The sequence below is a fragment of the Nymphaea colorata genome, chromosome 8 (genome assembly GCF_008831285.2).
Source record: "Nymphaea colorata isolate Beijing-Zhang1983 chromosome 8, ASM883128v2, whole genome shotgun sequence".
Lineage (NCBI taxonomy): Eukaryota > Viridiplantae > Streptophyta > Magnoliopsida > Nymphaeales > Nymphaeaceae > Nymphaea > Nymphaea colorata.
In genome coordinates this window covers 2,591,949-2,664,037 of record NC_045145.1, presented here as the reverse complement: position 1 = coordinate 2,664,037, position 72,089 = coordinate 2,591,949, and the positions used below count along the sequence as shown (strand labels likewise).

The following is a 72,089-nucleotide window of genomic DNA, read 5'->3' as shown; positions in this document are numbered from 1 at the left end:
GAGATAAAATCGTGTGCATATTTGTTGGTGATGAAATTTTCAGCGTATTTTGACAAATAAATTCATTTTATACAAATATATGTATATATATATATATATATATATATATGTTTTCTTGAAGAAAATTAAGAAGAGAAAAAAGGAAAATTACGTTACTTATTTGAACATTTGAACAATATTAAGCACAATCAAAATCAGGTGTCATCTCACCCATAGTCTATTTCAAATATATGTAGATTGGGACATGGAGGGGGCCTTGCTCTCATGATTTTCTAGTTAGAGATAAAATCGTATGCGTATTTGTCGGTGATGAATTTTTCAGCATATATTTAGCAGTTCTTTCTTATAGAACCAGCTAAAGCTATTAATAAAAGTAAAAATAAGCTATTTTACTGATTCATAGCACATAAAAGCTTTGTTTACAGACATGGGAATTATTTTACAGACACAGGTACATCTTTGTTTAGTATTTTGGTACAATCAGTACTTAGTTTGATGTGAAGGTTGATAGTGATGTTTTTTGAATGAATTGTCCATATCATGTATGATGTACATAGTCATTGTCATTAATCAAGGTGCAGACATGACTGGCCCATACTTTTTGCCTCAAAGGGATCCAACGGTAACAGAGAACTTCTAAAATCATCCATCCTACGTGGGAACTACTTTTCAAAACTAACTTATAGTCATTAGAAGTCATTACCAAGTAGCTTTATGCTGTGAATGTTAATCATAAATTTAAATTATACCATCAATCAATGTTTCATAAATGTAGAAAATCTCCAATGTCATATGAAATTTTTAAATCGCAAAACCTAAATCATAAAAAAGACCGGCCGGGCATCATTAGATCATCTCACAATGCAGCAACTTCATCACCATCACTTCACAACAACAAATATCCCTTTTAGGAATGGCTGAAAGCTGTTCCTAAAAGCACATGTAGTGGTTCGTAAAAGTAATTAGCAATGGTCAAATGGTTGTTCCTAAAACATTCCTCAACTGCTCCTAATTACTTTTAGGATCGGTTGCGACTGTTCCTTAAGACTTAGTAGGACTAATTTTCCATATGTATTCCCAAAAGTTCAAAACTAGTTATATGTTAAGGTCCATATAGGAACAGTCACCCAGGCTGTTCCTAATAGTTGATACACCATTTATATATAAACTTATATATCTATATATATATATATATATATATATATATATATATATATATATATATATATATATATATATATATATATATATATATATATATATATATATATATATATATATATATATATTGTATGTGTGTGTGGAGAGAGACAGATTCATAAAACAAGAATATTTAAATTTATTGATCTCATATATAATCTTTATATGATTAAGAAATAGATTACAATTAATAAAGCTATAGAAAAAGAATAAAGAAAAAATAGCTTTATCACTAGCTCCATCTACATCATTTCCTCTTTTTTTCTGCCCACACGGACCTACTTATGAGAGTCTCAACACATGAAATATTTTCATTGTCAGTGTCCTTAAAAAAAAAGGTTTTGATAGAAGAAAAAACTATGCCACCGAAAACATTTAAACAGCAAAAAATTAGACACCAAGAAACTATTTCAATAACAAAAAGGTTTAAAGACCAAGAAGCTGCTTAAGATGAAGAAGGTTTTACACCCAAGTGCAAGATCCAATGCTATGTGTGTGTATGCAAACATATGAATAAATTATGGCAATGTCATTTGTCAACAATTTAAATACAAAATCATAGTCCTTATCACAAAATGACATGCACAACTACAATAAACCAACAAAGACTTTGGTAGTAACCACAACATAAAAAAAGGAACAGTGATAAAATTTATCCATGAAGACAAATTGAAAAACAAAATTCAGATAGCTAACTGAAATTATAAAGGAATATAAAATCGTGCAAAGAAGATTCAGCTTGGAGGTAAAAGATTGAGTGATCTTGTGCATTAACTGTGTGGTTTCAGTCCCCATGAAAGGTTGATAATAGAATTTCTTTACTAAATAATCAAACTTTCTTATGCATCCCCGCGGCAATCAGGTTGTCAATAATTAAATACAAATGATCAAGTGTAACCCATATCCATTCTTGAATGAATCTCGAATCCGATCACCTTAACCATATGCCCAATGAAACCATCAAGCTGATCTAACGAAATGCTAAAAACAAAGCTCTATTCATGACAAGACTTCACCATCCATCTATGCAAATGAACGGGAATTTAAAGAACCACTCATAGTATATAATTTTCTCTTTCTCTCTCTTTCTCTCTCTCTCTCTCTCTCTCTCTCTTACACACGAACACAAATAGTAGAAGTCATTTAAAGTAGAGTGACATCTTTCCCCAATTACATGTTGTTTCGTAACTACGTGGTGTCACCTTCTTTAGAAATTTTCCTTCCACAAAAAAGACTAGATCTCTAACGAAGACTAAATATGCAAAGTAAATGCACTGTAGTTGTCCCATTACCTACGTACAATTGACAATAAATGGTAAAATAAAATGAACATAAGGTCAAGGACAACACTTAAAGAGCAGCATTGCTAATCTATTGTAGACAAATGCAACATGATGCAAAAATTCAACTACAATCAAAGGCTTCAAATCTGGTTTCAAGGGAAATCTAACTTTAGTGAAGGAAAAAAACGAGAAAATACAATAATGGAGAACAATTAAAAGTTATAGGCCAACAGAAAATGCTCCAAGTCTCCATTACCTTGGAATTAGCTAAATAGGAAACCTCAAAGTAGAGTGACATCCATTCCAAATTACACCAAACTTGAGAAGTGAATGGACACATTAAAAAAATAGTAATGTCACATGCAATGAGAAGAGCTTCAGCCAATGCAACACGACATACTTATGTAGAAACCGCATAAAGATAAGTGTTATTTGTTGTCGGAAATGCCTAGATGTTATGTCAGTAGCAGACAACTGCCATTCATGTATCTTCTCAAAACTTGCTCACAGATTACTTTGATGTAGTGTACCTAAAACCATCCAGTCTACCTTGCAGCAAGTGCAAACATTACAATGGGAAAGGAACAGTAAATGTAAAGTGATGTCAAGATGCATCCCAATTAGCCACTCTGTTCAAATTCTGAGCTACATGACATTGTATAATCCTTCACTGAATTATAAACCTGCAACAGGCATTCATTCTACTGGTGGAATGCTGCTCTCGTCAAGCATAAATATGTTGATCAACTTTTGACCTTTAATTCAATGTCGACATGCTTTGTCCGGGCATGAAAGATAAGATTCTTTGCTAGATAGGTAGCTCCTAAGTTGTCACACCATATTGGTGATTCCAACTCTTTTAGACCTAGTTCCTTTAATAGCATTTTCAGCCATATAAGTTCAGAAGTAGCTCCTGCAAGGGCTTTATATTCAACTTCTGTTGAAGATCCTGCTATAGTTCGTTGTTTGGACGAAGACCAAGAGATAATATTGCTGCCCAAAAGTGTCACATAACCACTGGTCGACTGCTCGTCATCTGGGCATCCAGCCCAATCTGCATCTGAGTAGACAGATTTATTAAGATTCAAAGATTTTGAGAAATGAAGTCCAAAAGTGAAAGTGACCTGTAAATATCTTAGAATTCTCTTGACATAGATCCAATGCTCTTGAGATGGTTCACGCATAAACTGACATGTTTTATTAACAACATACGTGATGTCAGGGTGAGCAAGTACTGCATATTGAAGACCTCCTACTATATTTCGATAAAAAGCTCCATTATCAAATTTATCTCTAGCATATTTAGAAATAGTTATGTTGGCAACTGCTGGAGTGTCTACAGCCCTACAATTTCCCATACATGCCTTAGACAAGAGATCCAATATATATTTTCTTTAGCATAAATAAAGAACATCTGCCCTCCATGTAGCTTTAATTCCAAGAAACAGACACAATTTTCTCATAACTTTAATAGAAAATTCTGTGTCAAAATGATAAACGAACATCTGAATTTCTAATGTCATATTACCCATGACAATAATATCATCCACATATGTAAGAATAAAAATTACTTTACCTTCCCTTTGCTAAAGAGGGAAGAATCTGACAATGACTCATGAAATCCCTGACTTGTTAAGTAGAGTTGGAGCCGTTCGAACCATGCCCCAGGAGCCTACTTTAACCCACATATAGCTTTTTGCAATTTGCGAACATGATGAGGAAAATTCTTTGATTCAAAGCTTTGACTTTTGTACGAGCTATGAAGCAGTAACATAGCTTATTTTTACTTTTACTAAGAGCTTTTGTTGGTTGCTATAAGAAAGAATTGCTAAATATATGCTGAAATATTCATCACCGACAAATATGCATACGATTTTATCTCTAACTAGAAAATTATGAGAGCAAGGCCCTTCCATGTGCTAATGTCTTACATCGGACCACATTTCAGAATCAAATCTACATATATTTGCAATATACTATGGGTGGGGATGACACCTGATTTTGATTGTGATTAATATTGTTCAAATGTTCAAATAAGTAAGAAGTAATTTTCCTTTTTTCTCTTCTTAATTTTCTTTAGGAAAGCATATATATATAAATCTGGGTAAAATGTATTTATTTGTCAAAATAAGCATCTTCAAGTATATATATATATATATATATATATATATTTGTCTACATGTTTGAGATTGCCTCACTGTCCTATGGAGATCTGTGTGGTATAATAAGCTGTGAATCTTAGATCCATGAATATGGGAAGAGGTGGAGTCAGTGGTTTGGAGATCTGATCCCCCCCAGTAGGAGGAAGGAGATATAGGTGTAGTCAGCGGTTCAGAGAAGTTGTGGCAGTACGTCCCCCACTACTGCACCATAGGAGTGTTCATGAGCCAAGTTAGTCTAGCTCGAACTATAAGACCCAACTCGAGAGAGTTGTGCTCCAGTGCAGTAGCTCGAACTCAGTCATGGCCTGGAACCATTTTGGGTGATCAAGAGCTTGAAGATGATTTCTAGGCTCATGTTTGTCTAATTCTTTCTTGACGTAATATACTTTTGGGATTTTAGTGTAATCCATTGATCTCGTCACCATAGTGTTAATACATTGCCCTTGATCTCTAGCCTGAGGGATAATGTCAATCACCAGTTGTTGATTAATAGCATCTGGTTGAGCATATTCATGCATGGGAGATGGTTCATGGCTAGATGGAGAAATGTAAGGACTATTTTGATTTTCTTCCTGAAGGTTATCTTGCCGGTCTGTGGTGAGCTGACCGCAGCATGTTTCACAATGTTAAACAATACTAGGCAATATTGTAAATAAATGAGGTGATACCTTTTGAGGCTGATGGACTCTTATTTTAGAATCCATCCATGCTCGATCATTGAAAGAGAAAACTGGTCTCATGGAATGTAACATGTCTAGAAATGTAAGTTCTTTTGTCAATGGGGTCAAAGTAAAAGTATAATTTATGTTGATGCCCGTAGCCAATAAATACACATGGCCTCGACTTTGGTTGCATTTTATTTTTCCTATAGGAAATGAGCTGAGGTAGCAGGTACACCCAAACAATCTAATATGGTTATAACATGAAGGAATTTTAAAAAATAGTTCATAAGGGGTCTTGTCCTTCAACAAGTTTCTTGGCATCCTGTTTATAATGTGCACTGCCGACTAAAAAGCATTGAACCAAAAAATTGGAGGCATTGAAGCTTGAACCAGCATGCTCATCCTAGTGTCCACAAGGTGTTGGTGTTTTCGCTCCATGATACCATTTTGTTGTGGCGTGTGAGGACATGAGAGCCACCTATCCGTTTGCAGCAAGAAAATTAGAAAAGCTCATGCTAGTAACTCATGACCGGCATCCGAGTGAAAAGTTTTATTTTTAGAGTCAAACTGGTTTACAACATGCAACTTAAATTTCTCTAAGTATCCTTGAGCTTCAGATTTGTATTTTAATGCAAACATCCAAGAGTGGCGAGAATAATCATCAACCAGTAGTAGATAATATCGGTGTCCATCTTTTGACTAATATGGAGCTAGTCTCCGCAAGTCAGCAAGGATAATTTCAAAAAGATTGGTGGCATGGTATTTGGCATCAAGGAATAGGAGTCGATGCATTTTGCATATAGAGAAAACTGAGCAAAACATATTCTGAGATAAATCATAATGAATCAAACCATGTTTTTTCATTCTCTCTAAGACATGAAAATTTAAATGTCCTAGACGCTGATTCCAACGATCGATATTTTTATTATTTGCCTGAAGGGGTACACCACGTACATGCTAATCATCAACATTTTGACCACCATTTTTATTTGTTGAAGTATGACCTGCTAGTTTCTGACTGATGCAATTGTTATTTTGATCTGATTTGCATGCTACCATAGCTTTCAGTGTAACTGAAACGGTGTTACTGCTCTTGACTGTCTGATTTACTCCCGGGCAATGGTAAGGACCATGTTTATTCACCCCTTGAACTAGAACCTTTCCTATCTGCATATTCTTGACAATAAATTTGTGTGGTTAAAATTCAAAGAAGCAACAATTGTCAGTGGTAAACTTGGCAACAGATAGAAGATTTTTTTTAATAGAGGGCACATGAAGGACATTTCTCAACTGAAACTTATGCTTATTTGTATGTAAAACAATATTTCCTATTCCATGAATTGGCAGGGAGGATCCGTTGCCAAGCATGCACCACAAATTTAGGGCCCTGAAAGATGGATTGAGAAGATGACTGATCTGTTGTTATATGATGTGAAGCACCAGTGTCAAGACACCAAGATGAGTTTATCTTGTTGTTGGAGGCCCATGCTACAAACAATTTGGGTACATCCCAGCAGTTCGGAGCAGTGTGGTTTTTTCTGCCACAAAATTGAAATGTCACTTGAGGTTTTGACGTAGCCGATTGAGATGCTTGAAACTGAGTTTCACCTTTTTTGCTGATTTTGAGCACTGTTATCATGTGATCTGCCTCCACCCCTTCCTCGGCTAAAGTTCCAATGCCCATGCCCACGTTGGGCTATGAAGGCATTGACATTAGTTTCAGCCAAGGAGGTAGTTTCTACAGCAAGATGGAGCAATTCAATCCGTTTTGCTAGATTCAACAAAAGGTCATAGATTTTAGAGAAACTTGGAAAAGTTTTGAAAGTAGTAACAGTAGTAACAAAGCTTCCATAGGTGGCAGGAAATCCATTTAATGTAAACATGTCTAAATATTGATTTGAAACTTCTTCATTTACCACACTAAGAGAGTCTGCTAGAAACTTTACCTCAGTTAAGTAGTCGACCATAGATTTGCTTGCCTTTCTGATATTTTGAAGGTTGTTTTCAAGATGCAGAATCCACATATTGGAAGAGGATGAATAAGACTGTTCTAAGGCGACCGAAGCATTACGAGCAGATTTTATATGCACTAGACGGCTTAGTACAGCAGTACTCATAGTTGCTTTCACACAGTTGAGAGCAAACTAATCGTCTCACTTCCAAATAATGAATTCCCGATTGATAGATTCCTTGCCATTGGCAGTGACAAATTTGACAGGAGGTTTGGACAATCCATCTACATATTTTAATAAGTCTTGAGAGAACATCACCGACTGAAGTTGTGAACACCATAACAGATAGTTTGTGCATCTAACTTGACTTAAACCAAACCATCAATGGCATTCCATTGTGCACCAGGGACAAAATTTTGTGAGGCCATGAAAGTAGCAACAAGGAGATCTTAGAATGGATCAGAGCTCTGATACCATATTAAACATCAAGTAAACAAAGCAGGAGGAAGAACACTCGAGAATATAGTGGTTCGGTCTTATAGACCTATGTACACTGCCTCTCTATCTCTCGTTATACTTTCTAATGAAAACAGAGGTTCCACTATGTATGGAAAAGATTACAAGGGAGCCCTTGATTTAGGGATAGGTTTTGGTATACGTATCGTTCCAATTTGATGGTCAATAATTTGCTTATCTTGTGGACTTACAACGGTAGCATTGTAGATTTCATGCAGTTGGCTGATGGCATTATCTTTATTCTCAACACCAATTAGCCAACATGCCACACTCTTTGCATATGGTTAGTGTCAGCTATGTACAAAAACCCCATGCCAGCCACCATACCAGTTATGTGCCTCCTTCCACTTGGCGAGACACCTCAGCATATGCTATCTGCTAGTTATGTTCCATGCACATATGTGGGCATGACCTTCCAGCAGGCCCTTGTGTGTATGAAAGGATACAAACTGAAGAAGAAAACATCAGTTATAAGGCAATCCCCAAGCCACATAATCTGAACTTTTCTAGCAACATGAGTATGAGTCCCACTGAGGATGTTTTTGTTGGACAGCTGGCAGCTTTGATTTCAACTATCATTCAACATGTTATTGCAACAAAATTTGGTAATCTTCCCCTTTGTTTTGTATATTGACGCATATGCAGGCACTTTGATATCTCTTCGGATGGCTTATATCTCACCAGATTTGGAGTTGCATGCTAGATAGAGTCTCATAGAAGTCAAAATAATTCAGGAAACAGACATCAAAGCCATTTAATTTTGATTCTCAGTTTCATGATCCTGTTTCTCAAGGTATTGTTGTTAACTCTCTGTTCTCATTATTTTGCTTGATTAAAAGCTGTTGGCTTGATATGTTGAAATTTTTTAGGAATTAACATGATTGTCCAAAACCATAACAGAAGCACTATAACACAAACAACAACCTGTTCTAGAGAGTTATGGTTTCACCTTCCCAGCTCTTTCTCTAGAATTTGACCGCATGACTTGCTAGTCGACCTGCCCTCAGTAAGCTCCTTGCTCATTTTTTGCATGGCTGGGTTATGTCTTATGATATAAGCAAAACTTTAACAAAAGTATTTTTCGCATTAAATCATAATTCCTCGGTAGAAAATGTATTAATATGTAATATCTCCTATTTTTCTAAGAGCTCTTATTTTTTCGCAAGAATAACATGATAGTTTCTCAAGCAAAAAAACTAAGAAAGATAAAAACTATGAGGATAATACTATGATAATAAGAACATAAAATTGAAAAGATAAAAATGACATCTTTAAACAAAAATCTGCTGCCATATTGTGATCTTATCACAACACTTCACTGAAGCAGTTACACTGGTATAAATAAAAATTCCCTAGAACATGAAAATCTAGAAATACTAGTAAAATCTCTTGCATAACATCTTTTGTAAATTGAAACTATTAGACTGATGAGAACTAGCATAGACCAGTCATGAGCTTAGTCTTATCCATTTCAGCTACTTGCAACTTCAACGCAAATACCTTTGAATTTAAGGTCAAAAGTTGATCAACATATTTATGCTTCATGATAGCAGCATTCCACCAGTAGAATGAATGCACGTTGTTGGTTTATAATTCAGTGAATATACAATGTCATGTAGCTCAGAATTAGGACAGAGTGGCTAACTAGGATGCATCTTGACATCACTTTACATTTACTGTTCCTTTATGTTATAATGTTTGTACTTGCTGCTAGGTAGACTAGATAGTTTTAGGTGCACCTACGACAAAGTAATTTGTGACCAAGTTTTGGAGAAGATACACGAATGGCAATTGTCTGCTACTGACATAACATCTAGGCATTTCCCACAACAAATAACACATATCTTTATGTGGTTTTTACGTAAGTATGTCGTGTTGCATTGGCTGAAGCTCTTCTCATTGTATGTGATATTACTATTTTTCTTAATGCTCCCATTCACTTCTCAAGTCAGGTGTAATTTGGTATGGATGTCACTCTACTTTGAGGTTTCCTATTTAGCTAATTCCAAGGTAATAGAGACTTGTGTTATCACCCCAAATTTTTCAAAAATGACTATTATTTAGATTTAAATTTTAAACCCTAAACAAATTTGCGGCTATTCGATCCAAAATGAATTTGTAAACCATTGTCTAAGCCCAAACATAAAATTCAAATTCAAAACCCAACCTTAGATGCGAGATTCAAATCCAAAATCCAATTATCAAATCCGAATTAGATCCAAAATCTAAGTTTAGATCCAAGTCAGAAATTCCAAAGCTCTTCCCCTTGAATTCAAATCTTGAATTTGAATTTTGAGTTTTGTCTCCAAAACTCTTTATAAAAACCTCCATTATCCCCCTCTTGAGCAAAGGGGTTAGCCCTTGGAGAAGCTCTAGTGCATTCTCACTTGAGGACTTAGAGTTTTTAATTCTCTTTCTCTTCTTTCCTTCTCATTTTTCTTCTTCTTCTCTAACTTGGAGCAAGCTTCATCAAGCTACAACTCTTCAAGGGAGCATGAAGATCTTTTGGAGGCCTCCTCTTCCTCATCTTGGAGCTCTATTCAAGGTGAGTCTAAGATCATTTGAAGTAAGAGTGATCATTTTTCCTCAAACCATTCTCATTAGAGGTATGTAATCAACATCCCTCTCTATTCTTTCCTTTGTTTTGTTTCTCTCTTCTTCATCTCCCCATGGCCATAGGAGATAGCTTTCAAATCTCTATTTTAGAGTCAGGTTATGCTCGAGTGCACCGGGTGCATGCGAAGACGAGATAATATTTCATTTTATGATTGAATCATGCTCTCTCTCTTCCCTTGAATATTTCTTTGTTCAAGATATTATCCATGCATAGTTGGTTAATTTTCCATTTATATGTGAATGCACGGTGAGAATGAGAGTGTGGTTTAAGACTCTTTATTCTTATGCTAATTTTTGAGGTTGGGGCTTGTCCAACCCGAGGAAAACCATCACGAATATGTACATGTTAATACACATTTTCATGTCATTTCACGGTAGTTTCCTTTCTAATCATCCAATTAGGAACCCTAATGAGTGTTTCGTTATGTTGTTTGATTTTCTTCCATACCCAACGGTAGAAAAAATATATCTCTTGTAACAAACCAAGTAATAACATTTTATATATATATATAAATCATATTTTACAAAACATTTTTGAAAGCAAATACCCTCTCTAATGCGGCCTTGGAGACTTAGCTTAGACTCTTACATGAGTCCAAGCTCTCCTCCGGCCTACATCAAACTTGAAGTCAGTTATTTTAAGTCATTTCTTGATTTGAAATCTCATGAAGACACGTATGTATATACATGTTATATACATATATGTGTACATGATGATTCCCTTTATCTTTCTCTCTCTATGTTTCCACATTCTATTTTATAAATTTTTATATACACATGAATGCGTATATACATGTGTTCTATTTTCTCTCTCTTGAATCTTGTATTCAAGACAAATATCTTCCCTTACAAATTTTCCTATTTTGTTTCCTCTAAAAATCTCTCTTTATCCAAATCAATGTAATTGTACAAACTTTCATATATATGTACATATGTGATGGTATGTACACGTATATGTACATCATTTTCTATCTATCTCTCTCTCTTTCTTTCTTTTTATGAGAGTATTTCATCTTTTCCATTCTTTTTAACATTTTCCTTGCATGATCTTTTTATTTACCGACTTCACTAAGACCAAAACTCATATAATGACCCAATATTCACTTCATGCTTGATGGTCTACAACCCTAATCCATTTCTAAAAACTTTTCTTTTTTATATACGATAGTTATCAAAACAAAAATCTTAGATGTATATTGTGATAGGAATATTTCTAGATGAATGTTAAGATAGGAATGAATGACTTTCCTTTCAAATAATATAAGATCAATGAATTCATCCATTCACACTCACTTGATATCACTTATGATTACAAGCACATCTCTAAAAGAACATAAGCAAGATGAGATGGAGCTCTAACTAGGTAGTAACCGAATTAGAGCAAAACCTCTAACCTACTTAATGTCTTAAGAAAATACTAAAATGACTTCAAAATGATTTCTCATGCTTTCCAAATGATATTTACAAAGGTTTCTCAATTCTAGTTTTTTTCAAAATATTTCACATTTTCAAAAAATTCTTCAAGAACCTTATCAAAAGTTTGAAACATCAAACTTTCAATACTTTTCTACACTGCATATAGAATGAAAAAATTGTTTAAGCAAAAAACAAAATGTATCAACAATAAACATAGCCCTTGGACTGATTACTCCCGGTAAAGGCACCGGGAATGGTTGAGCCTCGTACCGACGGGTGAGTCTCTTTCTCTCTCATTTTCAAAATAAAAACTCATTTTTCTGGGGCACTCCAAAAACCAAAAATATTGGGGATGCAAACAACTTGGAGCTTTTTATTTTGGCCTATAACTTTTAATTGTTCTCCTTTATTGTATTTTCTCACTTTTTCGTTCACTAAAGTCAGATTTCTCTTGAAACCAGATTGGAAGCCTTTGATTGTAGTTAAATTTTTGCATCATGTTGCATTTGTCTACAATACATTAGCAATGGGCATATGGTTAAGGTTGTCGGGTTCGAGATTCATTCAAGAATGCATAAGGGTTACACTGGATCATTTGTATTTAAATATTGACAACCTGATTACCATGGGGTTACATAAGAAAGTTTGATTAGTTAGTAAAGAAATTCTATTATCAACCTTTCATGGGGACTGAAACCACACAGTTTGCGCACAAGATCACACAATCTTTTACCTCCAAGCTGAACCTTCATTGCACAATTGTGTATTCCTTTATAATTTCAGTTAGCTATCCAAATTCAGTTTTTCAATTTGTCTATGTAGATAAATTTTATCACTGCATTTTCCTTTTTATTATGTTGTGGTTACTAACAAAGTCTTTGTTGATTTATTATAGTTGTGCATGTCATTTTGTGATAAGGACTATGATTTTGTCTTCAAATTGTTGACAAATGACATTGCCATCATTTATTCATATATTTGCATATACACACGTTGCATTGGATCTTACACTTGGGTGTAAGACCTTCTTCATCTTAAGCAGGTTCTTGGTCTTTAAAACTTTTTGTTATCAAAGTAGTTTCTTGGTGTCTAATTTTTGGTGTTTAAATGTTTTTTGTGGCATAGTTTTTTCTTCTATCAGAACCTTTTTTTTAGGGACACTAACAATGAAAATGTTTCATGTGTTGAGACTCTCATAAATAGGGCAGTGTGCGCAGAAAAACCCACAAAAGAGGAAATGATGTAGATGGAGCTAGTGATATAGCTAATTTTTCTTGATTCTTTTTGCATGCCTTTATTAATTGTAATCTATTTCTTAATCATATAAAAATTATATATGAGATCAATAAATTTAAACATTCTTGTTTAATGACTCTGTCTCTCTACACACACACACATGCACACACACACAATATATATATATATATATATATATGGTGTATCAACTATTAGGAACGGCCTGGGTGACTGTTCCTATATGGACCTTAATATATAACTAGTTTTGAACTTTTGGGAATACACATCGAAAACTGGTCCTACTGAGTCTTCATAAGGAACAGTCGAGGAATGTTTTAGGAACAACCATTTGACCGTTGCTAATTACTTTTAGGAACCACTACAAGTGCTTTTAGGAACAGCTTTCAGCCATTCCTAAAAGGGATATTTGTTGTTGTGAAGTATTTGTTATGAGGTTGCTGCATTGTGAGATGATCTGATGCTGCCCGGCTGGTCTATTTTATGTTTTAGATTTTGTGATTTAAAAATTTCCAATGACATTGGAGATATTCTACATTTATGAAACATTGATTTGATGGTATAATTTAAATTTATTACAGTTAAAGCTAGTTGGTAACAACGCCCAATGATTATAAGTTAGTTTTGAATAGTATTTCCCACATAGGATGGATGATTTTAGAAGTTCTCTGTTATCATTGGATGCCTTCGAGGTAAAGTATGGGCCAGTCATGTCTGCACCATTAATTCAAAAAACATCACTATCAACCTTCACGTGAAACTAATTACTGATTGTACCAAAATGCTGAACAAACATGTACCTGTGCTTTTTTTTTTCTTTTGAATGCAAAATAATTCCCCATATATGTACACAAAGCTTTGTCTTTTGTTTGTGGTATGAATCAGTAACATAGCTTATTTTCCTTTTACTGATAGCTTTTGTTGGTTTCTATAAGAAAAAAATTGCTAAATATATGCTGAAATTTTTATAACCGACAAATATGCAAACAATTTTATCTCTAACTACAAAATCATGAGAGCAAGGCCCCTCCATGTGCTAATGTCTTACACAGGACCGCATTTCACCATTAAATCTACATATGTTTGTAATAGACTATGGGTGGGATGACACCTGATTTTGATTGTGCTTAATATTGTTCAAATGTTCAAATAAGTAAGATGTAATTTTCCTTTTTCCTCTTCTTAATTATCTTCAAGAAAACGTATATATATAAATCTGCGTAAAATGTATTTATTTGTCAAAATAAGCAACTTTAAGTATGTATGTATACGTGTGCATATATATATATATATATATATATATATATATATATATATATATATATATATATATATATATATATATATATCTTCATGTTTGAGATTGCTTCACTGTCCTATGGAGATCAGTGTGGTATAATAGACTGTGAATCTTAGATCCATGAATATGGGAAGAGGTGGAGTCAGCAGTTTGGAGATCTGATCTCCCCACCTTGAGGGAGGAGATATAGGAAACTGTGGCAGTAGGTCCCCCCACTAACCCACCATAGTTGTGTTTATGAGCCAAGTTAGTCTGGCTCGAACTATAAGAACCACCTCGAGGGAGTCGCTCCAACGCAGTAGCTCGAACTCAGTCATGGCCTAGAACCATTTTGGGTGATCAAGAGCTTCAGGATGATTTCTAGGCTCATGTTTGTCTAATTCTTTCTTGGCAAAATATACTTTTGGATCTCGTCAACATAGTGTGAGCAAATTGCCCTTGATCTCTAGCCTGAGGGAGAATGTCAATGTCCAGTTGTTGACTAATAGCATCTGGTTGAGCGTATTCATGCACAGGAGATGGTTCATGGCCAGATGGAGAAATGTAAGGACTATTTTGATTTTCTTCTCCATGGTTATCTTGCTGGTCCGTTGTGAGCAGACCGCAGCATGTTTCACAATTTGAAACAATACTAGGCAATACTTGAAATAAAGGAGGTGATACCTTTTGAGGCTGGTGGTCTCTTATTTTAGAATCCATCGATGTCTCTTTTTGAATCCATGCTGATATTTCTTGCTCAGTGAGAGAAGCTCTCGATCCTTGAAAGAGAAAACTGTTCTTATGGAAAGAAACATGTCTAGAAATGTTAGTTCTCTTGTCAATGGGGTCAAAATAAAGGTATAATTTATGTTGATCCACATAGCCAATAAATACACATGGCCTCGACTTTGGTTGCATTTTATTTTTCCTATAGAAAATGAGCAAGGGGTGGCAGGTACACCCAAATATTCTAATATGGTTATAACATGAAGGGATTTTCTAAAGTAGTTCATAAGGGGTTTTGTCCTTCAACGTGTTGCTTGGCATCCTGTTTATAATGTGCACTGCCGACTAAAATGCATTGAACCAAAAAATGGAAGGCATTGATGCTTGAACCAGCATGCTCATCCTAGTGTCCACAAGGTGTTTCTCTCCATGACACCATTTTGCTGTGGTGTGTGAGGACATGAAAGCCACCTCTGTATTCCATTTACTGCAAGAAAATTAGAAAAGCTCATGCTAGTAAACTCACGACCAGCATCTTTGTGAAAGGTTTTAATTTTAGAGTCAAACTGGTTTTCAACATACAACTTAAATTTCTCTAAGTATCCCTGAGCTTCAGATTTGGATTTTAATGCAAACATTGTCAACCAGTAGTAGATAACATTGGCGTCGATCTTTTGACTCATATGGAGCTAGTCTCCGCAGGTCAGCATGGATGATTTCAAAATTACTTTTGGCATCATATTTGGCATCAGGGAATAGGAGTTGATCCATTTTGCATATAGAGCCAATGAGCAAAGCATATTCTGAGATAAATCATAAAGAATCAAACCATGTTTGTTCAATCTCTCTAAGACATGAAAATTTAAATGTCCTAGACGCTGATGCCGACAATCGTCATTTTTACTAATTGCATGAAGGGAAACACCACCTACCTGCTGATCATCAAAATTTTGACCACCATTTTTATTTGTTGAAGTATGACCCGCTAGTTTCTGACTGATGCAATTGTTATTTTGATCTGATTTGCATGCGCTTTAGGGCCCAGAAAGATGGCTTGAGAAGATGACTGATCTGTTGTTATATGATGTGAAACACCAGTTTCAAGACACCAAGATGAGTCTTATCACATTGTTGCAGGCCCATGCTACAACACTTTGGGTATATCCCAGCAATTCCAAGTATTGTGGTTTTTTCAACCACAAAATTGACGTCACTTGGGGTTTTGATGTAGCAGATTGAGTTGCTTGAAAGTGAGTTCCACCTTTGCTGATTTTTAGTACTATTATCGTGTGATCTGCCTCTGCCCCTTCCTCGGTTAAAGTTCCAATGCCCACGCCCATGTTGGGAAATGAAGGCATTGACATTAGTTTCAGCCAAGGAGGTAGTTTCTACAGCAAGATTAAGCAGTTCAATCCATTTTTCTTGGTTCAACAAAAGGTCATAGATTTCAGAGAAACTTGGAAGAGATTTGAAAGCAGTAACAGTAGTAACAAAGCTTTCATAGGTGGCAGACAATCTATTTAGAGTAAACATGACTAAATCTTGATCAGAAACTTCTTCATTTACCGCACTAAAAGTCTGCGAAAAACTTTAACTCAGTTAAGTGGTCGACATCGATTTGTTGCCTTTCTGATATTTTGAAGGTTGTTTTTGAGTTGCAAAATTCACATATTAGAAGAAGAGACATAAGACTATTCTAAGGGGACCGAAGCATCATGAGCAGATTTTGTATGGACAAGACGGCTTAGTACAGTAGTAATGACGGTAGCTTTCACACAGCATAGAACAAGCTGATTGGCTCTCTTCCAAATAATCAATTATGGATTGACAGATTCCTTGCCATTGGTAGTGGCAAATTCAACAGGAGGTTTGGATGATCCATAAGTCTTGAGACAAAATCACCACTCAAGTTGGGAATGCCATAACAGATAGTTCATGCATCTAACTTGACTTGAACCAAACCAGCAATGGAATTCCATTGTACACTAGGAACAGAATCTTGTGAGGACATGAAAGCAGCGATAAGGAGAATTTAGAATGGAGCAGAGCTCTGATACCATATTAAACTTCGAGGAAAGAAAGCAGGAGGAAGAACACTCAAGATTATAGTGGTTCGGTCTTACAGACCTACGTTCATTTCCTCTCTATCTCTCATTCTATTTTCTAAGAACAGTAGTGGTTCCATCATGTATAGGAAAGATTATAAGGAATCCCTTGATTTAGGGATAGGTGTTGGTATACGAATATTTCCAATTTGATGATCAATAATTTCCTTATTTTGTGGATTTGCATCAGTAGCATTGTATATTTCGTGCAGCTGGCTGATGGCATTATCTTTGTCTTCAACACCAATTAGCCAGCATGCCACACTCTTTGCATATGGTTAGTGTGCAGCTATGTACACAGACCACATGCCTGACACCCTACCAGTTATGTGCCTCCTTCCACTTGGCGAGATACCTTTGCATATGCTATGCTAGTTATGTGCCATGCACATATGTGGGTATGACCTTCCAGCAGGCCCTTGTGTGTATGAAAGGATACAAACTGAAGAAGAAAACATCAGTTATAAGGAAATCCCCAGGCCACATAATCTGAACTTTTCTAGGAACATGAGCATGAGTCCCACTGAGGATGTCTTTCTTAGACAGCTAGCGGCTTTGATTTCAACTATGGTTCGGCATGTTATGGCGATAAAATTTGGTAATCTTCCCCTTTGTTGTGTAACTAGAAAGGAATGGTTTCACCTTTTCAGCTCTTCCTCTAGCATTTGACTGCATCACTTGCTATGTCGAACTGCCCTCAGTATGCTCCTTGCTCATTGTTTTTCCTGACTGGGTTATGTCTTATGATATAAGCAAAACATTAACAAAAGTATTTTTCACATTAAATCATAATTCCTTGGTAGAATAGCTTTTAATATGTAATATATCCTATTTTTCTAAGTGCTCTTAATTTTGCCCAAGAATAACATGATAGTTTCTCAGGCAAAAAAACTAAAAAGGATAAAAATTACGAGGATAATACTATGATAAAAAGAACATAAAATTGAAAGTTCAAAAGTGACAACTTTAAACAAAAATCTGTGGCCATATTATGATGTCATCACAACACTTTACTGAAGTAGTCACACTGCTATAAATGGAAGTTCCCTAGAACATGAAAATATAGAACAACTAGCAAAATCTCTCGCATAAGATCTTTGTAAATTGAAACTATTAGACTGATCAGAACTAGCATAGACCAGTCATGAGCTTAGTCTTCTCCATCTCAACAACTTGCAACTTCAATGCAAATACCTTTGAATTAAAGGTCAAAAGCTGATCCACATATTTATGCTTGATGAGAGCAGCATTCCACCAGTAGAATGAATGCACGTTGTAGCTTTATAATTCAGTGAAGGATTATACAATGTCATGTAGCTCAGAATTAGGACAGAGTGGCTAATTGGGATGCATCCTGACATCACTTTATGTTTACTGTTCCATTCCTGTTGTAATGTTTGTACTTACTGCAATTAGACTGGATGATTTTAGGTGCACCTACAGCAAAGAAATTTGTGACCAAGTTTGGAGAAGATATGTGATAGTGACATAACATCTAGGCATTTCCCAAAACAAATAACACTCATCTTTATTTGGTTTCTACATAAGTATGTCGTGTTGTATTGGCTGAAGCTCTTCTCATTGCACGTGACATGACTATTTTTTTTAAGTCAGGTGAAATTTGGTATGGATGTCACTCTACTTTGAGGTTTCCTATGTAGCTAATTCCAAAGTAATGGAGACTTGGAGCATTTTCTTTTGGCCTATAACTTTTAATTGTTCTCCTTTATTGTATTTTCTTATGTTTTCCTTCACTAAAGTTAGATTTCTCTTGAAACAAGATTGGAAGCCTTTGATTGTAGTTGAATTTTTGCATCATGTTGCATTTAACAATAGATTAGCAATGCTGCTCTTTTAAGTGTTGTCCTTGACCTTATGTTCATTTTATTTTACCATTTATTGTCAATTGTAGGTAGGTGATGGGACATATACAGTACATTTACTTTGCATTTTTAGGCTTCCTTAGAGATCTAGACTTTTTTTTCTGAAGGAAAATTTCTAAGAAAGGTGAAGCCACATAGTTACGAAACAACATGTAATTTGGTAAAGATGTCACTCAACGTTAAAATGACTTTTATTATTTGTGTTTATGTGTAAGAGAGAGAGAGAGAAAGAAAGAGCAAATTATATAGTATGAGTGGTTCTTAAATTCCCCTTCATTTGCATAGATGGATGGTGAAGTCTTGTCATGAATAGAGCTTTGTTTTTAGCATTTCGTTAGAACAAGCTTGATGGTTTCATTGGGCATATGGTCAAGGTGATCGAATTTGAGATTCGTTCAAGAATGGATAAGGGTTACACTTGATCATTTGTATTTAATTATTGTCAACCTGATTGCCGTGGGGATGCATAAGAAAGTTTGATTATTTAGTAAAGAAATTCTATTACCAACCTTTCATGGGGACTGAAACCACATAGTTAACACACAAGACCACACAATCTTTTACCTCCTAGCTGGACCTTCGTTGCACGATTGTATATTCCTTTATGATTTCAGTTAGCTATGTTGGTTCTGGTTTTCAATTTGTCTTTGTAGATAAATTTTATCAGAGCAATTTCCTTTTTACTATGTTGTGGTTACGACCAAAGTCTTTGTTGGCTTATTGTTGTTGTGCATGTCATCTTGTGATAAGGACTATAATTTTGTCTTTAAATTGTCGACAAATGTCATTGCCATCATTTATTCATATATTTGCATATCTACACGTTGCATTGGATCTTGCACTTGGGTGTAAAACCTTCTTCATCTTAAGCAGCTTCTTGGTCTTTAAAGCTTTTTGTTATCGAAATAGTTTCTTGATCTCTATTTTTTTGCTGTTTAATGTTTTTGGTAGCATAGTTCTTTCTTCTATCATAACCTTTTTTTAGGGACACTGCAATGAAAATGTTTCATGTGTTGAGACTCTCGTAAGTGGGGCAGTGTGGGTAGAAAAACCCATGAAAGAGGAAATGATGTAGATGGAGCTAGCAATAATGCTAATTTTTCTTGATTTTTTTTGTATACCTTTATTAATTGTAATCTATTTCTTAATCATATAAAGAATATATATGAGATCAATAAATTTAAATATTTTTGTTTAATGACTCTGTCTCTCTCCACACACGCACACACACACACACACACACACATATAGATATATATATATATATATATATATATATATATATATATATATATATATATAACTAGATTTGAACTTTTGGACATACATATGGAAAACTGGTCCTAATGAATCTTCGTAAGGAAAGGTCGTCACAACCGATCCTAAAAGTAATTAGGAACAGTCGAGGAAAGTTTTAGGAACAACCACTTGACCGTTGCTAATTACTTTTAGGAACCACAACATGTGCTTTTAGGAACAGCTTTCAGCCGTTCCTAGAAGGGATATTTGTTGGTGTGAAGTGATGGTGATGAGGTTGCTGCATTGTGGGATGATCTGATGCTGCCCAGCCAGTCCATTTTACGATTTAATTTTGTGTTTTAAAAATTTCAAATGACTTTGGAGATCCTCCAAATTTATGAAACGTTTCATTTGATGGTATACTTTAAATTTATGATTAATGTTGACAGCATATAGCTAGTTGGTAATGACGCCTAATGATTTTATAAGCTAGTTTTGAAAGGTAGTTCCCACATTGGATGGATGATTTTAGAAGTTCTCTGTTACCATTGGATCCTTTCCTGGCAAAGTATGGGCCAGTCGTGTCTGCACCTTTATCAATGACAATTAGGGGTGCACAATGAGTCGAGCCAACTCGGGCTCGACTCGAACTCGCTCGAAAAAACGCGACTCGACCTTGACTCATTTATAAACGAGCTGAGCTCGAGTTTAACTTATAATCAAAACATTAAACGAGTTTGAGTTTGAGTTGTAAGAACTCGACTCATTTATGCTCGGCTCGGTTTGACTACTGAAAATCATGTCATTTAATTATATAAACCGGTTCACCACCAAACAGATTCACCGATTTAGGTCAAATGTTTTTGTTTACTGTTCATTTTTAACCTTTTTGTTCTTTTGTTTCTCTCTCCCCTCTCTACTGCCCACACCGAGATCACTACCATCCGTCTGGCGGAGTCCGCCCACTGCTACTTTCAGGTCTCTGCCAGACTGCTGCCTACTAGTATTTATGCTTGTTGCCTCTATCTCACACGAACTCTCAGCCATCGCCTCTTTGTCTCATTTTTTGCAAGTTTTGAATGGACCAAGGGTAGTACTTTCTATCGGTTTTAGAAGAACCCAATCCTGCAACACAACAACACTCTGACCCAACGGAACCAACACATTTGCTGTCGCTGGTATGCCTCAGCCATTTTCAGCCAACGCACTTTGCTGCTGCCGGTATGCCTCAGCCTTTATCTTTCATTCTCACTGTTGCGTGATGGAGAAGGGGAGAGAGAGAGAGAGAGAGAGAGAGACGGTAAAACTTTTTCTTCCATATCGTGCTCTATTCTCTACTTAAAGAGAGATTAGGGCACAGTTGTGGCAGTTACAAAAGTAGGGCAAATGAAGTAGTAAAAAGACAAAAGAGAACTCTAACTTTTAAATAATCAAATGACTACCACACTTAAAGCAAACTTTCTAATTTCAACACCCCCCCTCAAGCTAGAGCATAGATATCAACCATGCTCAGCTTGTCACAACATCTAGAGAAATCACCAATCGGAAGAGCTTTCGTAAACATATCTGTTGTTTGGTCTTCAGAAGCTACATGAACCGTAGACACCACACCTTCTTTTATAAGATCCCGAATATAATGACAATCCACCTCAATGTGCTTAGTTCTTTTATGAAATACTGGATTGTTTGCAATATAAGTGGCAGCCTTGTTATCACAGTACATTTTCATAGGAAGAGGAACATGAATACTCATATTCGTTAGCATAGATTTAACCCACGTCATCTCAATCGTCGTTTGAGCCATTGCTCCAGATTCTGCACTTGATCTAGAGACTACATTTTGTTTCTTGCTTCTCCATGATATGAGATTACCCCCAACAAAGACACAGAAGCCAGTTGTGGACCTTCTATCATCAACAGACCCTGCATAGTCAGCATCACTGTAAGCAGCAACATCTAGAGATTCACCTTTCTTAAAGAAGAGGCCTCTGCCTGGGGATCATTTTAGGTATTTCAACACCATCAACGCCGCATCCCAGTGGAATTTTTTAGGCTTTTCCATAAACTGGCTTAATTTTTCAACAACAAAGCTAATGTTTGGTCTTGTTACAGTAACATAAAGTAGTTTTCCAATGAGAGACCTGTAAGATCGGGAATCTACTAGTTCTGATTGATCATCATGAAGATGAATACGTGGATTCATAGGGAGATTAGCCGGCTTGGTCCCTAGCATCCCTGTGTCCTGCAGTAGATCAAGGACATATTTCCTTTGAGACAATACTACACCTTCTTTGTTGTCCACAACTTCAATCCCAAGAAAATATCTCAAGTGACCAAGATCCTTCGTGACAAAATGCTTTTGAAGAAAAGCCTTTGTAGCATATGTTTCTTGACCACAATCACCAGTCAAGATAATGTCATCAACATATACTATCATGACAACTATACCTGTGGAGGTCTTCTTGATGAATAGAGAATGATCCAAAGGAGCTTTGTAGCAGATATTTCTTGACCACAACCACCTGTCAAGATAATGTCATAAACATATACTATCATGACAACTATACCTGTGGAGGTCTTCTTGATGAATAGAGAATGATCCAAAGGAGATCGTTCAAATCTACATTGTGAAACCACCTCTGATAATTTGTGGAACCATGCTCTGGGACTTTGTTTAAGTCCATAGATAGTCTTCTTCAACCGACACACTTTACTACACTCCCCCTGTTTCTCGAACCCTGGAGGTTGCTGCATATATACAGTCTCCTCAAGATCACCATACAGAAAGACATTCTTCACATCAAGCTGATACATAGGCCACTCAGAGTGTACCGCAACAGAAATAATAAGGCGAATAGTGCCCAATCTGGCCACTGGAGAGAACGTCTCAAAGAAGTCAACCCCGTATGTCTGAGTGTAACCTTTAGCCGCTAATCATGCCTTGTATCGCTCTAATGACCCATCTGAATGATATTTGACTATAAATACCCATTTGGAGCCAACAATGTCACAATCTTTAGGTGGATCGACCAACTCCCAGGTACCACGCTGTACGAGAGCATCCATCTCATCTTGCATAGTTGTTCGCCATTTACAGTCTAGTAAGGCCTGTTTATGACAAGTTGAGACAGTATAAACTGCCCTAGCCTTAAGAAACTGTTGTAAGTTATCATCAAGATGGGCAGTGGAAACAAAGTGAGAGATAGGATGCATGGTACACTGTCTCTTGCCTTTGCGCAGGGCTATAGGGAAGTCGTCTGAAGGAACAACATCAGGTATACTTACTTTAGTGGAGCTCACATCTGGAGAAGAGTCTGATGGTCGACCATGAGAGGGGTCCTGTCGCCGAGTGTAGACCAATGGAGGATCCTGAAACCTATTCATAGTCAGAGTAGGAGATGGAAAAGATTGCAACGGGACAGGAGGGATAGGTAAAGGGATAGGACAAGGCATTTCAGATGATGCAGAAGTAGGACTAAAGTAAGACCGAGACTCGAGAAAAGTAACATCCGCACTGATATACTCTTTGTGAGTTACCGGATCAAAGCACTTGTACCCTTTTTGGTTTCAAGGATAGCCAATGAACATACACTTAATGGCTTGAGCAACAAGTTTATCACGTTTAGGCCCAAGAATGCGAACAAAACAGGTACAACCAAAAACTTTTGGTGCAATGGAAAATAAGCTTTGATTGGGATAAACAGGTTTAATAGGTACTTTGTTGTCAATGAAGGATGATGGCAAACGATTGGTCAGGTAACAAGCCATGAGTATGGCATCACCCCATAAGTATGCAGGTACATGATGATGCAGCATTAGGGTACGAGCAACAGTTAGAAGTTGCCGATGTTTTCGTTCGGCAACTCCATTTTGTTGTGAGGTATGAGGACATGTAAATTGTGGAGAGATACCATTTTTAGCATAAAAGGTCATTAGGATAGATGATTTGAACTCAAGAGCATTATCAGTGCGAATACACTTAACCAGAGAACCAAATTGAGTCTTTATTTCAATAATCAAGTTTTTGAGAATACAAATTACTTCAGATCTTTCCTTCAAAAGGAATACCCAACTGACTCAAGAATAATCATCAATAACGACAAGAAAGTACCTAAACTTTTTTCGGCTAGCAACCCTGCTAGGCCCCCACACATCAACATGAAGAAGATCAAATAACCCTTGGCTTGAAGGACTAAGACTCGATGGAAAACTACTACGTGTGTGCTTGCCAAGTTGACAAGTCTCACACTGAAAAGACTCTGGAACTGAAAGATTAGGTAGGAGAGAACGAAGCTTGGGTGTTGAAGGGTGACCAAGCTGAAGATGCCACTGGAAGACTGTAGGCTCTGATGTAGAAGAGGTAGCAGCAAGACCCATAGGAGCAGACAAGATGTAGATGCCCCTTTTCTCATAGCTGCCACAAATCGTCTTCCCAGTTTGCAAGTCCTGAAATGAGCATGAACCAGGGTAAAAAATAATACGACGGTGTAAATTAGTAGTCAACTATCTAACAGAGAGTAAATGAGATGGAAATTCAGGAGCATATAAAACATGTGGGATAGTCATAGACTGAGAAAGCTTCACATCTCCATAACCCAATATGGGTGACAGTCTACTATCTGCAATTTTTACATGACGTGGCTGGGGAAATTTATGCAGAGTAGTGAAAGACCCAGGTCTACTGCAGAAATGTCTCGATGCTCCTGAATCAATAATCCAAGAAGTAATTGAGTCAAACGTGGAAGGACCCATTGAGAAGGCTCGATCAGTCAATGCTGTGGAAGCTGAAGCCTGTGAGGCTTTGTGTGCTAAAAATTGCTCATACTCAACTCTGTCAATGCTAACTGTAACTATCTCTGGTGCTATACTAGACGAAGAGTCCTCCACAGTAGGAGTGGCAGTCCGTGCATAGCCCATAGAAGAGTGAGTAGGGCTTTTGGTATGTTTCGTGATCATATTTCTTCCCTGCAACAAAGAGGATGGGCGACAGCGATCCTCTAAGTGTCCAATCTTTCCACAATAGGTGCATTGGAACCTCCCACAGCCCCCAGTTCCACGACCTATACCTCTTCCTTTGGTACTATAGGTGGAGCCATGACTACAACCACCCCCCACAGCAAGGGTAGAGGCAGGCGTCACACCAGTTGGTTGAGACAAACTAATAGCAAGAAGACTAAGTCTGTTATATGCATCAGAGAGATCAGGAATTTCACTTCTAGTGAACATCGGATCCTTAGTTGGTGTGATAAATTTCACTTCCAGTGAGCATACTCAGGAGAGAGACCAGCAAGAAACTTTGCAACCATAGTAGGTTCAAAGTGTGACTTATAACAAGATTTGCACGGAGGACGCAAGAATTTCAGACATTCATAGCTAGCTTTAACTGTTGCAAAGTATTGTGATAAATTCTGATTTCCCTGTCGGAGGTTGTGCAACTCTTCTTCAACTTGAAGGATTTTACTCACATTCTTATCTTGTGAATATGTCTGTCTAAGAAATTCCCACATCTCCTTCGCAGTAGTATAGTAAGTAATAGTAGAAGCAATTTGTGGTTGGACGCTATTCATAATCCAAGACATAACCATGCTGTCGTCCTCTTTCCAGGTTATGTACTTCCCTAACTTGTCAATAGGCTCATCCTCTTCAATTATGTGTCTCTTTCGATGTCCTTTGACTGACAACATAAAGGATCTGGACCACAGTTCATAGTTGTGTCCATCTAATTTAACCGTAGATCCATAGGAGAAGAGATTTCCAACTCCTTTATGATCGTTACCACCCTCTGATTTGTGGTTCTCAGCCATAATAAATCACAACAAGAATGAGAATACCAAGATAAAATATATATGCAGAACCTTTACCCAGACGTCAGGAACAAAAAATAATAAACGTGCACAAGCTTTTTTCACAACCCCAAATAGCAAGAAAACAGGGAAAAAACTTGCTGAAAATATTCTGCTGAAAGCACACAAGGAAGAACAAGGAACAAACTTGCTGAAATTATTCTGCTGAAAGCACAACCTTACAAACAAAGTCTGCCGCTGCTTCTACAATTCCCAACCTCAACTCTCAAACAGCAAGTCCACATCTTATGTAAATAAGTTCCACATATATTCTGCCTCACTCTCACACAGCAAGTCCACGTCTAGCGTAGAGAAAAGCTGTATATATTCTGCTTCACCAGAACCTCTGATCATCCCTTAAACAACAGCCACAAACAGCATATAAACTTCACTTGAGGATCCGATCACGCCTTCCACATAGGCGAGATCAGGTCCTCCTCCACGCAGCAAGAAATATGAGGGACAAGAGAAGATCACGCCAGCAGCAACAAGAGAATATCACGCCAGCAGCTTGAGGACATCACGCCAGCGGCAGCCTGAGAAGATCACGCTAGCAGTCTGAGACGATCACGGCAGCAGTGGCTCTGATATCATGTTGCGTGATGGAGAAGGGGAGAACACGAGAGAGAGAGAGAGAGAGAGAGAGAGAGAGAGAGAGAGAGACGGTATAGTAAAAAGACAAAAGTAGAGATTAGGGCACGGTTGTGGCAGTTACAAAAGTAGGACAAATAAAGTAGTAAAAAGACAAAAGAGAACTCTAACTTTTAAATAATCAAATGACTGCCACACTTAAAGCAAACTTTCTAATTTCAACACTCACCATCTCATGCTTTCCTCCTCTTACGTGCCCCTTGAGGTCCGTATTCGAAGTATGTGGATTGTGATTGGAAGCATATAATGATGCGGCAGTTTTCATATGTTTGGTTGGTGCCATCATGTTTTATTTTGCTTAATATCTGCATTAAAGACTCTCCAGATCCAAGTTCTGAAGCATGTTGTCGGCGTGTTTGAATGAAGCCAACTTTGCTTCTTGGAGAAAAATATGGTGTTACAATTAGTTTGATTGTTGAATCAGTTTGCTTGTTAAACTGTTCCCCAATCTTGTTCGCATTATTTGTGTTCAACCCCCTTGTTTTCATGGTTGTACCATAGAATTTGTTCTTGCTGATGTGCAGTTTTGTGATTCAACGAATTAAACAAGTTGCAAGTTTTAAAAAAACAAATTAAGACATAAACGAGTTAAACGAGTCAAGGGAGTCGAGCTCGAGCTCGATGCTGTATAATTGAGTCGAGCTCGAGCTTGTGCTAGAGAGCTCGACTCGAGGTCGAGCTCGGCTCGGCTTGTGTGTGCCATCATGATTTATTTTGCTTAATATTTGCTTTAAAGTCTCTCCAGATCCAAGTTCTGAAAATGCTATCGGCGTGTTTGGATGAGACCAACTTTGCTTTTTGGAGAAAAATATGGTGTTACAATTACTTTGATTGTTGAAATAGTTTGCTTGTGAAACTGTTCCCCAATCTTGTTCGCATTTTTTGTGTTGAACCCTCTTGCTTTCATGGTTGTACCATAGAATTTGTTCTTGTTGATGTGCAGTTTTGTGATTAAAGAAGTTAAATGAGGTGCAGGTTTAAAAATAAATGAGTTAAGGCATAAACGAGTTAAGCGAGTTAAGGGAATCGAGCTCAAGCTCGACGCTGTATAATCGAGTCAAGCTTGAGCTTGTGTTAGAGAGCTCGACTCGAGTTCGAGTCGAGTTCCATCATGACTTATTTTGCTTAATATTTGCATTAAAGTCTCTCCAGATCCAAGTTATGAAACATGCTATCGGCGTGTTTGGATGAAGCCAACTTTGCTTCTTAGAAAAAGATATGGTGTTACAATTAGTTTGGTTGTTGAAATAGTTTGCTTGTTAAACTGTTCCCCAATCTTGTTCGCATTTTTTGTGTTGAACCCCCTTGCTTTCATGGTTGTACCATAGAATTTGTTCTTGTTGATGTGCAGTTTTGTGATTAAACAAGTTAAATGAGTTGCAAGTTTAAAAATAAACAAGTGAAGACATAAACGAGTTAAGCGAGTCAAGCTCAAGCTCGACACTGTATAATCAAGTCGAGCTCAAGCCCTGCTCGAGCTTGACTCTTCTCGTGTGCAGCCCAAATGACAATGCCTATGTACATCATACATCACTATCAACCTTCACATGAAACTAAGTACTGATTGTACCAAAATACTGAACAAAGATGTACTTGTGCTTTTTTTTTCTTTTGAATGCAAAATAATTCCCCATGTCTGTAAACAAAGCTTTTTCTTTTGTATGTGGTATGAATCAGTAACATATCTTATTTTTACTTTTATTAATAGCTTTATTTTTTTCTATAAGAAAGAATTGCTAAATATACGCTGAAAAATTCATCACCGACAAATATGCATATGATTTTATCTCTAACTAGAAAATCATGAGAGCAAGGCCCCTCCATGTGCTAATGTCTTACAATTTATGGTTGAATTTCTGGTGTTCGAACTGGATTCGCTCAAGTCCTGAAATGATAATTGAAAGGGGATGAATAACATAATTTGACCTAAAGTCAACAACCAAACTCCTTTTTTTAATCATTCTTAAGCTGCTTTCCTTGTAAGTTTTTTGTAGAGTACTAAAGCGGAAGGCTGATAGTCCATGTACTGAAAAGTTTGCAAGAAAAAGAGATCCCAAAAAACCTTATAAAAGGAGCAAACCCCAGTAGATTCAACAAGCTTTGAAAAAGGAGGAATCAGAAAAAGCAAAAAGGGTCACGCGTTCCCATTATGCAATAGTCGAGCTTACCTTGCTCGAGCTCAGCTTATTTATTTAAACGAGCTTATTTTTTAACTCGTTTATTAAACGAGTAGAGGTTGAGCTGAGTGTATACAAATCGAGCTTGAGCTACTCCACTCAAACAACTTAATGCAATAGCTCTATGGGCTTCAAAGGCCTTAAATTTAACTATCTGTGTCTGCGAATTTCATTTTATTGATTGCTGGGATTATGTTATAGATAAAAGATATGAGGTAAAAAGGATGTAGGCGTTGGGGTAAGAATTTCCAACTCTCGTGACCTGAAGAGATATTCAAGTGGGAGGCACGTGAGTAGTTGGGTGGGGTTTGTAAACATAGGTTTTTGGAGTTATCTCAGGATTTTTTGATGTGACATTTAATTTTAATGCACAAGCTTTTGAAGAGAACAATCTTGTTGTAAGTTTAAACATGGTAGACTACTTAAATGTTTCTGTATTTATTGGACCGTTTTTGTATAAATTTGAAGAATTAGGAACTACGAGTTGTAGTAGTGGGTTGGGAGGGACTTTTTCCAACATTTATGAAAGGCTGGTCTCTTTGATCACCTCTGTCACACTTCCAAACCTCAGGAAAGGTTACAAACTGATGAAAGGCCTGTAACCCACCCGACCCCAGCCGCTCCTGCTATCAGTTTGGCTTCACTGACTTTGAATCATTTACCTAAAATGTTTTGCTTAAACTTCGTAGGTTCGAATCCAGGCTGCTATTACGGTCCAGTGTGTTATTTCTCTAGGTTATAAACAGTGGCAAGTTTAACATCTGAGTTGAAAGTTGTACCATAGGTCTACCCACCCATGTTCCAAAACAATTAAAAGCACAAGGATACAGCATCACATTGGGGGTTTTATAACAAGCATGGTTTACCCTAAATGAATATTAAAAATATCTACATTTATAAAATAAGTTAAGGGGATCAATAAATCAAATCATACCAAGACACGACCAAGTGAGCTACAGTAAACCGTGCTGGTTCTCTCTTGAACAGCTAATTTATGGGGAAAATTTTGAGTGAAATAGTTGGCGTATTACCATACGTCCTTCCTTTTAACTCTTTTGATGTTGTGGTACTCATTATTGTCATGGCCAAGCGTGGCGGAATGTGCTCATCTTCTTATATATTTGGAATGTTCTTTTCTCTATATCAAAAACCCTTTTCATCAAATTTCAGAGGGACAGAGAGATGGTGAAAGAAGGGAGATTGAGGTTGAGGCGAATTGCGATGGAGGAGGTGGAGCCATTGGAGTTCATAGAAGAGATGACGAGTCATGTAGATGAGGTGCAGCAGATGGTGCTGGACGACATCCTTTCCACCAACGCCAACGCTGAGTATAGACAGGAAAACCTTCAAGTCCAAGCTGCCAAACACCCATTTTCTCTGCTCAACCCATCTCAGAGTTACTAATCAGGTCTATCTCTCTCTCTCTCTTTATCTTTAAATTGCACTTGGTTCACTTTTTGGAGGATGCTCTCCTCATTGTTATTAAAGAAAATTGATTTGGGTTGAGGCTTGCAATTCTTGAGCATAATTGATTGGGTATTCCTCCCCACCCTCTTTCTCTCTCTCTCACTCAGAATGTGTTTGTTTCACCACCGACCTTAGATCCGCAATAATATGAGATCACTAGGATATCAGATCTGTGGATTTAGAGTCATCCTCCCTGTAATGCTCCACGTCTGACTTTAAATCTATGTTTTTTTTTACATGTAAAGTGGATTTAAGATCCACATTACTAAGACCAAGATCTGAGGTCCAAAGCTATCAAACATTACCTTAATTTTTTCTACCACTAACCTTAGTTCCATTCATAGATGGCTCTCTTGTCAAGGGAAAATAATTTGAGTTGAGGGTCGTTGTGATCGGGTCTTAGATCTCTCCTTCTCTCTCTTGATTTCTTGTACGTGCAGTCAATTTTGAACTAATTGGCCTGATCAAAACCCAATAAATATAATTTACCTGTGCACGCTTTAAAATGAATTGGAACAAATGCTTGTGGTTTAATCTAGGAATAATAACATATATATATTTAATGGTTGTATCAAACAACTATGAACTTTTTCCCATGTTCTTTTTTACTATCCTAAGGGCAAATTTGCTTTTTTGGAATGTCACTGTAAACAAGAGATTAAAATTCAAATATCCAAATTTAGTTTGGGTTGCATCAAACTAGGAACCAAATTTTTGCCCATTATGAGCGATTCCAGAAACAAGTTGATGGAACTCTCGTTCCACCCTGTGGGGTCGGATGAGAATTTTGGAACCAATTTTTCTACTTCGAGGCTTCCACTCTCACTCCACCTCTCCTATTGTTATCCTCTACCTCGATTCAGAGGAATTCAGATGAAATCCAGCCTGGGTGTCGAGGCTTTTTAAACCTGGTCGATGCAGAGGAAAACTCTCGACATAGGGGATTATAAAAGGACAAAATATAGAGAACGAGAATGTGAAAGAGAGAGAGAGAGAGAGAGAGAGAGAGGGAGAGAGAGATAATCACAGGCCGATGCAAACTACTTCCGGCCAACACTGTTGTTTCCGGTGTCACAAAAAACTAAAAACAAAAACTACAAAAAATTTTTGTATATCCACCTCAAATGCTTTTGGGTTTCCTCCTTACAATACAAGTATCACTGGTGGGCAGTTGCTGGTTGACAGCGGCGACTCAGTTTCATGGTGAAGAAGAGAAGTGTGGAGAGAAGAAGCAGGTGAAAATTAATCTGCCAGTCAGAACCTCTTTTTCACACTTGTATTGCAAACTTGCATTTTGGCCCCAACAATTTGCACTCGTTTGTCAAAATGATCACGTGTCTTTTAACAAAATTACCTAGTTGCCTTATGATTTTTAAAATACTTCCAAAGATCTGATTAATCTTCAACCATTGCGATTTGGAGTTTTGGAAATGTGGATTTCATTTCCATTCCAACAATTTTTGGAATGAAGTTCCTAAAAATCATTCCAATTCCATAATTTCAAGGGTTCAAAACCATAATGTGCGTATTAACACCAATTAAATATAATCAATAATAGTTTCATGCTAATCATTTACAATGAGCCGTTCTTTTATTTACTGCGATGTTCAGCATAACTAACAGTAAAGCAACGATTTTATTCCTTTATAAACTAGAGTGTGAGGATAGTTTGTAAAATTGAAAATCGCTTCTTTTTTTGGTATTTCCCAAACCCATTCTTTCCTTTATTTGAGTACCATCAGAGAAATTAGACGTTTAATTTCTATAGGTTTGATCTCAAACCCTAGGGTGAAAGGAAATGGAAACCCAAAACCCTGTCTCACCTCTTTCTTCTTCTTCCTTCCCCAAACTATGTGCGCATTAGTGCATCATTGTAAATTCTCAGTTCAGTTGAATGTCGCTTCTTTTGGCAGCTCCAAAACTTCAGGCAGTGGGCAGAAAATGATCCCAGTGATTGCCAACCATCATGAAGGGATTTATACAATCTTCAGATGGCTCATTCCCGCTGTCATGAACAAGTAACAGATTAAGTTGGCATTTTTATTTTTCTCCCTGTGAAGTACATATCATTTATTTGGTGAATGAAATGGGCCATCAGCCTCTTAGTCTACAAGTCTACAAGAGTACAAGCATAATTGTACTCTCACTACCCTTTTCTATGTTTTAAATGTTCATTTGAGTGAATTTCGAATAGATAAGCAATATGGTGTTGGATTAAGCAATTTCATTCTGATTAAAAAACAAAATTTTGGTTAGTAAAGTAAGATACCTTAAGGTATTTGAATATTTGAAGTTAAATTAAACAAACAATGATGTCCTAATTATACGAGATCTTGTATAAAAACAAAACTTTAGTAATATTTGAAGTTCTTGCATAAATCAGATATGCATGGGTTATTCTATTTCAGGTAGACATTTTGAATAAATTTTAAACTATGAGAAACATAATGATACTAATTCATGTTATATATAACGATCTCAAATTAAATGAAATTCATCATTGAATCAAACAACACCAACAATGAATCTAAGGATGATAAAAAATGAAAAGAGAAAGAACGTTAATCACTACATTTTCACTTCAACAAGTGCTGTTATTACCGACAGTATTCTGCTAAATATGAGAATGATCACAAACCAGGGAATTGAATGAGAAAGAAATCTGTGTTGAACGAGAACTGCTGACATTGAAGCACCATATTCTGCTCATTTCTTGGTTATTGACCCTTGGGTTAAAAAGAACCTACTGCAGGCGCAAGGAGAAAAATAACCGAAGAATAAATTAATGTTAATGAGGAGACAATACCTCTTAATTCACCTTGCCTCCAAGGGTCACAAAGTAGTTTTGCGTGACTATGGAACAATGAGTCAGAGAGGAAAGGAAAAGATAAGGTGGATCACATATCCAGTGTTTGCTGCAAAATTGATAACTGGAGTGTCAAAAGATTTGTTATGTTCTTCAACTAAGATAAACAAGCGCACTTATGAAGTAACAGAATTATTGTTGTTTATTAGTAAAGTACACTTACACAAAGAATGTATAAACTATGCTGAAGTTGTACAAATATGTGGAAAAAAGTTGCTACAGCATGTAATTTTTTAGAAGGGTTTATGTATCAATTAAAAAGTTTATGCCTATGGACAAAAAACAAATGAAGATCAAGGAACCATAACTGCACTAGTGGAGCTTCTTGGAAAGATCCTTAACAACAAATAGCACTTAAAAAACGGAACTTCTTGGAAGGCTCCTTAACAACAAATAGCACTTAAAAAACGGAACTTCTTGGAAGGCTCCTTAACAACAAATAGCACTTAAAAAACGGAACTTCTTGGAAGGCTCCTTAACAACAAGAACTTCTGTAAGAACCAAACTAATTAAAGAGAATAAAATATGGGGCCAGGTACTGTTTTTATCCACATTTTTTTCTTCATGTGTTTTTGGGCTTACACAGGACAAAAGTTCATTGCAGCTTAAACCTTAACAGCATATTGATGATGGCTGGGTTCTTCTATGACAAACAGGAATATTTCAGGATTAGATAAAGGAAAAGTCCTGTTCTTATTCTCTACTAAAACAGAGGCCAAGAGTCCCGCTGGAATTATCATGTGGACTGTACTTACAAGCTACTATAGAAGTCCTCAATTTCTTCGAAACACTATGCTAACATCAAGTACACTATGCTAACATCCTACAAAGCTTGTATGCTCAAATGCTTGCTGGCCTGGCTGACTGGCTTGCCATCTCTCAGATAGGTTCAACTTTTGCACCAAGCTTTCTCCAGGCTATCCACTACCTCAAGCGTCATTATCAGGAACTTGCAGCAGATATTGAGCGTGGGACAGTGAATCCAAAAGTCACTGACACAGCAATTAGAGCAGCATTAGGAAACGCTCTGACACCTGACCCAGAAAATGCAGTACACATAAGGAAGTAATGTTCAAGTGGGAATTTTCGGGGTATCATAAGGAGGATTTGGCCAAATACAAAATTCCTGGATCTGATAGTGACAGGACCAATGGCACGGTATATTCCAAGCTTGAACTTCTACAGTGGGGATTTGCCTTTGGCCAGCACTCTCTATGGATCATCAGTGCTTTTTTGGGTTAAACTTGTACCCTTTTACTAAGCCTGAGGACATTGCCTATACCATTATGCCTAACATGGCCTACTTTGAGTTTTTGCCTGTCAAGCCTGGAGATGATATTGGCCGGATAAGGGCAATGCAAGTGGTGGACCCTGTGGATTTGGCTCACGTGGAGGACGGAAAAGAGTATGAGCTCGTGGCGATCACTTGCTTTGGTAAAAGTTTATATAGCTTTCTTCAGTCACATGGCTGTGTGTGTTTCTGCATTTTCCTCTATGTATTTATGTGCAAGTGCATTTCCAGGTGGTCTTGGGAACAACAAAAGTGAGAATTTGTGGCTTTGCAGCAGATATTGAGCATGGGACAGTGAATCCAAAAGTCACTGACACAGCAATTAGAGCAGCATTAGGAAACGCTCTGACACCTGACCCAGAAAATGCAGTACACATAAGGAAGTAATGTTCAAGTGGGGATTTTCGGGGTATCATAAGGAGGATTTGGCCAAATACAAAATTCCTGGATCTTATAGTGACAGGACCAATGGCACGGTATATTCCAAGCTTGAACTTCTACAGTGGGGATTTGCCTTTGGCCAGCACTCTCTATGGATCATCAGTGCTTTTTTGGGTTAAACTTGTACCCTTTTACTAAGCCTGAGGACATTGCCTATACCATTATGCCTAACATGGCCTACTTTGAGTTTTTGCCTGTCAAGCCTGGAGATGATATTGGCCGGATAAGGGCAATGCAAGTGGTGGACCCTGTGGATTTGGCTCACGTGGAGGACGGAAAAGAGTATGAGCTCGTGGCGATCACTTGCTTTGGTAAAAGTTTATATAGCTTTCTTCAGTCACATGGCTGTGTGTGTTTCTGCATTTTCCTCTATGTATTTATGTGCAAGTGCATTTCCAGGTGGTCTTGGGAACAACAAAAGTGAGAATTTGTGGCTTTGCAGCAGATATTGAGCATGGGACAGTGAATCCAAAAGTCACTGACACAGCAATTAGAGCAGCATTAGGAAACGCTCTGACACCTGACCCAGAAAATGCAGTACACATAAGGAAGTAATGTTCAAGTGGGAATTTTCGGGGTATCATAAGGAGGATTTGGCCAAATACAAAATTCCTGGATCTTATAGTGACAGGACCAATGGCACGGTATATTCCAAGCTTGAACTTCTACAGTGGGGATTTGCCTTTGGCCAGCACTCTCTATGGATCATCAATGCTTTTTTGGGTTAAACTTGTACCCTTTTACTAAGCCTGAGGACATTGCCTATACCATTATGCCTAACATGGCCTACTTTGAGTTTTTGCCTGTCAAGCCTGGAGATGATATTGGCCGGATAAGGGCAATGCAAGTGGTGGACCCTGTGGATTTGGCTCACGTGGAGGACGGAAAAGAGTATGAGCTCGTGGCGATCACTTGCTTTGGTAAAAGTTTATATAGCTTTCTTCAGTCACATGGCTGTGTGTGTTTCTGCATTTTCCTCTATGTATTTATGTGCAAGTGCATTTCCAGGTGGTCTTGGGAACAACAAAAGTGAGAATTTGTGGCTTTGCAGCAGATATTGAGCATGGGACAGTGAATCCAAAAGTCACTGACACAGCAATTAGAGCAGCATTAGGAAACGCTCTGACACCTGACCCAGAAAATGCAGTACACATAAGGAAGTAATGTTCAAGTGGGGATTTTCGGGGTATCATAAGGAGGATTTGGCCAAATACAAAATTCCTGGATCTTATAGTGACAGGACCAATGGCACGGTATATTCCAAGCTTGAACTTCTACAGTGGGGATTTGCCTTTGGCCAGCACTCTCTATGGATCATCAGTGCTTTTTTGGGTTAAACTTGTACCCTTTTACTAAGCCTGAGGACATTGCCTATACCATTATGCCTAACATGGCCTACTTTGAGTTTTTGCCTGTCAAGCCTGGAGATGATATTGGCCGGATAAGGGCAATGCAAGTGGTGGACCCTGTGGATTTGGCTCACGTGGAGGACGGAAAAGAGTATGAGCTCGTGGCGATCACTTGCTTTGGTAAAAGTTTATATAGCTTTCTTCAGTCACATGGCTGTGTGTGTTTCTGCATTTTCCTCTATGTATTTATGTGCAAGTGCATTTCCATGTGGTCTTGGGAACAACAAAAGTGAGAATTTGTGGCTTTGCAGCAGATATTGAGCATGGGACAGTGAATCCAAAAGTCACTGACACAGCAATTAGAGCAGCATTAGGAAACGCTCTGACACCTGACCCAGAAAATGCAGTACACATAAGGAAGGAATGTTCAAGTGGGAATTTTCGGGGTATCATAAGGAGGATTTGGCCAAATACAAAATTCCTGGATCTTATAGTGACAGGACCAATGGCACGGTATATTCCAAGCTTGAACTTCTACAGTGGGGATTTGCCTTTGGCCAGCACTCTCTATGGATCATCAGTGCTTTTTTGGGTTAAACTTGTACCCTTTTACTAAGCCTGAGGACATTGCCTATACCATTATGCCTAACATGGCCTACTTTGAGTTTTTGCCTGTCAAGCCTGGAGATGATATTGGCCGGATAAGGGCAATGCAAGTGGTGGACCCTGTGGATTTGGCTCACGTGGAGGACGGAAAAGAGTATGAGCTCGTGGCGATTACTTGCTTTGGTAAAAGTTTATATAGCTTTCTTCAGTCACATGGCTGTGTGTGTTTCTGCATTTTCCTCTATGTATTTATGTGCAAGTGCATTTCCATGTGGTCTTGGGAACAACAAAAGTGAGAATTTGTGGCTTTGCAGCAGATATTGAGCATGGGACAGTGAATCCAAAAGTCACTGACACAGAAATTAGAGCAGCATTAGGAAACGCTCTGACACCTGACCCAGAAAATGCAGTACACATAAGGAAGGAATGTTCAAGTGGGAATTTTCGGGGTATCATAAGGAGGATTTGCCCAAATACAAAATTCCTGGATCTTATAGTGACAGGACCAATGGCACGGTATATTCCAAGCTTGAACTTCTACAGTGGGGATTTGCCTTTGGCCAGCACTCTCTATGGATCATCAGTGCTTTTTTGGGTTAAACTTGTACCCTTTTACTAAGCCTGAGGACATTGCCTATACCATTATGCCTAACATGGCCTACTTTGAGTTTTTGCCTGTCAAGCCTGGAGATGATATTGGCCGGATAAGGGCAATGCAAGTGGTGGACCCTGTGGATTTGGCTCACGTGGAGGACGGAAAAGAGTATGAGCTCGTGGTGACCACTTACTTTGGTAAAAGTTTATATAGCTTTCTTCAGTCACATGGCTGTGTGTGTTTCTGCATTTTCCTCTATGTATTTATGTGCAAGTGCATTTCCATGTGGTCTTGGGTACAACAAAAGTGAGAATTTGTGGCTTTCATTAAACATGAATCATATGAGAGAGTGTCCTTTAGTTTCAGCAAGATTTGACCCGACACACATCCACACAGAAACACGCACAGGCACACACACACAATAACTCTATCATGACCTCCCTAATGTAGCTGAGGCATTTGGCTATTTTATTTTCAAAATTTTAAATTGTACATGCCCAGGTCATTGTTCTTCTGCCAAGTGCAGACAATTTGACTATATCTCCATTCCAGAAAATAGGATCTATTGAGCATAAAGTATTTATAACAATTTTAGGCTGTTTATTAAGAAATTTTACAAGAACTTGTATGCGCTTCATGGTCAAGCAATCTAACTTTTCTCTCGGAAACATTCAATGGTGTAAGTGATAGAGAACCCTCATTGATTTACAGTCTTCTTTAAGCAAATTAACAGTATGGATATGATGCTTTAATTTTTCTGTCGTAGAAAACATCTTAGGGCCAAGAGTTTGATACCTAAAGCTAAGGTTTTCATTAAGTTATAAAAAATCCAAAGCAAGAGGTTCACAATATGTAACATAAGTTATGATATAGATGGATCGGATTAAAATCATGTTAAAGCATGTCTGGATTTGCCTCGAACATAAATTATGAGACTGATCACTCTTTCCCTCTCTCTTCACACACACACACACAACTGTATATATATATATATATTCAAAGTCAAAATACTGAGTAGCTGTTCCTGTACATGACAGCTTATGAACTGCCAATAGTCTTGACTAACCATCTCTACATAGGATCACTTTTTTATTGGAAAAAAGTAACTGCCATCCATTGGTGGGTTTTTTATGTTATGTTTAATAAGAAACACAAACTTAGATTAGTTAATTTGAACATGTATGTATGTTTCTGAAGAAGTGAAAGCATTATAGTTGTTCATTTTGCCAAAATGGTGAAGAAAGCAAGTGTTTTGGCTAATTGAATCTATGTTTTGCCTTTAGGAAAATAAGCATTGATGAATCAATTACAGGCTTAAATTGGAGAAAAAATTTAATTGTGCTCATCTAGAAATGGTCCAACAAAAATGCATTAGGACAAGGATAGCCAGTTAAACTCAATTAGTGGTCTTTGTACTGTAGTTTGATTACCAGCTTGGTAACCTTGCCTTTCCCCATGACCGATGGCAAATTTGACAATTCGCGTCTATCGGGATATGTAAATCAAATAATCTTCATGGGAAGTAACTTTTGGAACAATCACATACCCTCTTTTGAAACATTCTCCAATGGTTTTCAATGATCTACTTTATAGATGTAGTTATTAATCATATCCAAGAAATTAACATATATAGATAGATATATGAAGCCATGCAAACAAGGGGTTAATGTCTTTTCCTCATTGCTCACGAGATGAATTTATTTTTTTCATGCCACATTAGGTTTTTACCAATGTAAGATTGGGGACGTACTAAGAGTTGCCAAATTCTACAACAAAGCTCCCCAATTCCACATTGTTGTTCGGAAAAATGTTTGCCTTAGCATTGATATGGAGAAAACGGAAGAGGCAAAGTTACATAAGGCCATAGCGGCAGCTGAACTTGCTCACCTTAGGCCACATAATGCAAGAGTTCTTGACTACATTTGCTATACTGATGTTAAGACAATTCTGGGGCATTATGTTATTTACTGTGAACTTTCTCCAATCAATCACAGTGAGAACTCTTCATTCTCATGGTAATCGACCAATGCTGTCTCACTATCAGACAGTCACTAAATTATGTTTACAGAGTCCTGTGTGCTTACGACAAAACAATATGACCATTGGAGATCAAACTTGTGAAAGGTGGCACATCCCATGAAGTAATGGACCATGCTACAGCTAGAGGTGCTTCTGCTGCACAATACAAGCCTCCTAAGTGTGTCAAATCTACTTGGATGCAGGAGATATTGTAGGTGAAGGTTGTGTCAACTCATTTTAGTCCAGGTGTTCCAAGTTGGTCACCATGACCACAGCAGAAGATGGCTTCAGCGGATCAGCTCAACTTTGTGGGAGGAGATCTACTTGCATTATATTTTGTCTGCACACAACTTTCTGATGCTTCTATCTATGAATGAACATGAACATGAACATGGAAATCTCGTAGGGGGCTGCCTCAATGATGGTTTGGAAGCACCCTTTTACTCTTTTAATTTTTTATTTGGTCTATTTTAAAAATTCGATTTCATTTCATAGTAATATATATAAATATAAATATCATTTAATTTCAATGATATTTGGTGGCCCATTTTCTGGATTTTAAATTTAATTCTACATTTTACGAAAATCCACTTGAATACCTTACTATTTTGCCAATTTTTTAAATACTATCAATATTAAAAATTTATAGTTAACATTCTCTTATTATTTACATAAAGCCATTAGTTTATTGTTTTGATTTAAATAAAATATTTATAATAGTTATTTTTCCAAAATTCATTTCAATAAATCCTCAACATGGTGAATTTAATAGTCACTTTAATTTTTTTTTCAGAACATTTGGTTTTATAAACATAAGAAAACATATTTGCATATAAAAAGAATCAAAAGTACAGGCATCTACATATTTTGCAGAAAGGGCCATTGTGTGCAGATGTCATTGGGCAAGGGAATGCAACGTTATAGAAAATTTGTGGTCTTGATAAAAGGACTTGTTTGACTGTCTTCTTTGATGTTTCGCCAAGTGAATGGCCAAGCCCTGCATCACGAGGTGCAAGCTAGCAAGTGTATATTCAGTTTTAGACAATGTATGCCATTTCTATCCTTTTCTTTTCTTTTCCTGTGTTGCTATATGTAATACCTTGGTTTAAATTGTGCAGTCTTAATTCAGTTACCAGAACCCTGAAGGACAAATGAGACTCTATGTGACAACTATCACAAGAAAGTGGGTGGATGGTTCTGCTAGTAAAGCGGTTGGTCATCAAATTTCTCAGCAACCAAACATAAATAAGATTCAGCAGATTAATTATTTTTCTGGAGAAGTTCTGTATGTGATCCATGCAATAGATTATCTTTTGTTCTTTTGTTTTTGTCTTGAAAAAGAAAAAAAGTCCATCGATCCAGGGTGAGTGTTAAATTCTGGCCTCATTTTTCTGTCATTACTGATCATCTAACAAGGTCCCTTATCTTATCAATATAGAAGGATATGTAGTTAGTGATGGTCCTCTTCCCAAAACTAGATCTTATTAATTCAGGTGCTGATAGCTTGCTTGTGATCTTTTTCATCCTAGCTGCATGTGTGGCTCAGATGGAGACCCTATCTGTCATAGCTAATCTTCCTTGGCTGAGTTAGTGATTTGAATTCTCCTGCATGCATTATCTCCATGAAGCATGACCACCAAATTTCACTCTATTATCAACATTGTTCTTTTTTTCTTCTCTTTTTTTTTCTTTCAGTTTTTCACATCTTAAAAGATCTGCTAATAACCCTTTTGTGTCCATGAAATCATAATTTCTGAAGCTTTCCATTCTTAACTTGCTTTCCTTAACAAGAATTCTTACTTTGATAGGTTGTGAACTGGGCTTGCAGTGGCAGTGAACTTTGGCATCACTATCATGGACAGGAACTTCAATAAGTTCAGCTATTGATCCAGGTTTTTTTTCTTCTTATGAACATAAATTTTTTATCCAGCTAATTTGATGAGCTGCTTTGTTATTCTAGTGTTTCTCATTAACTGAAATTCTTACATGTAACACATAGCCCTTGTATAGTATATCTTATTTAGAGATGCAATTCAATTTTTGGCAGGGAAGAAAGCTAACTCTGCTTTACATCCTGAAGCAAGTAAGTCCTAGTCCTGAGTTTGGGGTTGCATTGAACAGTAAATTATTCCCTATTATTATTCTCTAATTAATTCATTCTGCTTTTAATTTTTATGCTTAATGAGCTTTCCTAATAGGGGGCTTCAATCAACCTTTCGTGTGGTGTGGTCAGCCAAGGTCAATGACAAGGAAAGATCAAGGAAAATTTGATCAAGATATGCAGACCCAAGCATGGTAGGAAGCAGAAAATTTGATGGTTTTTATTTAGTGTCTATGCATGTGATGTCCGAACCAGCTGTTTGTTGCCATCTTAGCTTTCGAGGTAAGCTTCCTCTCCTGCCTCTTTTGCCTCTGATGTAATGAAGTTAAAGAAGTGAGAAGCAGCAGATGCATAACCGGTAATATTTCCATGAAGTTTGATTTGTCTTGGACATTTTAGTTTTTAATTCATTTAAAGTTAAATTTTTAAAATTTTGCATGTGGACCCTTCACCAGCAAGAATTTTTAGACTTTGTTATAATTTTTCTTTTTTATAGGCTCCACTATTGATCTTTTTTCTCTTACTATCTTGTATTGGATATCATTATTTGGTTTTCCTTTTTTTTCTAATTCTCATTCCGCAGTCAAAATAATGGCAAAAATGTCAAGCATTTATTAACTGATGAAATGGGTTTCCTACTCTCAAAGGGAAATGTAGCTTACTTCTTGTTGCCTTTTCTTGAGCGGTTGTCATTTTTCTTTTTTGTTAATGAGTTATAGGTGTCTATCTTTGTATCCAATATACATACTGATTGTAAAGATCAAATTGTGCTCCAGCTGCCCATATCCTTGTGGACTTGTGAAGTTCTCATACAAAAAGGTTTACTGCATAGATTGGATTTTTCCAAGATTGTCAAGGATGGATTTATCAAAAGGTAATAGTTTGGTTAATTTTCAGGTGTAATGTACAATTGCTATGTGTGTATGTTATTATGTATATCGTGATCAAAACCCATTACTCGATTGGACGTGACATTTAATACTTGTTCTTTCTGAAACATATTGAACACTTCCAAAAAATGCAGAGAAAATGCTGGTCTTCTTGTACTGGCTAAGGTCAACAGTAGAGAGTACTGTGAATATCAACTGCTTTCATGGTGCTCTTTTCAATTTTTTGGTGCTGAAAATTGTGTTTATGTCCTGCTCATTAGCATCTTGTCTACCATTATAGATTGTATTTTTGAAGTCCAAATTGATCTGTTTCACCAGTATGTCACTTTCAACAGATGAATTAGGCCCTTTCACTCAAAAGCAGGGGAAAAAGAAAGCAGAGAGAGTTTGGTAGCTGACACAAAAGATTTAGAATGCTTTGCTTGTAAGAGATGTCTAGAATAACTTAATCAAAGTTCAAGTATCAAGAAATCACATCAGATTATAAAACTCAATCAGTTGAAGGATATTTGATTGGAACCAAAAGTTCAAGCTAGTCATTCTTAAAACTATCTAGTTAGAGCTTGCCAAGTGTTTTGGTACTGCTGTAGGAATATCAATGCTACTTTAGAATAAAATTTAGCAACCTCATCTAAGTGAATCTTGTGAAATTAAGTGATTGTTTCCCATCTAATTGATTATTGTGAAATTGGGTGATTGATTACAGTGTTTATAAAGTACGTCCCATGAAAATGGATACGGTAATCTGCTTGCTTTCGTTTCAGGACCCAGGTAAAAATGGAACGCTGGGAGTGCAATCTCTGAGGAACAACATAATGGTGTCAACCCTCAGCATACACAGGAATGATGCTGAGCTCATTGACTGTCGTCCTCATGATAAGTAATTGGTCTATCATTCTGGTCAGTTGCAGAAATGGTTCCTTCCCATGAGGGCACCAGAAGATTGACAGTGTCAATCAAGTTCTCCATTTGGGAAAGACCCGATCCGTGGCCATTTCCTCCTATCATCTCAAGAGTCAGATACCAGGCTAAACTCAAGGATGCATTAATTCATAAGCATATTGTGTCACATAAGCACCATTCTCCCCACATGTTTATCAATCACCAACTAGTGGGGAGAACATGATTGGTGTTAGATATAGATCTGCAAGTAGCAAATGTTTTATGCTGATTATGTTTGTCCTTATTTTGTTTTCTTTGTTTCAGATGAAGATTATAATATTATATGTATAGTAGTAATTGGTTACTCTTGCATGACGATGTAAACCAACATATACATAGAGGCCTGTTGCTACTGGAAATCTTAAGTTGACATTAACAAGCACATTGAAGAGATACATGGAAGCTCATATGAGCAGATACAGGTTATTTCTTGGTGTAGGTTGGAAAGCTGTCTCCTTACAATCCAGGGTCCAGCATGTTTGGTTATATTAGTACCTGTCCAGGTTATCCTATTTCTATTCATCATAATCAAAGGCCCCAGACGAGTATTCAACTGATGCCTCCCTTTATAAAGAAGATGGAGCACTGGAGGTACTTAAATCTCTTTGTGCATGTAATTTGGGCGTTTCATTTGCTTATTGAGTATGCTTCACGTACTAGATAGAGTTCAGGTCGCTAGTTGATGTCACATTCTCAACCGTGAGAACGGGAATAATTTACCAATATGTGCTGCTGGTGAAATGATTCGTGTTGGAGTTCCATCAAGTATCCAAGAAGGGGATTTAGTTATTTATTTAGGCGCTCCTGTTGATGACACTTGTATGTGACCAATATCTTACAAATTTAGGAACCACGTTAAAGTTCTTAAACTGTATGCTATGTGTGAACTTGCACACATGACTATGTTCAGAATTTGGTGATTAGTATATTTAATGTGACACTAAATTTCTTTTATGCTAAGAGATGTTTTAGGGTATCGAACTCTTCATGACCTCCTTCAACTTAATAATTTGTTTCATGACTGAGCAGAGGAGGGCAGCTGTGAGGTTTCAATGGTCATTGTAGGTGGGCAGGCATGAAAGCGGAAAAGGATGAAGGAGCTAAAGCTAGAGCTAATTACATGATGAAATTATAATTTTTTTTGTATAGTTTGTTTAATTGTAATGATTTTTTTCATCAAGTAAACATTTTATTATCAATTTCATCATTTTTTTTAATGACTCTCTCTCTTCATATATATATATATATGACACTCTTAGGAACGGTCAGAGATATTTTTCCTAAAAGTTATATATGAGTTATTAGGAATGGTGAGGGTGACTGTTCCTATACATATGTTCAAATGTGGGAGCTTTTAGGAACACATATTATGGACCGTTCCTAATGAGTCATTATTAAAAACAGCTGCGACCTTTCCTAAAACTACTTAGGAACACTACTTTTGGGAATGGCATAGGAACATTCCTCCAGCCGTCCTACTTACTTTTAAGAATGGCCGTTCATACATTAAGGAATGGTTTCTGGCCGTTCCTAAAAGTATTTTTTTGTTGTTGTGAGTTCACTTTGAAAGAAAAAACTCTGTTCTTTTACATTGACTGTGTTCGTTCAGTGCAAATGAACCAAGGATTATGCGTGGGAATTACAAGAAGTTGTTCAAATCTTGCTCAGCTCTGCCCCCAAGCCTAAAGGATCTGGCCTCAGTTTAGCTACCCAAGCTTGAGAATTGATTGATCAGTTTACTCAAACATGTTTGCTATCTATTTGCCTTCTGAGAAAGAGTGTTCTGCAACTTCAATCATGGCAGAAAATTTTCCTTGACAAACATATGTAAACATTCCAAAATGCATGTATGGCTACCAAAGAGCTTTTATCATACCATCCTGGCATTCTATAAAATCTCTTGAATCTCAAAATATGAATGTGATTACTGCAATAATATACGATATTTGACCAGCAAGATATGGAGTATGACAATCTCATCTGTGCTGGTTTGGAACTAGAAGGAATCGAAGCAATAGGCATTGTCATAACTGCACTCAATTAGATTGCCACATTGCAGAACCATATTACAAAAATTGAGAGGCAGAACCATTTCTTAGGCTTACTGAATATGAAAGAAGTGAAACCTACAACTATGATAATCATGAACATTTTTTTCTTTTAACTTAACGCAATAATGGTTTGCTTGCTTCAAGTGGTTTGATTAGTAAGAGCATCAATTAGCCAAGGAGAGACCTTGTTAGGTTGTTGGCTATCAGAAACCCTACACCACAATAAAACAAACGGAAATTAGAAAGAGCAATTTCAAAGGGAAAGAACACAAGTAAAATTTTGAGATTCCTAATATTTTTATTTTAAATTAAAAATGAAAATGGTTTGCTTACTTTAAGTGATTAATCAAAAGAGCATCACCAGCGGGAGAAACCTTCTTGGTAGGTTGTTGCCTGCAAAAAGTTCCTGTAGCATTTTGAAACATAAACTAGGTAGAAACGGCAATTTCAAGTGAAAGGCCTGAAGGTAGAATGTAAGACAGCTGTTGTGCCACTATCCTTCAAGGACACAACTGCCTCTCCTAAAAGCCTAAAGGGACATGAAACATCACGCAACGAATTCTTATGAAAATGCTGGGAAACTAAAGATTTGATCACAAGGTCACATCTGATGAAAGAAGTATAAAATTATGTAAGGGACTCCCCTTTTTAAGAGAAGTTCCAGGAAACAAATCAAAATTTATATATGCATGCACTTAGAAGAAAAATCACGTATAGACAAATGAAGATGACCATAATGTGTATTACTTAAATAAATGTGGAATAACAACAATGCTTTATGGCTGGTGCATAACAGTTTGAAACTAAATTACTTCATGCATGTATATATTATAAAAAATAGGTTGAACAAGAGAAAAAATCCAAGCATAACAAATTCTTGATCTTTCGAAACAAAGATGGCAAAGGAGACCTACCTGGAAACTATTGCACTCCTTCATTTTCATCCGCACATCTTTTTGAGTGCTCGTAAGTTAATAGGTCCAAGGAACAAACTAAGAAACCTATCTATACATCAAACCCACAGCATTAGTTTACAGACTATGCATAGAGGTATTCAAATGCCTACAATCTTTTGAATTATATTTGACACATCATAATAGCACATAGACATGAACAAGCAAGCTACATGTCAATGGGTATTGATATTTTGATTTGATTTGAAAATTTTTATGTTTTTAATTTCTTTTAAAAAATTGACCGTATAGATGTGGTTTCATGGTTTGTTAGTTAGAATATGAAGAAAAACTAATCACTATTTGTATATTTTCAAGTCTATTGAAATATTTTTTTCGTTAAAACATATAAGTAGGCATTTGATAAAAAATGTATCACCCATGGTTATGTAATTGAGTTTACCTAAGATGCTCACTTAGCTCAACTATAATTCATATTAGCAAATAAAATCTTTTGGTTTTGTCTTGATAACTGCTTTCCAATCTTTATGTAAAGGGACCTCGACATAGAAGACAGGTTGAATGTCAAGTGCCAAGACAAAAGGCTCATCTTACATACATCTACAATTACAGTTAACAAGTGTAAATCCAAACTCATCGTTTTTAATACCCTGTAATCCCAAAACATCAAACCATTCACATTTAAACAAGACAAATTTGAATTTTCCACAATATTGCAACGCAATAATATCTTTAATAATATCATATTAAGTAATACTTTCTCTTCTAGGTCGGATATATCTAGTATTAGAGAAACTTGTAAGTGCCCCAACAACAACACCACTGCTTTGGGTTTGCCTATTATTTTCCATCTGTTTCGTGTGAAAGTGAAATCTGTTTATAAAATATCCTTTGAACCTTTTGGTCAAATATTGAGGACTTTGTGAGATCCATTTAATTTCTTCTATCATTTCTTCATTAGTAAAAAGTAATGTTTGCACCTATAAAAATAAGTCAATATTAGAAAAAACTTATGCACAATTAAAATGTAAAATATGGTCAAATTTAAATTAAAATGTACATGTTTTCTAAACCGTTCTTGCAATTGAAATTTATACATGTTTTCAATTTCATGTACAAGAATGTTGTTGTCTTATTTATCTAATATATTGTCTAAATCCCAATCATTAGAAATACATAAAGTACAATAATATGTTAGTCTAAAGTTCATTAGGTGAAAAGGCTTTACCAATGACAAGAGTTAATTGGTTCGTATTTAAATAATATATATTGGTGTGCTTGTCGCAATGTGTTGTCATCTAATGCAACATTATCAACCTTTCCCAGTATGCAACCTTTTCTCAATTCTTTGATTATTTTACTTTTACAATAAGATCATCATTCTTGTGTGGACAATGAAACCTTGTTTCTACATTATGCAAGTATGCAAGTATCAAGCACAAAATTTAATGCACTCTTTAGCCAAGTATCCCTCAACAATAGAACTTTCTGTGCTAGTTTTATTACAAACATAAGATTTCAACCTGTTCAAATATCTGTTATCATAGGCGATCACAATTATCAACTGTAAATGATTTTTGAGAAAAAAAAAAGAAAGACAATAGACTTGGAAAGTACTACCAATACTTCTTGATAGGGTACATCCATCAATATTGAACTGGACCACTTAGAAATACCTCCCTTGCCATGTGAATAGGTAGATGCACCATAATATCAAAAAATGTAGGTGGAAAGATCATTTCTAGGTGGCAAAGTGTAAGACTATTTTTTTCTTCTAACTCTATTAATTCATTTTCAAATAAAACTTTTGAACACAACTCTGAAGAAGAAATTGTAACTCTCACTATGCTCGCATTTTTTGGCAATAATCTTTGCATGGCTAGTGGAAGAAGTTGATATATCAAAATGTGATAGTCATGAGACTTAAGCCTTGAAAGTTTATGTTCTTTTACATGAACACATCAATTGATATTGGCCAGATAGCCATCTGAAACTTTATATTCTTTAACACTTTTGCAGAAAATATTTTTCTCACTTTAGCTCATGAGGTAAGCATACTCTATTGCCTTCAAGTTACACTGTATGAAGCAAATGCTTTATGGACATGGCTTGTATATCAAGTCGAGGATATACTATGTCTTTCGATTTCCCATGACAAGAGTTGGGGGGAGCTTACCCAGGTAGCAACAGCACTAGTTGAGAGAGGCCATTGAAATCAAAGCTGTCAGCTGTCCAACAAAAACATCCTCAGTGGGACTCATGCTCATGTTGCTAGAAAAGTTCAGATTATGTGGCTTGGGGATTGCCTTATAACTGATGTTTTCTTCTTCAGTTTGTATATTTTCACTGCTGGAAGGTCATGCCCACATATGTGCATGGCACATAACTAGCAGATAGCATATGCTGAGGTGTCTCACAAAGTGGAAGGAGGCACATAACTAGTAGGGTGGCAGGCATGTGGTCTGTGCACATAGCTGCACACTAACCATGTGCAAAGAGTGTGGCATTCTGGCTAATTGGTGTTGAGGATAAAGATAATGCCATCAGCCAGCTGCACGAAATTTACAGTGCTATGTAAATCCACAAAATAAGGAAATTATTGACCATCAAATTGGAAAGATATGTATACCAAAACCTATCCCTAAATCAAGGGCTCCCTTGTAATCTTTCCTATACATAGTGGAACCTCTGCTCTCATTAGAAAGTAGAATGAGAGATGGAGAGGTAGCGGACGTAGGTCTGCAAGACCGAACCACTATAATCTTGGGTGTTCTTCCTTCTGCTTTCTTTTGTCAAAGTTTAATATGGTAGAGCTCTGATCCATTCTAAGCTCTCCCTGTTGGTGCTTTCATGGCCTCACAAAATTTTGTTCCTGGTGCACAATGGAATGCCATGCTGGTTTGGTTTAAGTCAAGTTAGATGCACAAACTATCTGTTATGGCATTCCCAACTTGAGTCGGTGATGTTCTCTCAAGACTTTTTAAAATATGTAGACAGATTGTCCAAACCTCCTGTCGAATTTGTCACTGCCAATGGCAAGGAATCTGTCAATCTGGAATTCAGTATTTGGTAGAGAGCAGATCAGCTTGCTCTCAGCTGTGCGAAAGCTACTGTGAGTACAGCTGTATTAAGCCGTCGTGTTTATATAAAATCTGCTCGTCATGCTTCGGTCACCTTAGAACAGTCCTACGCATCTTCTTCCAATATGTGGATTCTGCAACTCGAAAACAACCTTCAAAATATCAAAAAGGCAAGCAAATCTTTAGTCGACTACTTAACTGAGGTAAAGTTTCTCGCAGACTCTCTTAGTGCGGTAAATGAAGAAGTTTGTAGTCAAGATTTAGTCATGTTTACTCTAAATGGGTTGCCTGCCACCTATGAAAGCTTTGTTACTACTGTTACTACTTTCAAAACTTTTCCAAGTCCCTCAAAACACTTTGACCTTTTGTTGAATCTAGAAAAATGGATTGAACTGTTCCATCTTCTTGTACAAACCACCTATTCTGCTGAAACTAATGTCAATGCCTTCATAGGCCAACGTGGGCATGGGCATTGGAACTTTACTGAGGAAGGGACGGAGGCAGATCACATGATAACAGTACCCAAAATAAGCAAAAAAAGGAGAAAGTCAGTTTCAAGCATCTCAATCGGGTACATCAAAACCCCAAGTGACATGTCTCTTTTGTTGCAGAAAAAGCCACACTGCTCCAAACTGCTGGGATATACCCAAAGTGTTTGTAGCATGGGCCTCCAATGACAAGATAGACTCATCTTGGTGTCTTGACACTGGTGCTTCACATCATATAACAATAGTCATGTTCTCAATCCATCTTTCAAGGCCCTAAATTTGTGGTGCATGCTTGGCAACGGATCCTCCCTGCCAATTCATGGAATAGGTAATATTGTTTTACATACAAGTAAGCATAAGTTTCAGTTGAGAAATGTCCCTCATGTGCCCTCTTTTAAAAAAAATCTTCTATTTGTTGCCAAGTTTACCGCTGACAATTGTTGCTTCATTGAATTTTAACCACACAAATTTATTGTCAAGCATATGCAGATAGGAAAGTTTCTAGTTCAGGGAGTGAATAAACATAGTCCTTGCCACTGGCAGGAAGTAAATCAGACAGTCCAGAGTAGTAACACCGCTTTAGCTATACTGCAAGCTATGGTAGCATGACAATCAGATCAAAATAACAATTGCATTAGACAGAAACTAGTGGGTCATACTTCAACAAATAAAAATGGTGGTAAAAATGTTGATGATCAGCTTGTAGGTGGTGTTCCCCTTCAGGAAAATAATAAAAATGTCGATTGTTAGCATCAGCATCTAGGACATTTAAATTTTCATGTCTTAGAGAGAATGAAAAAACATGGTTTGATTCATTATGATTTATCTCAGAATATGTTTTGCTCAGTTTGCTTTATGTACAAAATGCATCGACTCTCATTCCTTGATGCCAAATACTGTGCCATCAATCCTTTTGAAATAATCCATGTTGACTTGCGGACACTAGCTCCAAATGACTCAAAAGATGGACACCGTTATTATCCACTACTGGTTGACAATTATTGTTGCTACTCTTGGATGTTTGCATTAAAATACAAATCTGAAGCTCAGGGATACTTAGAGAAATTTAAGTTGCATGTTGTAAACTAGTTTGACTCTAAAATTAAAACTTTCACTCGGATGCCGGTCGTGAGTTATTAGCACGAGCTTTTCTAATTTTCTTGCTGCAAACGGATAGGTGGCTTTCATGTCCTCACACACCACAACAAAATGGTGTCATGGAGTGAAAACACCAACACCTTGTGGACACTAGGATGAGCATGCTGGTTCAAGCTTCAATGCCTCCAATTTTTCACTGCAATGCTTTTTAGTCGGCAGTGCACATTATAAACAGGATGCCAAGCAACACGTTGAAGGACATACCCCCTTATGAACTACTCTTCATGTTATAACCATATTAGTGTGTTTGGGTGTACCTGCTACCCTTGCTCATTTCCTATAGGAAAAATAAAATGCAACCAAAGTCGAGGCCATGTGTATTTATTTGCTATGGGCATCAACATAAATTATACTTTCATTTTGATCCCATTGACAAAAGAACTTACATTTCTAGACATGTTACTTTCCTAGTGTCCAGTTTTCTCTTTCAAGGATCGAGTGCTTCTCTCACTGAGCAAGAAATATCAGCATGGATTCAAAAAGAGACATCGATGTATTCTAAAATAAGAGACCATCAGCCTCAAAAGGTGTCACCTCCTTTATTTCAAGTATTGCCTAGTATTGTTTCAAATTGTGAAACATGCTGTGGTCAGCTCACCACAGACCAGAAAGATAACCATGGAGAAGAAAATCAAAATAGTCCTTACATTTCTCCATCTAGCCATGAACCATCTCCCGTGCATGAATATGCTTAACCAGATGCCATTAGTCAACAACTGGTCATTGACATTATCCCTCAGGCTAGAGATCAAGGGCAATGTACTCACACTATGGTAACGAGATCAATGGATGGCACTAAAATCCCAAAAGTATATTATGCCAAGAAAGAATTAGACGAACATGCGCATTGAAATCATCTTGAAGCTCTTGATCACACAAAATGGTTCCAGGCCATGACTGAGTTCGAGCTATTGCACTGGAGCACGACTCTCTCGATCTGGGACTTATAGTTCTAGCTAGACTAACTTGGCTCATGAACGCTCCTATGGTCCAGTAGTGGGGGACGTACTGCCACAACTTCCTATATCTCCGAACTGCTGACTCCACCTCTTCCCATATTCGCGGATCTAAGATTCACAGTTTATTATACCACGCAGATCTCCATAGGACAGTGAGGCAATCTCAAACATGTATAAATATATATATATATATACATATACATATATATATATATATAATTTAATATGCTTATTTTGAAACATAAATACATTTTACCCAGATTTATATATATATATGTGTTTTCCTGAAGAAAGTTAAGAAGAGAAAAAAAGAAAATTACGTCTTACTTATTTGAACAATATTAATCACAATCAAAATCAGGTGTCATCCCACCCATAGTATATTACAAATATATGTAGATTTGATGGTGAAATGTGGCCCCATGTAAGACATTAGCACTTGAGGGGCCTTGCTCTCATGATTTTCAAGTTAGAGATAAAATCGTATGCATATTTGTTGGTGACAAATATTTCAGTGTATATTTAGCAATTCTTTCTTATAGAAACCAACAAAAGCTCTTCGTAAAAGTAAAAATAAGCTACATTACTGATTCAGAGCTCATACAAAAGACAAAGCTTTGAATCAAAGATTTTTCCTCATCATGTTCGCAAATTGCAAAAAGCTATATATGGGTTAAAGTAGGCTCCTAGGGCATGGTTCGAACCGCTCCAACTCTACTTAACAAGTCAGGGATTTCATGAGTCATTGTCAGATCCTTCTCTCTTCATCAAGCAAAGGGAAGGTAAAGTAATTTTTATTCTTATATATGTGGATGATATTATTGTCAAAGGGTAATATGCCATTAGAAAATCAGATGTTGGTTTATCATTTTGGCACAGAATTTTCTATTAAAGTTCTAAGAAAATTGTGTCTGTTTCTTGGAATTGAAGCTACATGGAGGGCAGCTGTTCCTTATTTATGCTAAAGAAAATATATATTGGATCTCTTGTCTAAGGCATGTATGGGAAATTGTAGGGTTGTAGACACTCCAGCAGTTGCCAACATAACTATTTCTAAATATGCAAGAGACAAATTTGATAATGGAGCTTTTTATCGAAACATAGTAGGAGGTCTTCAATATGCAACACTTTCTTGCCTTGACATCACATATATTGTTAATAAAACATGTCAGTTTATGCATGAACCATATGAAGAACATTGGAGCTATGTCAAGAGAATTCTAAGATATTTACAGGGCACTTTCAATTTTAATCATTGCCCAGATGACCGGCAGTTGACCAGTGGTTAGGTCACACTTTTGGAGCAGCAATATTATCTCTTGGTCTCCGTCCAAACAACAAACTATAGCTGGATCTTCAACAGAAGTTGAATATAAAGCCCTTTTAGAAGCTACTTCTGAACTTATATGGCTGAAAATGCTATTAAAGGAACTAGGTCTAAAAAAGTTGGAATCACCACTCTTATGGTGTGATAAGTTAGGAGCTACCTGTCTAGCCAAGAATCTTGTCTTTCATGCCCAGACAAAGCATGTCGAAATTGATTATCATTTCATTAGAGAAAGAGTTGCAAAAAGGGAGCTGGAAATCAGATTTTTTGGTTCAGCTAGTCAAGTTGCTGACATATTCACTAAGGATCTCCCTGGCCCAAAATTCAAGTATTTTCGAAACAAGCTCAATCTCAAGGAGATTGGCTTGAGGGAGCATGTTGAGGATAAAGATAACACCATCAGCCAGCTGCACGAAATCTACAATGCTACCGTTACAAATGAACAAAATAAGGAAATTATTGATCATCAACCTCTGCTCTCGTTAAAAAGTAGAATGAGAGATAGATAGGAAGTGGACGTTGGTCTGTAAGACTGAACCACTATAATCTTGAGTGTTCTTCCTTCTGCTTTCTTTCCTCGAAGTTTAATAATTGGGTCTGGGGCGTGGCCAGACCAGGCACAGCTCAAGTGGGCTTGAGCTAACAGCACTCTTTTGGGTCTGGCCTCAGCTCCTCCTGAATCAACAGAGCTGGACGAGGGCTGCCACGCACAATTGTGCTGGCTAAGACTCTCTGAACTGGTGATGCTACTACTAGGATAGCCTCCTCCTAAGGCTCTGTTGGTGGTGTGAGCTGCTGAAGGATGTAAGGTGACATTCGTGAAGGATGTGAGCCCTTACTGAAGTTCGCATCACTTGGAAAGACTAAGAATCTCTGAACATTTATCCAAAAATATGGTCATCTCTCCCCAAGGGAACCAAAAAGTGTAAGGTCAAGGGTTCTATCTCTTAGCTAAAGCCTACATAAGACTGCCATCGACAACTTCTTTGCATATCTCAGCCACTTTATGTAATCTACAACCCTAAAGGGGGTTTGGAGATATATCAGAAGAACTCCAAAATACCATGCAAGGGGCACAAGACTAGAAGGAATTTACATTATCAAGTTTTTCATTATGATGAAGCAATGGGCTAGATCAATTGAAGATAGAGTAATGAGAATGGATCATCAAGAGAAGGTCTAAGTAAATTCCAAAAGAGTTTTTTTCATAAAACTTCTTGATTCATCAAACACAAAGCGAGGGAGTCAACAGAGCTAGCCTGAGAATACAATGAAAAATAATGGGCTGATAATGAGTTGAAGATATAAAACAACTCAATGATTTTTTAAAACCACAATGATAAGAGTGGTTGTCTTTAAAGTATTCAATCTGCTTTGAAAACATGAGACCAGATAAACCACATACACATCATACAAGCAATCAAAACATCATAATTAAATGTTCATTGCAACTCCCTAAAGGTTTATCCTATTATGCATAATTTCAAAATGATTTTGGTGGACCTAATCAAAACTCGATTGGTTGTCCAGCTTTCAAGGTATGCCGATATACTTTGAGCAAAAGTCTTTCATACTATAAAGGTAAGGCTCTTCGATTTCCTTAGACACTTGTTTATATACTTGATAGAACTAAATGACCCATTGATATTGACAATGGGGCCAAATAGGTGGCCCAAGAGTGAACCTTAGTCCCAGACACAGGTCCAATGTATAAACCCTATAGTGTGATGACCGGAAGAAATAAGTGAGGTTAAGTTTAAATGTTGTTACATGCAAAAACAAGTTGGCTTTATGCTATGTTTGGACGGATGGCAAAGAAAGGATTTTAATAAGTGGAGGGAAAAATAATGAGGAAGGAAAGGAAAAGAAAAGAAAGAAAAGGAAATGAACTATGAAAAAGGCTGGCTTGAATAGGAAGGAAAGGAAAGCAAAAGAAATGTCAAAAATCACGTTTAATTAGTTGTATATAGGAAAAGAAATGAAAATATTTATATTTTTTTACAAAAATGTCTCCAACACTCATTATCGGTTTTTATTAGTATGCAAATCATAGTTGGCAAAGTTAGGAATTGGACTTGGATAGATAGATGACCGGTTCAATGGAACAGCAACATGACTCAATGAATTGGCAAAGTCAAGTCATAAATTTTTATAGTGTATCTTTATTGTAATTTTGTAGTGTAATCTACAGCATATAACAACATGATTTTGGTTATGATTTGTCAACCATTCTAACCATGAAGGAGGTCGTGAATCTAAGAACACTTGCTTAGCTTGTATTATCTCTTTTTCTATATATATATATATATATATATATCCTTTCATGTCTTTGCTAAAAACCTTCATGAGAGGAAAAAAAATAAAAATAGTTAAAAATTGTATGAATCAAAATGAATTTTTACACTTTCAAACGGCTAGAACAAAACTCAGTTGATTCCGATCCGAGTCACCTGAGTTTTGGTGCTGACCTACTTGGATTTGACTCATGGCCTAGTGAGAGGATGATCATGAGCGGGTGATTCCCAAGTCAACTCGCCGAGCTGGCCAACAATGATACAAATAATATATGTCGCCAAGTGAAGGAATAGTTATTAAAATGTTAAAAGGGGGGAGAGGTAAGTGTGTTGGCGCGGGGTAGAGAGAGAGAGAGAGAAAGATGCAAGGAGGGGCAGGGAGGGAGAGAGGGAGATATATGTGTGTGGGGGGTTGGGGTGAGTGGAGCTGGGCGAGTTGGAGACAGCATATAAGTAATTGTTATCCATTTTCCTTTTCCTTTCTATCCCCTTCCATCCAACGAGCATGCATAAAATTGAAGCAGTCTTTTCCCACCACTCTGCCCTCCATCCAAACAGCCACCTATTATGTTTTCCTTTCCTTTTTCCACCCATTTCCATCCAACCAAATATGCTGTTAATGCAATGCCACTTAAGATGAGATTAAAAGTAAAATAAAGAGCAAACACTTGCATACATTGTTTATAAATAACGACCTAAATTAAGGAAGGCTGTATCTAATCCTCAAGCCTATGTGAACACAAATGACTAGTCGGATTTAAATCAAATACTTCCAAGTTTAACATGCAAGCTGCTGGTCATCGGGACTAAGATTTATATAATCTAGATAAAGGAAGGATCAGACCCATTGTTCGCCAAAAACTGTAAGCAGCAAAATTTGACTGTTCTACCCACAATAGGGGGCTGTATACGTGTAAATGAGGGATTTGACGATATAGATTGAAAAGCTTTGACTCGCCTCCGGTTTTAAAGAGGCCGGACCAAAAAAGGAGATGGAATCCATTTTGTTAGTACAAAATCTTGCCCTTGCCATGCCTTTCTCATGGTTGATCCGCCTAAGGGATAATCTAAATATTACTCAAGGAAAACGAAAATGAAAATGCAAAGTTGAAAATACAGCGTTTTCAATTTTATGCATTTATATATAGCTTTAAATTACAAGGAAAATCTTGTTATTGTTAACCATCTTTTTTTTGTTTGAGATAAGTTTTTGTAAAAGTTTTTAAATGGCTAGTTGTATCTTAAGAGATATTAGAGATATGGTACTTTTTTCTGCAACTGGATTTTGACATTCAGCAGTCTGGGTACTGATTTTCTAATCACTCATATGCTAATGGTGTGCGTGAGCATTCAAGTCGTCCCATGGGTGTAAATGCGTATGTAGATACGCAGAAGCAGTTTCTTAGAGAGATTGGATCTATCTGCGAGTCTAGTTTAAAAGGGACTAAGTCAGACTTGGATCCAAGATCGAAGCAAATCCTGAACTAGCCATTAAGTAGGGCTAGGATGATCAAAAGTTTGACCTAATATGAACTTGAATTGTTGAATCCGGATATGAGGTTTGGGTTTTATCTGATCCTGGTCTTGGTTGCATGGATCTGAATCTATAGTTTGGATAATCAGGTTGATCAGATCCTTGAGTAAAATGTTTGGATCTAGATCGGGGTTTGGATCAGCTGTTTGATCTGATCCAGGTCTAGGTGGTTTGGATCAATGGTCCAATCTGATCCAGATCTAGCATTATTGGGTCTGGATCTGGAGCTTGGATTAGTGGACTGAGTTGAAATATTGGATCTATGTTTTAGATCTGGGGTCTGTTCTGATCTGGGTATGATTTTTTGGAATTGGATTTAGATTTTGGATCCACTTTTCAAAAAGAGTTTCAGGATTATATCTTTGAAAGAAATATTTAGACTTGGGATTATTATTTCTAGTTTCGGAGTTCAAGTTGGACCTTCTAAAATACGTAATTGATTTAAGAAAAAGTTCTAAAAATGGATTTAGATTTGTGGATCCAGAAAGGTGGACTAAGGCTGGAGAACAACAGAGAGTTTTTCTTGTGTTGGATCCTTGGCTCATCAAGAAAACCTTGAAAGTTATAATAGTTTTAGAGTGAGAAAATTTTATTTATAAGGTTTCATCTCTATGCCTTGTATTAGACACTCTCAAAGTCTAAAGGGGAGAAGATCCGTTGTATTTTTTTCCTACTGCCGGTTTTTGTAAAAGATTTAGAACTTTAAAATACATGCTCAATCTTCTGCTTTCAATCATTTAAACCCCAAATTGAGGTTCCAATGAGTCATTTGTTGTCGCCAAATAGGGAGAACTTTAGCCAGAGTATGCCTTTCTAGCTGGCCTCCTCGCCAAGATCAAGTGTAGCAATTTAGTTCTAGTTAAAGTTCATAGCGAGGGCTTTGTAGTGGTTTAGTTTTGAAGTTGGTTTTCCAAAATGCAATTTGAAAACTATGAAGAAGAATTTAAAAGGGGAGGAGAATTTTTGAAACAATAACACAATTCAAGTGATATGAATGTTTATTAAGTCCAAGAGAGAATACTGTCAAGATTAAGCTTCCTAATTCAATCTCCTAACTACTGTGCAGGGTGACATACTCTAGCCAGCATTCTGCCCAAAACTTCCATTCATTAATAACTTGGGGAAGGGCTCTACCAACTGGTTCGTTACATCACCTCCTAGCTAATTGGATGATTTCTATGACGAAGGCAATATGACAAGCTTCCCTCATGCATGCGTTCTGCAACACAAGAAATGCAGTGTGTCGGATATCACTGATTAGTATCTCGCATCCGCTACTGCAGACCATCTTGCTGCGTAGTTACATATGCCCGCAAGGGTTTAAGGAGTACATAACCGAAACCCACTGGACATGACCTCAAATTAAAAAAACCCTTACAGCCGGAACCCTGTCCCATGCAAATGATCACAAATTACATCAACGTTCGTGACATAATAAAAATGCCACACAAAAATGCGTGCAGATATCAAAAACTCCACTAGCATCAACCTGCAGATATCCATCATCACATGTAGACAACAAAAACAAGGGTTAAGTGATGTGCAAGGCAGAAAAAGGAAGTTGTGCTTATTTTGAATAAGATTTAGTTAATAGAGAGTAGAATGGGAGTGAAGTTTAAAATAAAAAAGCCAAAGGTGAGATACTGTAAAAACCACAATGTTTCACCATGACCAAATGACTATGAGGTTTTTTATCTGATTTTCTAAAGGCAGTTGAAATGCGGGGGGCCACTGACAAGAACGAAAATTAGGTGCCTATTTGCATCCCCAAAAAAACTATTTTGGTTTTTGGAGTGCTCCAAAAAAATGAAGTTTTATTTTGAAATGAGAAAGAAAGGGACTACATGTCTGCATGAGGATTGACCATTTTTGGTGCTTTTACAGAGGCTAACCAATCTAATGGCTATATTTATGCTTGATGCATTTTATTTTGGTTTAAACATCTTTTTATTCTAAATGTAGTGTGATGTTTGAAAAGTGTTGAAGATTTGATGTTTCAAATTTTTGAGAAAATTTCTGAAGAATCATTTCAGAGTGTAAAACATTTTGATTTGGAAAATTTTGATTTGAGAAATCTTTATTAATAACATTTGAAAACCTTTAAAGATCACTTTTTGAAGTCAATTTAGTTTTCTCTTAAGATTTTAAGTAGGCTTGAGATTTTGCTCTAATTCAGTTATTACCTAGTTAGAGTTCTATCTCATATTGCTCAAGTTCTTTTAGAGAGGTGCTTGTGATCATCAGTGATGTTAAGTGAATGTGGGTGTATAAATGCATTGACCTTCTATGATTAGAAGCAAATTATCCTTTCCTACCGTAACATTTATCTAAAAGCATTCCTATGACAATATATATCTAAGCTTCTTGTTATTATTTATATAGTCGTCATAAGTATTTTCATGAAAAGAGAAAAAAAAATTGAAAATAGAATGAGGATGTAGACCATCAAACATGATTCTAATATTGGGTCATTACTTGATTTTTTTCTTCATAAAGTCAGCAAATGGAAAGTTAAAATCATTGAACATGAGAGAACAATATCCAAAACAATGGAAAAACGAAATATTTTAATCTGAGAGGAATAGATAGAAAGAGAGAGAAAGAATTTTTGCAATTCACCAAATAAAAGATTTAAGAAGAGAGGGACATATGTATCTTTATATATATATATAATATGTGTGTGTGTGCTTATGTATATGAAAGCTTGTGAAAAGAAAGTATTAACTCAAACGGAGAGGGAAAAGACGATCTTAGAAAAAGACAAAGAGAGAGAGGTGGAGAGGTTGTCATAAACACGTATATGTAGGCCGGAGAAGAACTTGGGCTCATGTAAGAGCCTAAGCTAAGTCTCCAAGACCTCATTAAAGGGGGTTCTTGCTTTCAAAAATCTTTTGAAAAACATTATTCCAAATATTATCACACATGAACATAAAACCATAATTATTTCGAAGAAAATCAAACATACATGAAATGAAAAGCGACATAAGAAAGCACTCATTGGGGTCCCTACTCGGGTGATTAAAAAGACTGTGAGAATGAGATGAACATGCACTTTAACATGTACATATTCGTGAAGGGCTTTTCCGGAATGGACATATCTCAACCTCAAAAATCAACATAAGAATGAACATATCCCAACCCAAACACTCATTCTGACCACTCATTTGTATATAAATAAGAAAAAACAATAAACTATGCATGAATAATATTTGAAAACAAAGTAACATTCAAGAGAAGAGAGAAACATCTTTCAATCCTAATATGAAATCCTCTTTCACCTTCTCATGTTCTCGGTGCACTCAAGAATAGCTCTTGACTCCGAATAGGAGATTTAAGAGCTACCTTATATGGCCATGGGGAGATGAAGGGAGAAAATAAAGAAAAGAAATGGATTCGGGTATTGAATGCATACCTTAATAAGAATGATTTTAGAAGATGAATCTCTTACTTTGTATAATTTCAAAGCTTCCTCAAATTGGCTTGCTCCTTTGGAGAGTGGAAGTTGTAGAAGCTTGCTCTCAAGGTTGAAGAAGAAGAAGAAGAGAAATAGAAATAGAGGGCTAAGGAGAAATCTAGATGTCGAGTGAAAAAACATTGGAGGTTCCCTAAGGATTAGCTCATGCCTAAGAGAGCAGATTGTGGGGGTATTTATAGAGAGTTTTGAAGCCAAAACTCAAAAGTTGATTTTTTTTTTAATTTAACAACATTTTCAAGTAAATTCCAAGTATTTTTTTAATGATTTTGAATTTTTGAAAATAGGTTTTGACTTAGTGGGATTGGCTATTAGCCCCACAAATACCTCTTTGGGGTATGGGCAGGGCTAATGCCCACCCAGTAATACCAAAACCACCACCAAGGGGCTGTTTTTAATAAGAAAAAAAGCTTGCACAGTGTAATAGACCATAGCTCGATGTAACTCTGCCACGCGCAGCATGCGGTACATTGCGCGTGGTCATAGAGTGTCGTGCGATGCTCGAGCACTCACAATGTGCACTGAGCGATGCTTGAGCACGAAGAATGCTCGAGTGCACATGACACTCAAGCCGAGTTTAGAGAAGAGGGGGCCAAAAATGCCCCCTATATTGTCTCCTTTGGTCCAATAAAAGGGGAGATTTTGCCTCCCTAGCCTCCAAGGGGTTGGTTTCTAAATTAAAATAAGAAAAAACATAGATCCTATTTTTAAATGTGTATTTACAAGGGGTAAAAATGATTTTTGTTACAAAACGGGGCTGACTCCATCTTAAGTGATTTTGGGCTCATTTGATGTCTGCATTGGGTTCAATTGGTCGTCGGCCTAGCAAGTGGTTTGAGCTCAAAAATATTTTTTTTGACGTGATAACAAAACATAAAACAAAAGGATGCGCATGTGCACATAATGATCAAAAGCATCAAATTTTATTGTTTGGATCTCATTTGATTTTCAGTTTGAAATTCTCAATTTTGGTCTAGGATTGGGTTTTGGATCTAATTTGTATATGAGAGATAGATTTTGAATTTGAATCTCACGTCTAAAGTTGGGTTTTGAATTTGAATTTTACGTTTGGACTTGGACTAGTTATTTGTTTTGGGTCTAAAAATTAAATCCAAATGAAAAATTTGAGAATTTTGTTTCAGTGAGAATGGAACACTACCTTTTTTGAAACATTTGGGGTGAAAACAGATGCCCCTCTTTACTGCTAAGCCGGTGTAATCCGTGGTTAGTGGCAAAGGTAAGCACTACAAATTTTGATCAACAAAAATTTGGCTAAAAATTAAAAATATTGGAAGCACATTTCAGGGTCAACCTTTTACTTGAATGGGCCGTTTGAGCTTATATTGTAGGTTTAACCCCTTACCTACGTGGGTTGCTCTTTTGTCCATAATTTTAAGTTTTACCTCTTTGTTGAATGGGTTGCTTTGACTTGCATTGTGGGTTTAACCCCTTACATGTGTGGGTTGTTCTTTTGTCCATAATTTCAGGTTTTACTCCTTTTCTGAATGGTTTGCTCGATAACAAGTGGCAATGCGAGGAAAGAACCCTCGTCACCTTGAATACCTTTGTTAAAGTCAGGAATGAGACCTTATTGCTCCTACACTGTTCGTGACAAAAAGATTTCCTATCACCTCGAGTGCCTTATGGTGAAGTTTTCACTGAAGGTTGGATTTTGAACTTTGCTTAGTAAAATTCCCCAAACTAACTGGGGTTGAGCTTGCTTTGAAAGCCCTTGACCAAACGGCAAAGTTGCGCTTGTTTCATAAGATCCCCTTGTCTAGTGACAAGGTTGAGTTAGCTTTAGAATGCCCCAAACCTAAAGGCAGAATCACGCTTGATCAAATCTTTAGCTTAGCAGCTGAGTTGATTTGATTGAGATATGAACATTTTCTTGATCGACAAGGATGATTGTAAGAGAAAAATATATGTTGCAAATGCAATTTAGAAAATGCCTCAAAATATTATAATTGCAAAAATGCCCCAAATGTTAGCAATTGCCATGACTGTAAGGGAGAGGATCTGGTTCAAAATAGAATGTGCCAATGTACTGGGTAAAAGATAGTTGGTTGATGTCTTGGATTGTAGTTGGTTGATGTCTTGGATTGAGACAGAGGCAAAGAAAATAATGGAAAATGCCCCAATAAAAGAAGGTGTAGACAAAATTATATGAAGAAAATTGATGTATTTTTTTTGCTAATAAGAAAATGAGGGTGAAAGGTAGCATCAAGCGTATGAGTTTAGGTATAAAACAAATTTTGATTCGACAAGCAATTGGGACAAAGCTTGTAGGAAAGAAATCTGTTGTAAGAACATAATCGGTAAATATTGATTCTTATAGCGAGATATCAAGTTGATAATATAGAAAAATAGAGAAAATTATGAGCAATCTATTACTTCTGAAGAATCTTAATTTTGAAATGATTAAATCTCAAGCAAAGTATAAATATATGAGGTTTGATTCAGGAAGATGTAGACTCAATAGGGGTGAATGAATAAGTCAAAATCAAGTGTCCGACGATTGAAAACAGAATATAATGGAGTAAAGCAAAGATTGGTAATCAACTTGGAATAAATGATGACCCAATAAAATCATGAAAGTAGTAAAATGGGAAAAACGACACACTATGGGTATTGAAGCTAGAAAATTAGTTGGTTAAATAAAAATGAGGAAAAAAAAATGCATGACCTGAGTCAAACAAAGTTGATAATTAAGCCAATAGATGGCTATCTTGTTCATTAATAGAAGTTTAGACAAATGAATAACTGAGGATTGACAAGGTATGATAAAATGTAGATTTTGAAGCAATTCTAAAAAAAATGGATTTGCGGAATGATAGAATTTCAAAAATCAATGTCACTTGGGTAGTAGGATTAAAGCATGAGCTTATGGCTTGGTCATTTTGAAGATTAGATAGAGATGAATGAAGAAGACATTGATTTAAATGAGGAACATAGAATGTAAATTGATCAAAGAGTGTGGTATGCATTCATCATACCATAATAAACATCCAACACTTTATAATCACATATCATGCATATATTTGAAAAAGGAGGATAGGACCCTAATTAAGTTCGGTTGATCAATTATGATAATTCTATATAATATATACCAATATAACTTAGTCAAGAGGCTTAGTACGAGCATAGACTCATCCATTAGGCAACTAAAAGCTAGGTTTTTTATTTTCCATTGGTCACCCATTAATATACCATAAATTATTACTTATGGCACTAACGAGGGGGCTTTCCTGCTCAAGGTGTAGTCAAGTTGTAAGGCTTAGTCTTGTGCTATTGCCTAAGACCGAGCTCAACAACATGATAACCGGGACAAATATGTACGGAAAGTTTTTGAAATATGAGTAAACATGCAAAATTGGTTATCCCTAATGCAGTGTTTTCTAAGATGGTGATTCAAATAAGTAGAAGAACAAACATTGTTTTTCAATGAAGTCATAAATTAAAGAGGGTTATATTTGATCTTAGATCTAAGTGAACATGAATGATCCTCTTCAATTAGTCTTATATGCAATAAATAAAGCAAATACAATCACCAAGTAATGTAATGAAATGCCGATGGGGTCAAGGCCAAAGAAGAGGACATGTTTTATTATCGGCAATATATAAGATGTTCAAGTTAGTGTAAATGCATCAACGATAATCATAGCAAAATGATGACGGGTCCCATCACGGTCGCCATCTGTTTGCATCTCCAAAGAATCAATTTTGGTTTTTGGAGTGCTCCAGAAAAATGAGGTTTTATTTTAAAATGATAGAGGAAGGAACTCACCCGTCGGTATGAGGATTGACCATTCCCTGTGCATTTACTGTGGGTAACCAATCTAAGGGTGTTTACTCTTGATGCATTTCATTTTGGCTTAAACATTTTTTTATTATAAATGCGGTATGATGTTTGAAAAGTGTTGAACATTTAATGTTTCAAATTTTAGAGAAAGTTTTGAAGAATCATTTGAGTAAAACGTTTTGATTTGAGAAATTTTGAATTTTGAATCTTTACAAATATCATTTGAAAACCTTCGAAGATCATTTTTTGAGGAAAATTTAGTGTTTTCCTAAGATATTAAGTAGACTTGAGATTTTGTTCTAATTCGGTTACTACCTACCTAGAACTCCGCCTCATATTGCTTAAGATATTTTAGAGATGTGCTTGTGACAATTTGTGATGTTAATCAGTGGCGTAACCACATGGTCACTGCTGTGGGCAGTTGCCCACACTAACCTCACAAAATTTGTTTAATATATATGTTAATGTTTTGATATATTTGATTGCCATATATGTAAGTGCCCCAAAAAAATTAAAGGTATTGAATGAGTGCCCCCACTAAAAAAAATTTCTGGCTTCACTAGTGATGTTAAGTGAATGTGGGTGTAAAAATGTGTTGACTCTACATGATTAAAAACAAATCATCCATTCATACCATAACATTCATCTAAAAATATTCCTACCACAACATACATATGAGTTTCTCATTTTTCTTTATATATTTGTCATAAGTATTTTTATGAAAAGAGAAAAAAAATTTGAAAATGGAATGAGGTTGTGAACAACCAAACATGATTCCAATATTGGGTCGTTACTAGATCTCGAGATAACAATATCTAAAAGAATGGAAAGAGGAAATATTTTAATCCAAGAGGAATAGAGAAAAAGAGAGAGAGAAAGAGATTTTTCAATTCACCAAAAAAAAGATTTAAAAAGTAAAGGAAACACATATCTTTATATATATATATTTATTTATTTATTTATGATTATGTGTATGAAAAATTGTGAAAAGAGAGGATTAACTCAAATGAAGAGGGAGAAGAAGATCTTAGAAAAAGAGAGAGAGAGAGAGATAGAGGAATATATATATATATATACGAATATTCATGAAAGAATTTGTTGAATCATAGAGAGAGAAAGACAAAAAAAGATATTCTTGCACACATATACGTATATAACATGTATATACATATATAACTTGAAAATATTCGACTTTGACTTTTCTATGTAGGCTGAAGAGGAACTTGGGCTAATGCAAGAGCCTATGGCGTCGTACAAAAGCACTCATTGGGGGTCCCTAATCAGGTGATTAAAAAAGAAACTAAACGTGAGAATGACATAAACATACACTTTAACATGTACATATTTGTGAAGGGCTTTCTCAGGTTGGACAAATCCCAATCTCAAAAACCAACATAAGAATGAAAAAATTCCAACCCAAACACTTATTCTCACTGCTCATTGTCTATAAGCAGGAAAAATCTATCAACTATTCATGAATAATATCTCAAAAGAAAGTAACGTTTAATGTTTCAATCCTAAAATGAAATCCCATTTCACCTTCCATGTTATCAGTGCATTCAAGAATATCTCTTTACTCCAAAGAAGAGATTTGAGAGCTATCTCATAGGCCATGGTGAGATGAAGAGGGGAGAAAGTAAGGAAAAGAAGTGAATTTGAATATTGAATATGTACCTCCAATAAGAATGATTTTAGAAGATGAATTTCTTACTTATGATGATCCCAAAGCCTCCACAAATGGGGCTTGCTGCCTTGGAAAGTGAAAGTTGTAGAAGCTTGCCCTTAAGGTTGAAGAAGAAGAGAGAAATATAAATAGAGAGCTAAAGAGAAATCTAAATTTCAAGTGAGAAAGCACTAGAGGTTTCCTTAGGATTACCTTATGCTTAAGAAAGGAGATTGTGGGTGTATTTATAGAGATTTTTGGAGCCAAAACTCACAATTGATTTTTTTTTTAATTTAACAACATTTTCATGTGAATTCTAAGTATTTTTGAATGATTTTGAATTTGTTTAAAATAGGTTTTGACTAACTTGGATTGACCATTAGCCTTGCAAATACCCCTTTGGGGTGTAGGCAGGGCTCAAGCCCAGTCAATAGTATCAAAACAGCCCCCTAAGGGGTGGTTTTAAACAATAAAAAGGGTCTGCACTTAGGCTTGGGCATCGGGCCAGGCCGCAACCGGGTACCCGGCCCGGCCCCCATGCTCCTCCTCCCATCCCCCATCCTCCTCCTCCTCCTCCCGTCCCCCATCCTCCTCCTCCTCCTCCTCCCATCCTCCGCCTCCTCCTCCTCCCGTCCCCCATCCTACGCCTCTCCTACTTCCCCCTTCCCCTCCCCCCGGAGTCGACCCAGGCATGGTCTTACCAAGCCGGCCCGGCCTGATGCCCATCCCTATCTGCACAATGTGCAGGCCCGCAGTGCTTACACGTGGTGTGGGGTGCGTAGCACGTGGTTAGTGCGATGTGCAACACTTGAGCACTCACGACCACGTATTCGACCGCTCGGGACAGTGCCCACGGTGCTTACGCACTGAAGACGCATGACGAGCGATGCTCGAGCATGAATGTTGCTCGAGTGCACGCGACACTTGAGCTGAGTTTAATGAAGAAGGGGTCGAAATGCCCCCCTTATTGTCTCGTTTGGACTAATAGAAGCAGAGTCGCCTCCCTGGCCTTCAAGGGGTTTGTTTCTAAAATAAAATAAGAAAAAGCATAGAAATCCTATCTTTAAATGTGTATTTAAATGAGAAAAAATTCACTTTTGTTACAAATGGGGCCGACTCCGTCTTGAGTGATTTCGGGCTCGTTTTACGTCCGGATTGGGTTCGATTGGTAACCGATGTGTTCTAGTGAGTGGTTTGAACTCAAAAATATATATATAAATTGTGATGCGATAACGAAACATAAAACAAAAGGAAAGTTCGTGCATGTGCACACGGCGCTCAATAAAATCATATTTTCTTGTTTGATCTCATTTTTGGATTTTCAGTTTGTAATTGCAATTTCGGTGTATGATTGGGTTTTGGATCTAATTTGGATATGAGAGATGGATTTTGAATTTGAATATAACATCTAAAGTTGGGTTTTGAATTTAAATTTTGCATTTGGACTTGGACTAATTATTTGTTTTGGTGAATAGTCGCGAATTTGTTTTGGGTCTAAAAATTAAATCCAAATGAAAAATCTGAGAATTTTGTTTGTGTGAAATGCAATACTATCTTTTTTGAAAAATTTGGGGTGATAACAGTGCCTGAACAGCTACAACCAAGATCACCTAGGTTGTTGCTATCATTCAAAATGACCATTTTGTCATTGAATTTTAGTAAACCTTCAAGACTCTAAGAATTACTTAAAGCTTGTTCAATTAAAGCAATTCTCACCTTTACAAGTCCTTAGGAGCCGTTAGAGTTAGCTTGTCAACCTTTGCGTATCCCAGAACCAGCTTACTTTAACCTTAGCAGCTCATTAACTCAAGTTACCTGGTATTTATAAGTCACTAGGACCTTGTTAAATCTGGCCAGGCTCAAGTTATGATCCTCTTAGTGCAATCTAAGTATTCCAGAGTAGTGGGGTCTATATTTCAGTTCTAGTGCAATTCTCATGGCAGAGTAGTGTCACTGTTACACATTTGGCAGGATGCAAGCTTAATTTTGCTTGAATCTAGATAAATCAGCCCGCACTGAGATAGTATCATGTTCTTCAGCAGTAGATCTGAGGACCCTCAGTTTGTTCGAGTTTAATCTTCCTAAATTGAGCATAATTGCATTTTTTATAAGTTCACTACGGATTTCCAATTCCAAACATGTCAGTCAGTGGAATCAACTTCCGAGCTAATTTCTGGTTGATCTAAGAGTTCGATTTAAGTTTCTTAGCATAGTTTCAATCCCATGCATTTCACCAGAGTATTTCCAAGTTTAGTTTGGCCCGGCGTGCAATAAAGGCTTTTCAGTTTTACCCTTGGTCATTACTGTAAAATGAGTCATTCTGATAATCGACAATTTAGAAAAATGCATTTTTGACATAATGATGTGATTTTCACCTACAACGTAGCATACCCATAGAGAGTCTGACCCACAGAACCCATTTTTTCTGCTAGGGGTAAAACTATTCTTTTTGCATACAAGCAATATTTTAAGATAAATCTAAGTTAGGAGCTATAGGAACCTAATATAGGATTAAGTATGCATTCAAACTGAGCCCAATTTGTCCACGCCAAGTTCACAACTGAACTCAGCCTAGGTCACACAAGCACTGATTCAATCTGAACCCACCCCGCCCAAAGTGAGCCAAATCGAGGCACACCCAGTCCAGATCTTCAATCTGGATATCAAAATCAATTTCCAGATTTGCAATTTGTATTTGTTCAAGTTCAAATCTCATTTTCAGATTTTAATCTCAGGTCACAGATCAGATCCAAATCAAAATACCATATCTAGATCTGTTTTTCTTTTTTTCTCTAGATCCAGATCTTCCTCTTGATCTCAGAATCAGATCTTGGTCCAATCTGGATACTTTGATTTGGTGTCGCATATATTTGTATAGTAAAGTGTTCCATGTTAAAATATCTCTCTCAATTTCATTGTCCACGACCTGTACAGAATTGAGTTTCATGTTGAATGGACTCCAGATCGAGTCAAAAAATGTTCTGTCTGAAAGAATGCAAGATAAAACAAGAAGTCAACGTTTAACCTATGGTGCAGTACTGGAAAAACCCACCTCTTTTAGGTACTTTCCATGTCACTCCTTTTTTCCCAACCAAGATTACCATTTTGCCACCCGTCCTAGCCTATCGGGGACCTCTATACCTGGGACCACCCTATAAACAAACCCTAGGCACCTCGTGCCCTAGTACACCACCTTGTAGTAGGGGCTAGGGAAAACCACCTTGCAAAGGCTATCCCACCCACTGACTACGCCAAGGGATTACACCTAACCTTGCTGGCACTATGCCATTTTCCTTCCCATTAGGCAAAACCATCATTTTGTCCCTGATTTTCCCTTTCATTTTCCTTTAAATATATTTTCAAAATCAAATTTGAAATTAAAATTACCTAAAAGCCTTGAACTCAAAATGGACGTCAGATCAAAATCATCCAATTGGATCTGGATTGAAACTCACCTAGAGTCCAAATCCATGAAGCAAATTTCTGCCACTTCCTCCACTTTTCACATTTTCCATAAAAGGGGCCCTCTAACTGTTGCCCCCTTTTCTTTTGATTTTGTTAAACCATTTTAAAAAAGTTAAAAAGCAATTATGAGCCAACAATTTTGAAATCCACATGTTTTCCAAAAGCATTATTGGCAGCCCAATTGTTTGGAAATGACGTCATTGGCAGCCAACATTTTTTTTAAAAAAAAGAAAACCACCACTTTTAAAAAGGAAGAAAACAAATAAAAAAAATAAAAGGTGGTTGGCGCCACCCTTTTTTTTACTTTTGTTTTTTGCCATTTTTTTTAATTTATGTTTCAATTGACATTACTGCTTACTTCACTCTCCGCTTATCTCACTGTTTGTGTTAACTCCCATAAAATTACCTTTCTAACGTCAACTTTCTTTGCCTATAAATTGGTCACGTCCCCTCCTCTCATTCTCATTTATTCCACACGCCCCAGTATCTCTCTCTCTCTTTCCCTAACACTCTCCACATCTCTCTCTTTCTCTCTCTCTTTTGTATCTCTTCCATTTTCTTGCAAGCTCCCACCGTTCTCCTCCAGCATGGTTCTGCCCACTCCTGCCTTTTGCTCCCATCAAGACGTCCCCACTCCGCGTATGCCTTAGCCATGTAGTGCTCTAGAGCTAGATTGATTTCCTTAATGTATGCATGATTAGGTATGGTTTTTTTTTTAATCAACATTGGGAGCTTAAATATGTAGCGTGCTCTCTTCTTACAATTAGTCATTCACATTTAGAGAGGAAGCCTCCACCCTATTAGCTTCTATGTTTAACACCTTGAAAACCTGTCCTAGTTGGGCTAAGACTAGTGCAGACACGTTAGAGGTCCTAAACCTAAGCTTGTCTCTAGCTAAGATTGGCACAATCTAGATCAATCCTCATGGGCTCATGTGAAAATCAAGCTTGATCTATTGAGGTGACCAACCAAAGTAGATTTTAACATGGATTTAAAATGAACATGCATTGCCTAAGCCAGTCTTAGCACCAGCTTAGGCCATTTGATGTTACGAACGTAAATGAGTTCAAGCTTGGGTGAATGTTCAACCAAGACCTACTTCAAACCCCACATCCCTACCCAGGCTACCAACTTGACTCTTGTATAAACATTAGTTAAGTGAATCCCTAGTCTAGCCTCGATAAGATCAAGACCCTTGATAAGAGCAAGACTGGCTTACCTTACCGATGTGTCCAACCTGAGTTAAGCTCGAGCCTAGTCCAAATCAAGTTTTGAAGTCAACCTATACCATTTAGCTCAATCAAGGATAAGCTAAAATGATTCGAGGTATCAAACCAGGGTCGTCAAAACTTGTTCTGGACCTGGGTCAAGTAAAACCTACCTTGATCTACATGATCAAAGCTCAACCGCTTGAGATGCTTAACCCAAGCCATGTCTGTGTTTAATCAAGGTCAGCTCAAATTACACCATAAGTATGTTAACCCAGAATGAGTGTAGCTCACGTTGATCTAGGTCCAAAACCTGAATAACAGCCAAACTATGTCTCAAAATGAGCCAACCAGGCCCTTTACCTAAAACCATGTCTTGCAAGGTCACCACTGCACATAGTACTCCAGGTCCTCAAACCTGGGTGGAATCTGAGTTAGGTCAGGATCAAATCTTCATATCAAAACTACATAGATTTGTACGCATAAATGACAAACCTGATTATATTACGCATATGCACATATTGTTTGTCTCCTTCCAGCAACCAAACCAACAGTTTTATCAGTTCCATCTATGACTGTCAACTCCCTGTCAATTTTTTACTTGCTCATAAGCATTGTTGTGACTTTATGAATTCCTTGTAAATTTTTTATTTGCTGATAAGCATTGTTTTAACTTTATCAAACGGTGATTGACTTGTGATCATAAATTATGGTTTCCATACAATTTGTATAGGATGATGACAAAGAATACAATCACAAAATAGCTTCATCTTCAATTTTCACATCTATATTATTCAACTCCATAATAACAGAAATAAATACATAGCCGTGAGTTTTGATGGGTGTACCTTCTGACATCGCAGATTTTATAAACACTATTTTAGAACCAACAAATTTGTGAGGGACTTTGTCAAATATAAATTTAATATTTTTTTCCAAAGACTTGTGGTAGTCTTGTCAGTCATAACCTCTTGGTGAATATAATTAGTCAAACAAAGTAAATGACAATAAGAGCTTTATCATCTATCATTCCAATCATCTTCACTCATCTTTGAGGATTTTTTTTTTCAAATAATGCCTTCTTTAACCCATATTAAGTCAAAATAGCAAGCATTTGTACTTGCCTTAAACTAAAGCTCATAA

General features: G+C 36.8%; 1 long non-coding RNA gene across 16 annotated transcripts; it reads left to right on the top strand.

The window, feature by feature from the left end:
- The first annotated feature begins 30,089 nt into the window (after nt 1-30,089).
- Nucleotides 30,090-44,748, top strand: LOC116258572 (uncharacterized). Of its 16 annotated transcripts, XR_004173759.2 has the most exons (10): nt 30,092-30,372; nt 33,954-37,776; nt 39,300-40,644; nt 40,717-40,809; nt 41,407-41,490; nt 41,646-41,681; nt 41,797-41,893; nt 41,974-42,057; nt 42,476-42,573; nt 43,354-44,748. It is a non-coding gene; the product is annotated as an uncharacterized LOC116258572 (long non-coding RNA). The 16 variants fall into 16 exon arrangements; XR_004173746.2 differs by having other exon boundaries at nt 30,090-30,372; nt 41,797-42,573; nt 43,354-44,122; nt 44,561-44,748; XR_004173754.2 differs by having other exon boundaries at nt 30,091-30,372; nt 33,954-34,731; nt 34,820-37,776; nt 41,797-42,573.
- The last annotated feature ends 27,341 nt before the right edge of the window (nt 44,749-72,089 follow it).